The sequence below is a fragment of the Neolamprologus brichardi genome, chromosome 5 (genome assembly GCF_056152115.1).
Source record: "Neolamprologus brichardi isolate AB-2024 chromosome 5, ASM5615211v1, whole genome shotgun sequence".
NCBI lineage: Eukaryota > Metazoa > Chordata > Actinopteri > Cichliformes > Cichlidae > Neolamprologus > Neolamprologus brichardi.
In genome coordinates, this window is record NC_142108.1 from 3,551,235 (window position 1) to 3,610,000 (window position 58,766).

General features: G+C 41.8%; 3 protein-coding genes across 3 annotated transcripts; 2 read left to right on the forward strand and 1 right to left on the reverse strand.

The window, feature by feature from the left end:
- The first annotated feature begins 8,986 nt into the window (after positions 1 to 8,986).
- LOC102787184 (carbohydrate sulfotransferase 11-like) lies at positions 8,987 to 32,557 on the forward strand. Its single transcript, XM_006800177.3, has 3 exons — positions 8,987 to 9,561; positions 23,847 to 23,926; positions 29,995 to 32,557. Exons 1-3 carry the CDS (start codon positions 9,468 to 9,470, stop codon positions 30,838 to 30,840), a joined length of 1,020 nt encoding a protein of 339 aa, XP_006800240.1. The 5' UTR covers positions 8,987 to 9,467; the 3' UTR covers positions 30,841 to 32,557.
- Positions 32,558 to 32,617: 60 nt separating this feature from the next.
- On the reverse strand, positions 32,618 to 48,656 carry LOC102786889 (solute carrier family 41 member 1-like). The gene is made up of 10 exons (XM_006800176.2): positions 47,452 to 48,656; positions 44,883 to 44,990; positions 44,552 to 44,623; positions 42,680 to 42,824; positions 42,441 to 42,587; positions 41,897 to 42,041; positions 41,719 to 41,798; positions 39,235 to 39,369; positions 37,582 to 37,730; positions 32,618 to 37,475 (listed from the first exon to the last, which is right to left on the reverse strand). Exons 1-10 carry the CDS (start codon positions 47,644 to 47,646, stop codon positions 37,296 to 37,298), a joined length of 1,356 nt encoding a protein of 451 aa, XP_006800239.2. The 5' UTR covers positions 47,647 to 48,656; the 3' UTR covers positions 32,618 to 37,295.
- A 6,273-nt stretch (positions 48,657 to 54,929) lies between these two features.
- Positions 54,930 to 57,149, forward strand: ppp1r3db (protein phosphatase 1, regulatory subunit 3Db). The gene is made up of 2 exons (XM_006800175.3): positions 54,930 to 55,036; positions 55,206 to 57,149. The coding sequence occupies exon 2, from the start codon at positions 55,226 to 55,228 to the stop codon at positions 56,117 to 56,119; it is 894 nt and encodes a 297-aa protein (XP_006800238.2). The 5' UTR covers positions 54,930 to 55,036; positions 55,206 to 55,225; the 3' UTR covers positions 56,120 to 57,149.
- Positions 57,150 to 58,766: the final 1,617 nt, after the last annotated feature.

The following is a 58,766-nucleotide window of genomic DNA, read 5'->3' on the forward strand; positions in this document are numbered from 1 at the left end:
ACAAAGGCTGCTCAGAAACAGCCCAAGGTACAAAAAAGAGCCCAAAACTTCTTGGAAGGAACCTAATAAGGCCTCCTGAGGCTCCACCTCGCATCTCAAAAGCCCCAAAGATTCTGCTGCCAACTTCCTGATGTCAGACACCACAGCATGTCCCAAGAGAGGCCCAGTGAGTCAGTGCTATTATGGAGGCATGTGCAAGACTTACACAACAGAAGGCAGCTGCTTTTAATACTGTGGTAATCAGTGTCCCATATAAGGGTTTAACACAAAAATATACTTATAGTATATCTAATGCATCAAGAGTGGTCAAAATAAACCTAACAGTGATCAAATGTCTTGTAGGGTTTGTTTTGTTCAGTTTTTTAACTTTCTTCTCAGAGGGTCTTGCAACAACCAACTTGCAGTTTCAATAAAATGTGTTTTGTTTATTTACTCAGCCGCCCTCAAATAGGGAAGTGACATTAGAAACAGATATCTAGACGTGCACAATCCACAACTGAGTCAACTTAAATCTCCTTGCTTCCTGTATTATGGCTAATGTGCGTAAACGAAGAGCCCTGTCATTACATTTTAAAAATGACTCATTTGTAAAGAGGTGGCGATGAAGCTGGGAGCTGCCAGCAGGAAATAGAAACCTTATATGCGGAGGGTAATCAATGAGAAGTGAAAAATCATTGCTGATTTCAACACACTCCTTCTCACAGCTAACCTGATGGTGAAACCCGTGCTTATGTAATCATATCTCACGTTATAACTGCACACTCATAATGACCAGACTTTCTATTGTACTTTTTTGTGTGCAAATGATTAACCCGCACAACATAAAAATGAGTTCACATCAGTGTGTGAGTTTCAAATAGGTAACCTCGGGGACAATGACGTGCCTTTCTGTGTAGTTATTGATTAATTTCATCTTAACTGCATTTCCTGGAACTCAAGTCATCATTGATACTGATTTTATCAGGAAACGTGTCTGTTTCCTGTAAGAAAATCTGAGGTGCTGACAGAGCTGAACGCACAGTCTCATTCATGTACATATATATTAGCCCTCTTATGAAAAGCATTTCTCAATTGCTGTTAAACAGAGCAAATCACTTTTATACAGCTTTTCCTGACACCCTAATTGTATTTCGAATGTTTACATTTTTAAAACTAATTCACAAAATCCCAAAACTACCAGGGTCAAAAGGGTCAGCCCCAGTTTTCTTTGTCTTTTTTTGTCAAGTCCATCATTAACATGACTGCGTCCTGAACATCAATCCAGTAAGAATGAAATAACATCGCCTGCTCTGCTCAAAATCCCTACTTCAGTTAAGAAATCATCTACTAACAGTTTTTGTTCATTGTTTTGTCATATATATGACTTTCAGTGTATATTGTTATGGCCCATCCATCCCCGTCCAACCCCAAGCAGCACGTCACACACTTAATATTTTGTGATTTATTTACAATAAGTGCAGTTAAACCAAGGAAGGGAGCATATCGTAACTTCAGGGTGAACCCAAGGCCAAAACAACAAACAAAAGGTAACCTATCTCAGGAATAAACAACTTACCTACTCAAAAGAACTAAACCAAACGACAATCACTTTCCTCCCTGCCTAACAAAAACAGGAGAAGACTGATCAAACAAAAAGGCGGTCCACCCCTACATGCTCTTACATCAAGTAACATAGTGACACAGTGAACGGTCTGCCGGTTGGGTTGGGCCGAGGATGAATGAAGTGGCAGTCCCCGGCGGTCTCTTCTTATCCGCTGCTTCCCGGTCCTCAGCCAATCGGTGCAAGCCATCCACCCTGGACGCACCAATCCCGGAAGAGCACCTGGACACTCAAATTTACAATATGACTAAACATTTTGTCAGTTTTGTCGTTTAATTCTGGAAGCAGAGAGGCTAGAACTACATCAGGGATCTTTATGTGAAAAATAAGTGTGCGTCATTTACACAGTTACAGAATGTTTTATTGGATACTTACAAATTTGAAATTATGTCAGAAAACGCAACCAACTCCAAAGTAAGGCTTCACACTGATATTTCACCTGTCTGTCATGATAGAATAGAATTACAATAGAATTCAACTTTATTGTCATTGCACATGTCACAAGTACAAGGCAACGAAATGCAGTTTGCATCCATGCAGAAGTGCTTTAGCAATAATATAGATATATTACAAAATATATATTAGCAGTAATGTAGATATATAGATATTTTAAGATATGCATTTATTGGAAGACCAGTTTCCACTGTTACGCTGAAGAATTTGGGAAGAGCTGGGAATCAGCTCTTTGACGTCTGTAAACAAGTATGAATGGATCACAATCCTGTTTGGAATAGTTACTGCAAAAATAATAATATTGAAGCAGTGGGGGAAAAACTGAGTTGAGCTTTGGATGGTAAATATGTTGCATCTGGAGAGACTGAGACTTCTCAAAGATAACAGACTCAATATATGTGAGAGATCCTGGACTCCTCTACTGACAGTTTTTAATCAGAACCGTTAGTGTCTCTTCAAAATACAATAAAAGTATTTGGGAGGGGTTATTAGCCCCCCTAATGATCATAGTCAGTTTTCCATAAGTCTCACACGTCTCCTGAACAATCCCACCCCGCTCTTCTTTGGCGAATCTCTCAAGCTCCTCCAGATTTTCGCTCTGCCTTGATCTTGATCTTCAGATCTTCCCACAGATTTTTAGTGGCATTCAAGGCCAGTCAGGAATGTTCACTGTGGTCTTCTGGGGGTCATTCTTCACCATGTATGTTTTGGGTTGTTGCTGTGTTGGAAGACAAAGCGACGTCCGAGGCCCAGTTTTCACACATGATTCTGCCTTCATTAATGCACTGAGGCATCTCTCACTTGTTTTCTTTCCAGAGTCTTTCAAATCTTTCACTTCCTACCTCTGTCAGGCTTTTTCTGTACTGTCTGCCTCTCTTTGAATTTCTTGACTGACACTTGGAAACTCAGAACTCAGAGCATCAGTTTTACGAGCATTGGGCATTATGAAGTTAAAGCATATAACTGTAAAAAGGTCAGTTTTTCATGGCACCAATAATGTCGTCTGGTTATTTCTATTTTGAAATAATTGTTGCTTTCTAAAGAGAACTAGTATGTTTAGAAATTAATGCTATGTTGAAAATCCCTTGCACTTGTGAAAATTCTGACCAAAACTAATGTCACATTTCTGCTGCTGATGACACTGTTTGGCCTTTAGAGGGCAGTGTGGTCTCACAAATGTCATGCTCCTGTCCTGATCGGTGTCTGTGCATGAAAGAGCTTACACTGTGATTATAGTTAAACGTCATCTAGGGAAAAACTGGCATACAATGTGAAATGCTACATTTGTTGCTTTAAAATGAGTTTTATTACATTTAAAACAGTTTATTCTATTCATTCACACAAACTACATGCCAGCAAGCCACCAGTACATGTTTTACACGGTCTCTTTTCACCTCATACCAACCACTGCAGCCTGTTCTTTTTGCACATGATGTTCCAGACTCAGCTTCCTCCTCCCTCTTCTTCTTCTTCTCTCTCCTAATCCTCCTCTTCCGAAAAAGAAATGTGTTTGCAATAAATTTTCAGGGCAGGTTTTCTAGTAAGGGGGGAAGCCTTGGGCTTGGGTCACAGATGGATTGCAGATAGAGATGGATTCTGCTTTCTTTAGTGGTATGTCACTTTTGTTGTCATTATTTATAGAAGCAAACTGCTGGACAGATGAGAGGCAGAAAAACAGAGGTTTGAGAAACTGCTCCAGTGCTCTCCTTTTACTTACTTGTTGCTTTTTCTATGGATTTAATGTCTGACACAAACTCAGTGTGGTTATTAATTTAATCCTGACTGCATTTCCTGGAACACACGTCATCACTGATGGTGATTTTACCAGGAAACGTGTCTGTTTCCTGTAAGAAACTCTGAGGTGCTGACAAGCACGAAGGTACTCCCTGTCCTCACTCGCTGTCACATATCTCTGTTTAATTAAGATATTTGTAATAAACATATACAGCAGAGTATCTGTTTCGACCCCTCTGTGTTCCCTCACAGCAGATTCAAACAGACAGCTGGCCATGCCAAACCTGCTTTTCTGACCTTTGACCATGTATTGACTCTGCTTGACACCTCTCGTCTGATTGGTCAGTCGCTGGGGGAATGTGCCCTGACTTCCTGCCAGTAGTAACCCGTCAGCCATTACCCATCATTCCATGCTCAGACAGTAAACACTGGCAGGCTTCACACTGTCTTGCCATCAGGCCTGTGGTTTGATCAGTCGCGTGTCTCCTAACTCATTCCGACTTCTCCCGGGGATCCGAATCATGAGGCCTGGGACGACGTGCTTTAGGAATGTGAGGAGGTCAGAGGTCAACAGTAGTTCTGCAGGAAGCCCTTACTGCTCTAATTAGCTAAACCTGGAGCTACAAGTTGCATTCGCTTTACCAGTTTCAGGCCTGAAGGCAGGAGCGGTGGTCGGCTTGCTACAGTGGACTCTCCTGTGGAGGCTAAACACAAGCTAGGATGTGTATCACATGAATCACTGTTGTTTATGAACTAAGCTTTTATTCTTGTTCTGTAAATGCTGTGCAGGAGTCAAAAGTCCAACGTGAATAAAGACATTAGTTGTTCCAAGGAGACCATCTCCTTTATTTATGGTGGAAAAGTGACAGAGCAGAGATTCCTGCGTAATCCTGGACTGTGAGTGTGAGTGTGCGTGCAGATAAGCTGGAAAAAGGCTGAAGCAGATGTGCGTCATCACTGGAGTATATATTTAAATTTATGACGTTCTGGAAGAATCACAGGTCTGGGCGAAAACAAACCTTTCGGGATTTATAACAAACCCTGTTTTTTCTTTTTCAAAACTTATCTCCAAAATATGTCTCATATACAGACAGACGTGTTTGTTAAACATAATGGCCTTTTTCTTTAAGTGCCTTGAGGCGACTGCTGCTTTGATGTGGCTCTATATAAATAAAATGGAATTGAATTTCTTGGCTAAAGTTTCACTCGTATCCTTGAACCTTTGTTTCGTTTTTTGTAATCTGATCTCCAGCGTACGTAATGAACAGTTGTGTATGTTATGTAGGTCATATACATGAATGAATATACAGATCATTTTTATATCCCTGAAGATTTTGTGTATAGTTCTTTCATGGTGCTCAATAATGGGGTGAACGTGACCCCACCCTTTCTTCCTATCTTTTGCAGATCTCTTTAAATATTTACTGAAGACTCAAACTGTGATAAAACAACAGAGATTACTCAGGTTTCCTCGTGACAGACCAGTCCCTCAGTTTGTCACTCTTTGGGTGCTGGTCAAAAGCCAGAAATCACAAAAACTGTGCGAGAACAACTAGAAGCAGAGAGAATAGCATCTGTTGATATCTTTTAATCTTGATAACACAGCACAGAAAAGACCTCATGTGATATTTATACAAAATTTAAAAGGAGCACTTCAAAAGCACCACAGATCTTAAGGGAAAAAGGGGGAAAAAATCATTGGTAATTTGTTAAGAATGAAAGGATGGCACATCTTTTGATGGATATAAAATTATCAGCCTACAGAGGGCTGAGTTCAAAGACACCTCGAAAGTCAGAGTGAAAAAATGGTGCAGCAGGCTCGTTCATTTTGACTAAAATGTCATTAAAAAAATGGTACCCAGTAGTTTGTATGGCCCCCTATGTGCTTGTATGCATTGCTTATAACATTGGGGCATGCTCCTAATAAGACCACCAGTAGGAACCAGGCCCCACAGCACCAGAGTAGGATCTGACAGTGGGTTAAAACAGCGGTCCCTAACCTTTTTTGCGCCATGGACCGGTTTATGCCCGACAATATTTTCACGGACCGGCCTTTAAGGTGTCGCGGATAAATACAACAAAATAAAACTAGTACCGGTACAGAAAAAAAGAAGATTTATTCATAACACATGTGAAAAGACCCAGGAAAACCGAGTAAACTATAAAAACGATAACAAAATAACGCTGAAAAACCGATAAAAACCCTGAAAACCATACATTTCACACCTGAGCCTCAACTCTCGCGGCCCGGTACCAAACGACTCACGGACCGGTCCGAGGCCTGGGGGTTGGGGACCGCTGGGTTAAAGGATTTCATCCTGATACCTAGTGGCAGTCATGGTGCTGTTGCCTGGCCTATAGAGGTCTGTGTGTCCCTCAGTGGATATGCCTCCCCAGACCATCGGTGACCCACCACCAAACCAGTCACGCTGAACAGGCAGCATGTCGTTCGCCACAGTTTCTGCAGACTCTTTTATGTTTATCCCCTGTGCTCAGAGTGAACCATCTTCAAAACACACAGGGTGGCAAATGCCAGGCTCCATAGTGCCACGTAGTGAGCACAGAGCCCACTAGAAGACGTTGGGCCCTCAGTCACCCTCATGAAGTCTGTTTCTGATTGTTTGGTCAGCGACAGTCACACCAGTGTCCTGTTGGAGGTTATTTTGTAGCTCTGGCTGTGCTCATTACGTTCCTCCTTGCGCAAAGGTGCAGATACTGGTTCTGCTCCTGTCTCCTGAAATCTCCTCCATGCTCTTGACACTGTGCTGGGAGACACAGCAAACCTGATGATGATGTCACATTGATGTGCCAGCCTGGAGGAGCTGGACTACCTGCACAACCTCTGTAGGGTCCAGGTATCACCTCACGCTACCAGCAATGACACTGACCCTAAGAAAACGCAAAATAGTGAAAACAGAAAAGCTGAGGAGGGGAAAACTTCAGAGGACCTCGTCTGTAAAACCATCGCTGTTTTGGGGTTTGTCACTGATCTCTGCCACGCACAGTGAAACTGTTCCTTTAAGCTGTGTGCACTCAGTGCTTATACCTGATGTATTCTTATGATAATGATTCAACCTTCGAGGAGTCATTTTGAGGCATTTATTTGATGTCTGAGTTTTCAAATGTTTATTTTGTGCAATTAGTTTATAATGTGGGGACCTCTGTGACAGGAAGGACTGATATTTAAGCCTTTCTCATTATTGTCATTATTTAAAAAAAAAAAAAAAGATAATTTATGGATCCAGTAACAGATTTACACTGATGTGCTTTTACAAGACCGATCAGCTGGAGAATGTTGGTGGTAAAAAAAAAATTCTCCCATTCACATATAACTTACACAAGAAGAGTTTTTAACATCACAGTTTTGTATGATAGCAGCTCAGTGGACCAAAGGTTAAAGGTATCATCTCTGTTATTAAAGCAAAAGACTGGTTATCCCCTGTTAAGGTACTGTGAGGTCAGTATATATGGACAATCTTTGCAATTTTGCCTCTGTACACCACCACAGGGAATTTTAAACAATCAAATTCAGTTTTAATTCAAGGGGTTTAACAAATGCATTTCATTAACTATTTAAGAATTACAGGCATTTTATACATAATCTCCCATTTTCAGATGCTCAAAGGTAATTGGACAACTGACTGACAAGCATCAGCTGAAGCCTCCTTACTTGTTGTTCATGGCAAAATAAACAGATAAAAGATCTAAAATTGGTTCAAAGTGTTGAACTTGCCTCTGGTGGCTGTACACTGGAAGTATGGATATGATGTCTGTGAAGGAGGACATCACTAGGCTGAAACACCAAAACAAACCAATCAGGCAGATCACAAAAACTTCAGGAAATTTTAGGAATAGAAATTTAGGTGTAAATAGCTGGTAGAGCAGATCATCTGCTAATCGGAAGATTGGTGGTCCAGTCCCTGGCTGCTCCAGTCTACATGTCAAAGACAGGCATGTTGTGAATGGTAGATAGAAAACACTTTGACAGAAAGACCATAGCAAAAAGTGCTTGTATGGATGGGTGAATGAGGCAAGTTGTGTAAAGTGCTTTGAGTTCTCAGATAGAGTAGAAAAGTGCTATATAACCTTCTTAAAAAGAAGGAATGAACTTGTCAGTATAGCAAGACCACAGAAACCTGAAGTGGATGATGATAGAATTATTTCCATTGTTAAGGAAAATACAGAACATTTAGCTAAGTCAGGAACGCTCTCAAAGAGGCTGGCATCTTAGTGTCAACATCTATAATTAAGTCTACAAACCACTCAAGAACAGTATCACTGTGCAAGCATTTTTAGATGTTGCCAAAAAATAAAAACATAACAAATAAAGAAAAAATATCTAAACAAGTTCAGTGGTACAAAATTGACTTGCTGCAAAATGAGTGGAAGAGAAAAGCTTGGAGAAGAAAAGGGGCCGACGGTGATCTGGAGCATCCTGTATGATCTGTTAAACATGGTAGAGGAAATTTCAGTCACCCAATCTCAAAACGACAGAGCATTGTTTTACAGTTATTACATACAAAACTGAAGGCAGAAAGACCCACAGACAAGCAGCAACTAAAGGTGGCTGTAGTAAAGGCCCAACAGAGCTCCGCAAGAGGAGAGCCAGCATTTTGTGATGCTCATGGTTTCTAGACAGGCAGGTTTTGCATTTTCTCATTTAAAACAGTCCATATCATCTCCTATTCTAAATGTTGTTTTTTCCAGCTACTTTTGATCCTCTGGAAATGGGGGTGGGAACTGATTTTTATAGACCAGTCCCCCACTCTGAATTGGAAAAAGAACCACACTTTTCCAACACATCTAACAATTCAGGCTATATGAAGGCTTTCTCTGGGTGTTGCTTTGCTAGTCTTAAAATTTAGTCTTGTCCCAGCATCATAAAAACCATGTCTGAAACCAGTCATGTCTTTAATATTTCTGGTATTAAATTTTGTTCTATTTGTACGAAAATTTTAGACATTTTTTAAAGACTGAAATTCAGCAACCTTTTAAAATCTAAGGTTTGAAATTTATAAAAGGTGCAAGACTCTTATTCTGAAATGCCTCTAGAAGCGTTTCCACCAGTGATATTAATTTTTTTTTTTTTATTAATTTCACATTAATGAATTGTAAACCGGTTTAGTCCCAACCCCACAGCAGATTTCATACTGTCTGTGTAGAAGTTTTACTTTGAAAGGTCTCCCCGGAACCCGCCCTTCTTCTGAAACGTGTCGCTTATTTCTCGACCACCGGGTCGTTGAGTGGTTGGACCCTTTCTGTGTCCGTGGGGAGAAAGGGGTTAAGCGGACATTTGGAAAGACCCTGTCTTGGCGTATAAAGGGCCCGTTACCCACGCAGTCCGGCGGCCTGTGCTGGCACTACAGCGGCAGTGATGCAGCCTTCTCCGTCGTCTCTACAAAGGCACACAGAAACGCGTCGGTAACCGAGAGAGACACGGCAGACCAGCGGAGTCTGCCGCCCGGGGCCCCCCTCGTCCTCCCTCACCCTCCCTCACCGCTGCCTCCTCCTGACCCGGCATGCGAGGATGTCCAGGAAGATAAGAAGCGGCAAAGGTCGAGCAGCGAGCCGGATCGATGCTCCCACGGCCGGTGAAGTAGACTCGACAAAAACCGTGTAGTTCGCCTGAACCCTGGCAGGATTGGGCTCGGCTCCTCGGTGGCTTCCAGAGACTCTCAGGATGAGGAAACCCAGAGTGATCCGGATGGTTTTTGCCTTGTCCCTGGGATGTTTCGTCATGGTCATATTCTACTTTAACAGCAGTCTGAAGCCAGGTGAGTATAAATCCCATAAATACACAATATTTCCCCCTCTGCTCTGCTTAAACTTGCTTCCACACCCTGCCATCGGAGCGCTCATTCTCCTGCATCCCCGCTCTGTCTGCCTGCCGCTGCGCTAAGAATAAAACTAAAGCTAAAACATTAAACATTAGAAATTAAGCGCCCCATGAATAGTTTACACAGACGTCCCAACCTGACACCTTTCAAGCAAAGCAAATATTTCATCACTTTTATCAGTTCATCTCCATCCATCTGCAAATGACTCAAGTATTTAAATATGAGGGTTTTTTTTCTTTTATCAGTAACAAAAGAAGTTTGATTAAATATTAGTTATAAGTCTTTCTAAATTGAAAATCTCATATGATGTATAGTCCCATAAAGGGTTGTGTGTTTGTGAGGATCTCTTGTGTGGAGACAAAAGTGTATCTGATGTATGGGCTCTAGTTTAAAGTGTGCAGCAGACCAGCTGGTCCTTTTCTGTTGCCATATGGGTTTGCCCATGCCTTCATAATAAAACCCATTCATAACCCGCTGTGTTAATGGGTTGTGGCATACTTGTAATCCAATACACATATCAGTGAAGTGCATGAAAGCAGGCTATTGAGACATTCTTAGCCCAGCTATAAAGGATTTTTTTGTGCGACTTGTTGGTCCTTGTCCTTCCGATACTAAAGCGTGGCCTCCAGCCCATTGTCATTTCACCCCGTTGTGCTCCATCCCGATGTCTTTATTTTCCCATGAAGCTCAGCTCTAAATTGAGGAACAGGAGGAAAACTTCCATTAGCAGAGTGTTTAGCGCAGTGTTTCCTCAGCTACAGGGAGGAGGGCTGGGAGCAGACGCAGCTGGCTGGCAGTGGGGTTGTCCCTTCGGTGGGATCTGCTTCCCTCTGCCACATACAAAGGCCTCTTTCACACGTGCTCAGCTGTTTCAGGGGCCTAAAAAATGTAGGTATAGCCCATATTGTGAGATGGATTCACATTTAATGGCGATCCCAGAAAGTTTGGGTGTGTGACATGTCCATAAGTAACTTGTGACCTTACTGTCAGTGTAGTGTTACACTGTTAAAGTCAAGGTTATCAGTGATGATAGCGTGACTGATATGCTTTCTGTCAGTAGGATAACGTGTCAGTGCGGTGGGTGTGATTGTGTAAGATACAGTCACAAACCGTTACAGGTGTGTGGTTGAAATCAAAATCAAGGGTGTGGTTCTTCGGAAATGATGCGATAGTGCTGCAAGATGGTCTCAACATGCAGTTGCAAAAGAATAAAGTAACAGTCTGTGCTGCTTAGTGTATTTACATTAAACGCAAAAAATGTGATGTTTGCATTTACAGTAGGATCTCGCACTCGCATTGCTTTTGATTTGATAGTCATACTCTGAAAATGCAACACTAAAAGCTTGAGGAACTCTTAATCATCCAGGTAGAAAATCCCAGAAAGTTTTTCATAACCAAGTTTCTTCTTCAGCCTCACCTGCATTAACAATAAAGTTGGATAATAATTGAAACAAGCACCACAGCCAAACAAAGAGCCAGAAGATCAGTTTCATGATCATTATTATGCAAAGTGCCATGACTATTGGTCAGTGGCCACATGTACTTAAATCACAGCAATGTAAGATGGTGAAAAATGTACTCTTAGCCCCCCTCACCATGAACGTGAATAGGAGCTAACCACCTCTAAACTGATCAGGGGGTTTCCTCATCATCTTACAAATCTGTGTTCATCTAAAAGCTTCTACTGCTTAAAAATGGGGATGAAAAACTCACTTTTAACAGGAAGAAGCTTCCAGGATTCATGGAGTGGGGTGCCACTGGAGAAGAGAAACACTCGGCAGGTTAGCTGGGCCAGCTGTGGATCAGGATCATGAAGCTATATGAATATTGTCTTTCAATATTGCTCTGAAACATGGTGCTTGTTGTTTTGACAGTATTACAGAAAGCTTTATCGCGCCAGTCCAAAGGACTAACAAAAAATGTGTCCTTGATAGCACTAGAGGCTAAGGTACTGCTATCCAGACACAGCAAATTCAAATTAAGAGATAGAAAATTGCAGATAATCCAGGCCTTTGTGACATGTTTTTAGTGCCAGCTTCATAGATTAACAAAACTATGTTTCATCTGCACGTCAGTGGAAATGTGTGTATATTTATTTTAGCAGGCGATCCCATAGAACTTCATAACTAACCTTTGACTTGACTTTTACATTTGTGACTTCTAGATAAAAAAAATTGGTTCATCTGTGTGCATGTTCTCATGTAGCTATACTGGACAAATTGCTTTTGCTTCATTGTAACTAATAAAAAAGGGAGACATGTCCTAGCAGGAAAAGCAGGGGTGTGTTTAGTGACAGTAATGATGGTTTGCTGCTCGGTGATATAATGACTTAACGAAGCCATCGGCGATGTTACTGGCCACACCTCTGCTTCGCCTTCGTGGGAAATTCAGTGTTGGTGTGGAAGAGCAGCACACTAGAGCTGTCCCATCAAAAAGTGGCACTGCAAGTTAATTTTTTTATGTCCTTGTTAAGTAAGCAGGTCTTAAAACAGCGTCACACCCTAGTCGCTTGAAAAAGAAGGTAGCAATCTTGATCAGTCACCATTCATTTAAACTGGCTTTTTCACAAGGTTGTGAGCTTCGCTGTATAAAAGAAAGGGGAGCGCTTGATTCGTTACAGGTCCAAACGAGAGCTTTGTAGCCAGGATAAATGCACAAAAGCAATTGTTTCCTCACCAGCTACAAAAATCCGATCAATCCGATCGACAGTGCAAACCCCCCAAAATTAAAGATGCTTTTATTTACGTTTATTGTAAATTGCTATTGTGTATTCATTTGCCTTTGTGAGTTAATTTCGATGTAATAGGTTTACAACCAGTGCTTTGATGAGACACATGGCATAAGTGCAAACATTCCTAGATGCTGCCTTTGTTTTTTTTGGGGGGGGATTGGCTCCACGTATTCCGAACACACCTGGAATGCAGCTCACGCAGCGACCATTAAACCTGCCTGTCTGCTCTAAGTGAATCTAAATTGGTTTCAGATATGCAGTTAGTTAGAGCTGCTTCACCTCCCCTATCTGGGGTAAAGGTCAGAGTGTTTTTAGGCGACGTGAAGCTGAAGGAGAACAGCATAGTGCCAAGTCAGAGTTAGCATAAAATTACAGTGCTTGGAAATGCAGTGCTAATCCAAATTTAGGATAATTGCATAGATGCAGAGTGGCTTTACTGTAACATCCTGGACAGAAATAGTTTTTCTGAACACAAGTTGCCTTTCATGCTGCAGAAACTTAACCCTTTGTGACGTCTTCGTATCCGGTCTTTCAAATTCACATCTGTTTTAGAAAAGCTGACTTTGTAAGATGGGCTTATCTGTCAGCGTGAGGTGTCTTTACTACAGTGGCCACTATGATTTCGCCTTTGGGCTTTTAGACGCATTGACTGACGAGGAAGAAGTATATCATAGTCTGGAATGTGGTGTTGTATGTTACAGCACAGTGAGGGACTTCTCCCTCTGTTTTCCTGGGAGTAAAATCCAGGAACATCACACATACAGATGTGAGCTGACTGCTATGAGTGTAGCTAGTTGTAGCTGTTTAATCACAAACAGAGCCTGAGACTATTGTGGGGGCCTCGGGGAAGCTGTTGTTAGTCATGTACTGGAGACTTACCCCCATCTCATACCTCCCTTTTCTAGGCTTGACTTGAGGCCACAAAAGTCATAAAAATTGGCTTCCCAGAACTCTGTCGGAGCACTGACGAAATTGTTGCGACGCTCTTTGGAACCTAATTTTCAGACATAGTCACTTGTGGATGGGACATTATCCAATTAAAAGCAGACGCATTCACACGGGAACAGCGTGTGACCTGATCTTTGTATGCTGCGGCGTGCAGTTGCCAGTTGAAATCGCTCGCTCCTCCTGGCTGCTGTCAGATCCCCGTCTGTCTGCGGTGACATGGGGAGTCGGGGTGGTCCTGCTGTTCCAGCCTGTTCTCCAGCCAGCTGCATATTCATGAAACGGCACAGCAGGAGCTGATAGCACAGAAAGTACTCTGGAGGAACTTTTTCAAAATTACATTAGGACCATCTGCTTTCAGAGCCCGTATCCTCAAGTGATTTGATTTTTCTGGTTTGTCCTTTTGCAATTAAAGTTACTGAATAAGTCTTCTGCTCTACTGTTTCAATCCAAGTGCTCTGTGGTAGCCAAATAATTCAACTCATCCCCACTTTGGTCCAGACTAAATTACACTGGCAAATATTGTCTGGGTTAGGGTTGTTCTGGTTAATTTTAGTCACGCTTGGTTAAAAAGCCCACGCAGAGCCAGGCTTTTATTATTCCTCACTCAAAGAGCAACAAGAGACATGACATCATGTACAGGTACATGTTTCTACATAAATTTTACATATACAGGTGCAATGATCTTTTCCTCTTTATCAAGCCTTTCATAAGGCATATATGATATATAGTGATCATATAGTATATATAATGGAAGCAATAACTTTATATAACTAAGATAATAAGTGGGTATACAGAGGTCTGTCACTCCTGGATTCCTATTGCAAATTGATTAGAATGCATGTCCATGCACGTTAGGCTTATATGTGGTTGTAAATTGGCTGGTGGGATGGTTAATGTTAATCTGAGGTAACTAAAGTTCCTAAGTTTATACAATGAGGTGATGGTGTAGAGTGCTCGGAGTGATCAGGAAGACTAGAAGAGTGCAGAATAAATACCAATCTATTTGATTGTGTTTACTAATGCATGCATTGTTTGTCACAGTAAAGTTACTGACCGCCCTAATGTATGGTAGACATTCAGTGTCCTCAGATGATGAACCTTAATAACGTGAATCACCCAGTAAACAGTAGGGGTGCAACAATACTCGTATTGATATTGAACCATTGGATACAGTGCTTTCGGTTCTGTACGCATATGTATTGAACAATACAAATTTTTTTTATTTATTTTATCAACTTTTCTTCTGACGATGCTGTCTGTGTTGAGCGCTCAGTGGATCTGCGCTCGACAGTGCAGCCTAGGCGGAGTAGTCGAACGCAGATTCACTGAGCATAGAGCAAGCTAGCGAGACAGAAGTTAAGCTCCTTGCAACATGGCAAATTGAACCTCCCCCACCCTCATTCAGATCTGGCGTTTGGAACTATTTTGGTTTTCATGTGACGTATGATCCTGAAGGTAAGTGCGTTATGGACAAAAGTAAAACAGTATGTTGTATGTGCCACGCAATGCTCAATTACATGGGTGGGAACTAGTGCGTTAGCGCAGTTAGCTCGTTAACGTGTTGGCCGTCCAGCCCCAAGCACTGGGCGATCCGCGGTAGCTCGTTAACGGAGATTTGCTGTGCTGTGGCGTTAACGTCATTTCAGATTAACGCTGACTGCACATTTACTCCGGCATCATCCTAGTGCAGGGGTGTCAAACTCAAATACACAGTGGGCCAAAATTCAAAACTGGAACAAAGTCGTGGGCTAACGTTAATATTTATTGAAATATATTTATTCCTGTAGATATAAGAATGAATCTTTTCTTATGGACTCAAACACGTTTTGCTGAAAAACTGAATATGGAACAAGCAAAGCTTAATACTAAGCAATATATATATTAGCTGTATAATACCAGTAGGCCAGCTCTAATAGTAATTTGGTATGGCTTCGCGGGCCAAATGTAATTAGGCTGCGGGCCAAATTTGGTCCGCGGGCTAGAGTTTGACACCTATGTCCTAGTGCAAAGACAAGTGGAAGCAGACAAAAACAACAAGCACGCATGCTACGAACTTTATCCGAGTCATTTAGACAGCCGTTAGCACATGATTCTCCTTATGGGGACCTGATATGTTTAATATGCTGCTGAGAATATAGCCCAGAAGAAGCGTATAGTAGAGCTTTTATTTTGGAAAGAGCCATTTCTCTGTAATAAACTCTCTTTTCCAAAGATGAGTGATTTCTCGATCAGATAGATTTGTTTTTTTTATTACTTTGTTGTTTCAGCAACATTAAATTTAAAAACTGTACTTTTGAGTTAAAATACATATTTATAATTTTAATAAATGACAAATTAAAAAAGCATGAACATTTTTTTTGTATCGAAAAAATATCGAACCTTGACACCAAAGTATCAAACGAACCGTGAATTTTGTGTATAGTTGCACTCCTAGTAAACAGCTGTCATTGTAGGATCCTTCCTCATTTTTTATGTACGTATAAAACAGAAAACTCTAACACCAGGCTGTTAAGGTCCATTAGTGAATTTAACCATCATTGCTTTTGCATATGAAGAAAGTCGGCGGTGCCTAGACCCACGGGAGATTCAGTTTAAGTTAAATGGACCTCAGGATTGTACTACACTGGTGAAACATGCAGTCGGGTCCGTATTTTCCTGAGTGATGGATATTTCTCTTTACGGTTAAATATTTGTCTAGTGTCACTGTTTCCAACTGCTCAAATGCAGATGTGATGGATTTTAGTCAGCCAGCTAATGAGTCGCCCCACAAATGCACATTAAACTCTTTTACGCTTCTGCACAGGATCATAGGGACTCCTGGATCTGCAGACATTCTTCTAAGACTCCGCAAACAGACAGTACACCACCCACATGCTCCTGCCTATGCACTAACACCCTTTTCACACACACATTTGTGGCCTAAAAGGATCAGGCTTTCCCTTGTACAGCGTCAAAGCTACTCTTTGGCAAGTCAGGTCAAGGAAGGGGGGGGGGGGGGGGAGGGGGGGCAGTTTTCCCAGCGGGACCTAAACACAGAGCTCATTTCATGGCTCGGACAGCAGGAACACACATCGGCCTTTCTATATTTTGCATTTCCCCAGCATTTGGTTCCGTGCGTACCGTAAGGAATGCTGTAGGCTTTGGGGTCCAGACAGGGTTAAACCAACAGGACGACGTCTTCCTTTGAGTCTGCCTTAGCTGGGTTGGTGAGTTTCAGACGTCTTGTATCAGTGGAGGAGTTAAGAGCAGCTGAGACACTGTTTTGTTAGAGTGGTACACGGTTATAACCAGCAGCTTTTTTTCCCCCTTCTAATGGCAAAACATAGCACACATTTTTCCACCTATATCGATGCTGTGCAGTGTGTCCTAGTGTCTGCGCCCAGTCCTCTGATATCCAGCTATTCTGACATTTTAAACAGTTTCTTGATATTTTCACTTGGCCCCCTTTTAAATACCTCATGACAAAACTTGGACTGTAAATTTCCTTGCTTGCTAATTGATGCCAAGTTAGCAGATGACAGATGAGACAAACCTTTTCAGAGTGCCGTCTCACCCTGTTGCTGAAACACTCGGTTTTCCAGGTGTTTGTCAGCTTCTGAATCATTTCAGCCGCTACCTCTCTGTTCCATTTAAGGGTTCTCTTTGGGAGGGGTCGTAATGAAATGTGTTTAGAAAACAGGTCAGATAAATTGGTGCGCTGTGGCAGAATGATCTCCTCACCTCGGCAGCTCAAGGCAAAAGACAAAGCCTCCTTTTGGCAGCAGCATCCGGCTGCATGTGACGCTCTTGATTCCAGTAATAAGGCATCATCTGGCTTTTTGGCAGAGGTGAATCCACTAAATGAGAAGATTATTTATGTGTCAAAAGAATTGATGCTGATTACTGTGAAGCTTGCTTCTTATGTAGAAATCTCTGAGTGTTTGCTGTGATCAGTGATATTCTTGGTATTACAACAGCTAAGTACTTTCTAAGTGTTTTCCCAGGCTGTTTGCCGGGTACGTCTATGTTTGCCTATGTCAAACCAGGAGCCAAGTTAATGTTGAGGGTGCTGCACACTCACAGCAACTTTTTATCTCAAGGTGATTGCAAAGGTCGGCTGGTAGGAAGAAACCTTTCTGCAAACTGAGTCTGACTTTGACTAATGGCAATCACTCTGTAAGATTGTTGAAGGTTTGCTGGTTGGCTTTTGGTTCTAATCCTCTAGAAAAAGAAGGCTGCTCAGCGCGGTTCTAATTGCTAATTTAAATTGTTGAATTTCTGTCTATATAGAACCAAATTGCGTGTAATGATATCAGACTGATAGCACAAGCTCTGTCTCATGGCAACATTTATAGCAGGTTTTAGTAACATGGTTGGCATGCTTGACAATCTCATTTTACAACAAAGTAACTAAATAAGTAAATCTTATTGGATTAACACATTGCATAGTATGGGCCAGTAATATTGGCCTGCTGGTAAACCAGTTGGCTGTTTGTACCTCGACGGTGTTCCTATGGTCAGAAGGTTTAGTGTGGAACTTTGTAAAACTCCACTTTTGATGGTTAAAGAGTGACCACCCCACCGTTTTCAGCTGGTCATGGTGTAAACGATTGTAAAATGTGACGCTAACACAACAGTCATGTTCAACTGTTGAAATCCTGCTTATCAGTAAATCCACAAACTGCCAAGTTTGATATGAGCCAATGCTGTCCTGTCCGAATTCAGACAAACGGTGCCTCAAAGACTGGACAGAAGACCACGTGCAGATTTGTTGACATTGACCAAATTTGACTGAAAACAGAACTCACTTTAGTAAAATAAGTGCAGTTTTTTAGGTGTTTTGGGGGAAATGGCTGCTTCATTTAAGTTCCATGGGTCATTCCACAAAATGCAATGCATCATTTTTTGGCTTTTATAAATTGGTCCTGAATAACTTCAGTTGCAGCCAGACTGTGAATTTTGCCTCTAAACTGGGTGCATTCAAGTTAAGTGGGAAACACTGTAAACCGTTTTAATGGTTGCTATCTGGGTAGAAGCCAGTGCAAGCTAACACTGGGCAGCTTATATTTCTATTGAACTGAACATTAACATTTAGTGTTATATCTGTGGTAGGGATGAACGATTATGGTCAAAGTGATCATTTTGATCACTTGTTAGTCAGTATTGGTGTTTATTCACTTGGTTTGAGTGAATCTTTGGCAAAGATGTTGGTGACGTCAGTGCATCTTTGTGAGCGCTGATGCAGAGTATGCATGCTCGCTTTAATGGACTTTTATGGAGCTGATGTTGGACAGTTCACGTCAGCAGCCATGTTTTTGTTTGTTTGTTTTGGCCGAGTTTTATTTAGAACTGCAGTTTTTGGGGGTTTTTTTCACCCAGCTGATTGCTTAAGAGTATTTCTGAAAAATGGATGATGATGATCCACTTCGAGGCATGAGTGTGGCAGACATTTGAATTCTGTTGTATATCTTTGAACGTAGTCTTACTAGTCCAGGACACTTCAGAACGGCTGTGACTGTCACATGCTGGCATGCAGTCAGAGGAGCCCTTGATTTGCTTTTTGCTTTGCATTCTATTGGCTGAGCACAGATTTTAAATATTATGTGATCGTGTTCATTTAACTGTGGGAAGCTAAAATCATGATCAAGATTAAAATTCCATTAACTGTGCAGCTTTAATGTGTGGTGAGAGTAGGGATGGGTATCGAAAACCGGTTCTTGTTGAGAACCGGTTCCCACTGTTTCAATTCCTTGGAATTGTTTGCCATTTTTGCAAACGATTCCCTTATCGATTCCAGTCGCCCTGAATGACGTCACCACGTTGCGGAGCGTCATTTACCTGGCAGGAAACATGGCGGCTAAGTGGCTCAAACGCTCAAAAGTTTGGTTATACTTTACGAGAACGGATGACAACAGGGCAACTTGCAATACTTGCAAAGTAGATATTTCATTTAAGGGAGGAAACACTACAAATATACAAAAGCATTTGCTCACAAAACACATGATGACCTTAAATAAATGTCGTGTTTTTAATTCCGCTCCGGACTCGTGAATCTCAACCCAGCAGCAGCGGTAACGTTTGCACGTCCTCCCCCGTTAATGCGGCAGGTAAATAATCAACTAACAGTGCATATTATGTTAGCGCGATCTGCCTTATTACAAAACCTGCCATTACTGTGCATTTAGGTGACCATGATGAGAGAGACAGACAGAGTCTGGCTCAGATGCTGGCAGTTCTCGCTGCAGTCTACCGGTAGCGTCTCCTTTCAGGCAGGATAGACGAATGTCACCGAGCAGTGACTAGTTTGTGGTAAAAGGCTTGCACCCATTTGCCACAGCAGATGCCCCGATTCTCTGTAGGTGAATGATAATAATTGTAGGCAGGGACATTACTGGGTATTCTTGTGTAATTGCTACAGAATAATTTATGTTATACTTTGTTATTGCTACAGAAGAATATTTATTTTATTATTTTACATTTACATTTTTTTTCCCCAGGGACCCTGTGACACCCCATTGAAGAGCCATAGGCTGTGGATCTCTTGTTACTCCTAAATTTCTATCTTGTTCAAAGAGAAGATATAAAACAAAGTTCTAAGCTAATCGAACTTAGTGTTCTCCTTTTTTAAAAAAGAATCGAATCGTTAAACAGAATCGAAAATGGAATCGGAATCGTGAAAATCTTATCAATACCCATCCGTAGGTGAGAGTGTTGGCCAGTTGTAAAAGATTGCAAAATGAGGCGGCTGATGCAACAGTCATGGTCTACTGTTGCAGTCCTCCTTATCAGTAACTGCACTTGGCATGCTTGATATAGACAACGCCACGCTGATTATATGATCTTTATACAATACTGTTGCACAGCTTCAGCATTTCTCTAGTTACTCTCACCTGCTGTTAGAAGCTAGTAAAGACCTGTGATTTCACTTGTATGATCGACTGTGTGTCTCTCGCAGGTATTCTCAATGATTCTGTATAGTGTGCTCATTACTGCATGCTGGGCTGCCTGCAGTGAGCGTGTTTACAGCTCATAACCAGTTTGCCATGAGTGGCCCGAGCACACCACAGGGAGGAGAGAGCTGCACACATGTGGTCATTTGAGTCTCACAGTAGCCTGTGCTCAATAGTGTTGGGCCTGTGCAGTTCATTTTCCACCATTACAGCATCATTGTCTCCAATTAAAGCAGCTAATTGGTGACAAATCCTGAGCTTTTGTCAATCTAATTGTCTCCAGATGACAAATGTTGCTGTTCGTGCAAGTTTGGAGCGTAATGACTGCATAAAAGGCAGACTTGTGCATAAGGTGTTTGTGCATACTGCCGTTTGAATAATGGCACAGCACAGGAAGTCGTTTGTTCAATGGGCAGGTAGTGCTGAGTTGCACTGCTCAATCTGGACTTGCAGCCACACAGCTGCTTGCAGATGTTTACTCCAGTGAAAAGCAGCCTGGCCTTGTCTCTGTGAGGAAACTGATGTCATTTCATTGTTGATGCGCTTTTAAGAGCACGTCTCTAACAGGAAGTTATGTGTTTACTCTTGAGTTTAGCCATGAGCCAGTGGCTTCAAGACAAAAGAACCAAATCCTAAAGTGGATATTACGGTGGATTTTAAATCAAGTGATTTTAAACTGATCACTTGATTATTATTATTATTTTTAATCAAATGATGAAGATGTTAATTGAAGGGTCAGACTTTATTAATTCCGAACTTTATAAATAATCCCCCTTTTTCATTTGTTGAAAGTGACAGCACCTGTGGACATCATCACATGCTTCCTTCTTTGAGGTTTGCTGCTCACTTTTGGTCTCAGTAAGTGAAAAGCATGCTGGGCTGATGTTAGGTGACCGACTCTGTTCTTTGCCCTGAGATTTGTGTTATGATCCGTTTGCATCGTTATATGCTGTCTGAACAGTTTCGGAGCATTTGTCTGAACCTGAGCCTCTTTGGACCTCATAGTGGTCCAGTGAACTGCTGCTGTGTAACACTTGAAACGCGTTCAAGTGTGACTTTTATCTGCTTAGTTTGCTGTCGATAATGAGGGAACCTGCTGTTGGACTGCTTGTCAGTGAATTTCGAGCCTCTAAAACTGGGGGAGTTTGTGAAAATGGATGTAATGATTAAACAGTTAATGTGATATTTTTCTTCACATTGTGGTTATGGAGCAAGAAGAGTTCTGGTTTCAGGAATATGAGTCAAGTTTAATTTAAATGGCAGCAAGAAGAACATTTATGGAGTTTCAGTGGATTATTGCCTGTATCGCTTGAACCTCCTGAGCAGCAAGAGGTGAACATTTGTTAGTGAAAATATGGAAATTTCATTGTGTGTGTGTGTGTGTGTGTGTGTGTGTGTGTGTGTGTGTACTTGAATTCCTTGAATCGTCAAACATACTGGGAAGTTCGTGAATTGAAGCAAGGTCTAACTTGTGTAGAAAGGGATCACTAATTGCAGGGATTAGTCTTCCTGGAATCGACACGCACGCTAAAAGCAAAGTTGGTTCAATGCTGGATTTTCCAGAAAGAGGCACCGATGTCACCATGAAACTACAACACTGCACCAGGTGGTCGGAGTTCAGCGAGATACTGGAAACTTAACCCTCTTCAGCTGAATCAGCAACATGAGGACTTGTTCTGTGAGCTTTTCACAGCAGCTTGCCTGATCTTTGGACAGAGCCACGCTAGCTGTTTCTTTTCCCAGTCTTCTAACGCAGCGGTCCCCGGGCCACGGACCGGTATGGGTCCGTGAGTCGTTTGGTACCGGGTCACGAGAGTTGAGGCTCGGGTGTGAAATGTATGGTTTTCAGTGTTATTTTGTTATCGTTTTTATCGTTAACTCGGTTTTCTGGGTCTTTTCACGTGTGTTATGAATAAATCTTCTTTTTTTCGGTACCGGTACTAGTTTTATTTTGTTGTATTTATCCGCGACACCTTAAAGGCCGGTCCGTGAAAATATTGTCGGGCATAAACGGGTCCGTGGCGCAAAAAAGGTTGGAGACCGCTGTTCTAACGAAGTGCCTCCTGGCTAACTTCATAATTTAAAACACTAAAATGACTCCTCTCATCTGAAGAAGGTGACAGATTGCAGTTTTATCTTCAAGCTAACACTTACTGGCTAAACACACCAGAATACATCTGCGTTTCATTTAGGGAGCGTGCGGCTTTCATAAAAGAGCATCTGATGAAGCGGGGCTATCTGTGTTTATCTCCGAGGAAAAACCAAATAACCTCCACGCCACGCTGCAGATGGAGTGAAGATATGGCTTTTATAGAAAGTGACTACGTCCACAACATGCAGATCAGATGGAAGTGTCTCTCTCAGTAACTCAGTCTCGTGAGTGTTGATTGTAACCTTACATCTGTGGCTGGAAAGTGTACGATGTGATGAGCTTGTTCTGTAAATCAAATAAGCCGTGCTCCTGTGGGGATGTTCATAGTGTCTTTGAGTCCTGCTGCTCCCTGTTGTGTCAGTGAGTCATGGTTCAGCAGCGTGGTGCTCATCTCTGCTTTCACTGCAGGCAGGCTGGAGTGCAGAATACGTGATGGTAGATGTTGTTCTGAGAGCTCGTTTTTATTTTTCTAACTATGATTAAACTGTTTGAGTTGGAGTGAAGCAACCACTGCCTTTTCAAACCCGGCCGCACGCTTTTGCATCTTTTTTTTTCCTCCAACAAAGGCCTGCAGCTTTTAGGAGGAACAGATCGACTACCTTTACCCAGATTAAATCTGAGGATCATGTGGTGAAACTCTACACTTGTCCAATATCTGGAAGAATAATAGCTCTAAGCCAAAGGACATAAATAAGGTCCTTTTATCCTTCCTTTCAAACTTGAGTCTGACATAACGTGGAAAATGATACGTTCTGCCCGGCCAAAACTCTTATGTTCCGTTTCTAAAGCACTCGAGCAAATAAAAGCAGCGATACCATGAAAGTTTACTTTGTTTCAGTGCAACGTTTTTGTGCTCAGTTTGTGTTAATGTTCTACAGTGCACTTTATTCACCTGTGTTATCTGTCTAATGATACACCACCCTGTATTATTACTTATGATAATGATAGTTAACACCAACAGTAGTAGTTAAATAGTAAATGAGCTGATTCTTGTGTACTGCTTGGGTTCAGCATCTTGCTTGAGGATATTTGGCTAATTATAATTTTGGCATTCAGCAATTCAGTGAATGATCAAATAAAATAATCGCACTGCACCTCTTTATCCTCGGCCTTTGTTCCTCCCTGAAACCCTGCAGTAAGCTCACGCCCCTTCAGGCTGCAGCATGTTAAGCTTCAATAAAAGCGCGAAGTCAGCGACTGATTGGTAATCATGGGATGGACACCGTCCGCCTTCTAACTCACCTCATGTTGACAGTTTGCAAATGTATCGTGCATATTTTCTTTAAAATGTGTCCACAGAAATATGAACACCAGCCAAACTACTACAGTCAGGGTCACAGGACCACATTTGGGCGTGATGACACACATTCACAAAAGCATTATTAGTGATAATTAAGCTCCATACTTTGTGCTTTGTGTGAGACACCTGTCGGAGTTGATAACCGATGTGCTTTTTCCTCAGCCTCAGAGGCGGTGGGTGAAAGCAGCAGCAGACAGAAGTCGAGGAGGAGTCCTCTACAGACGCTTTACGATGGCGATCAGGTCAGTCTAACGTCATGTACACTTTAAATATTTATTTGTAAGGATTTATTCCAGGATCACTCAGGATTATTTTAACAAACTTGGCAAAGGTCATGATAAATAGTCATTTTGTGATTTTATGATTCTTTGTGTTTCTGGATCGTTCTATGTTTGAATGAAAGAGAGCACATATAACCAGACAGGATAGGCCGAGTGTTTAATGATAAACAGGGTCTCATTTTTAATATTTAATAATAATCTTAATCGTAAAAACAGACTTTGTACAATTCTAACAAGCTTGGAAGTCCACATTTGGTGTGACCGCCTTTATTCTTCAGAACAGCTGGAACGCTAATGAATGCTTTCTTACAACTGACCTAGACTTCAGAAATAGTTCTGCAGGCTTCTTGAAAGACACTCAAAAGCTCTTCTCTGAATGTTGGCTGCTTTTCACTTTGTCCTCAGTCATGATGATCCCACACTGATTCAGTCATGTTGAGGTCCGGGCTTTGGGGAGGCCGATCCATGGCTGATAGGAAAAAAACCACAGAGGTTTTTAAGGAGCTTGGAAAGAAAAGCGTCTGGACGTCTTTAAGTTTCCTTGAAGATGTTTCACCTCTCATCTGAGAAGTTTCTTCAGTTGTAAGAGCAGCTGGTGGAGAGTCCCAGATTTTAAGCCCTATGGGAGTGTTCTCAAGTGGGTCATGGACCCCCCAATCCGGTGGTTAAGTCTGACGTCACTAGCCGTGTCTGGGCCTAAACTCCGCTGCAGGTCCATATATCAAACGATCACTATGGCATTACTGAGAGTTGAAAAACTGTCTAAAGTCTTTCATCTTTAATAAAATGATCAGCGTTCTGCTCTACCAGGTGTAATAATTGAGTTTAACATCCAGGCATCCATGAAAACGGAATTTATGACATTTAACGGAGTTAGAAGTTAGCAGGAAGTTAGCTCGCTAGCTTCTATCTAAATACAATATAGCATGTCCTGACTGCGAGGTTTTGGAAACAAATTAAAACGTACAGCTCTGTTATCACTTCCAACATAAATGAAGACAGAAAACTAAACAGCAGTGACGTTTGTAGGGTTACTGAAGTTTGGCTAGCTGGTATATAATGATGTGCTACGTGACCGCTAGCGACACAGCTATGTTAGCATAATATAAACAAGCTAACTTTTTTTCCACTCGATAAAAGTTAACGTGAGTGTTCTCGGTGGTCAGGAACAAATGTAATCACATGGCAGGATGCTGTAAAAGGACCAAACTTCAGCCAGGAGAACAACTGAGATAATCCATCCACAATATGAGGTTAGTCATTCATATACTGCTGCATGGGCTGGGCTGTAGTTACATCCTAAGGTTTTAAAAACTGAGCTTAAATAAATGATTAGCGGTAATAAAAGCCGAGGGAGGTCAACAGTGATCACTGACTGTTTTAGGAGCTTTTTGAGATTAAATAGAAGAAAATACAAAACATTAAACATGTTAACAACACAAAAGCCAAATTAAACGCAGACTACTTTAGGCCCAGAAGTAGGATTCGTCACGTCATCACTTAACGACCGGATACACCACCAACTAGGCAGAGTCAGGGAGACAATCAGAACAATATTGTCATCCTCTATGTACCAGATTTATCAGAGAAACTCAGGAGAGTCTTCTCCAAACACGACATCCCCGTGTACTTCAGACCCAGCCAAAAACTGGTTCATCCCAAAGACAAAACTCCTAAGCACAAACTCGTAGTGTGTGCTGTACAGTGTGGCAAGGAATGCTCAGACCTCTACATCGGAGAGACCAAACAGCCACTTCATAAACGCATGGCTGAACATAGAAGAGCCCCCTCCACTTAATTCAGCAGTTCAGTCCACGTTTTGCTCCGGTCCTCATAAATCTGCTTTAGCTGCATCTAAAGGAAAGTAATACCTGCTCTTTGTAACGAAATGTCTAAGAGACAAATCTCCCCGGAAATTTGTGAAGTCTTGATAGTTGTGATATTTTTCATGTCACGGAGAAATACTTTGATGTACTCCCATCTGAGCGGTAAAAGAGGAGAAATAAAGGTCGGCCGTTTTCATGGAATTAAAGACACGACATTTATAGAGGAGGATTCACGACTTTGTACAGATACTGTCAGGCAGTTAAGAGTTTTATATTTAGAGCTGTGTCTGACTGCTTTTCATCCATGCACAGGTTACATAAAGCTAAAAGCAGTAACAGGAGCCGTCCTTTATCAGGAAATACAAAAATATCACTTTTTCTTTGTAATGAACCACTTTGGTCGTTAGCAGGTTTACTGTCTGGAGCTTAGTATTAGACAGAAACATGTCCATGTGCAGCCTTTCATTTCCACTCTAGTTATGAGTTGCTTGTAACAGCTGTACACAACCACTGCCTCACTGTGTGTTGACGTATCTGAACACACACTTTCATCCCCGCTTTGTTTTGACTCAAGCTCACTTGACATTAAACAGCGATGACTCAGCGTAACTTTTATCTATCAGTTTGTTCTTTGGAAACAGCTGCCATTATTGAGTTCAATTCAGTGTTTGCTTTTTGAGGAGGCTTTCTCAGGTAAACACCCGTGGGCGGGGCTCTGAATGACCGCTTTCCTCTACACAGACGTAAAGATGTTTTCAGCGTTCATGATCTGGGCTCTGCTATTAAAGCAAATCTTCCAGCTGGTTCCAGTTAAATCTCCCTGTGAGGAGAAGGACGGTGCACATGCCAGAAAACAAACTAGCTCCAGTGGAGTCCGGTCCACTTGCAGTTGATGTCATATTTTCACTCTTCCATTTCCACTTAAACTGTTTAGCAGCAGCAGGATGCTGGAGTGAGCTTGATTAATGTGAGGCAGATTTATTTAATTGTTTAATTCTGTAAACACAATGGGCGACTGATTCTGTCTCCATTTGTTGCTCTCTGCACATGTGCAGCAGGTAACTGGGTGAAAAGCTACGTGTAGCGGAATAGCTGACAACCTGGCGACTGGAAGAAACTGAGCAATACGATTAAGAATTGAGTGCAACCATTGCTTGCAACTTGTAAGAAAGTTGTAAGACTCTTTGCTGTCACTTTTTTTGGGTGCAAAAATCCTCTTTTCAAACTGTTTTTAAGTCAAAGGAGCTTGCAAAGAAAAGCGTCTGGACTTTAAGTTGCTTGAAGACGTTTCACCTCTCATCCGAGAAGCTTCTTCAGTTCTAAGGTCAAATGGTGGGGAGTCCCAGATATAAACCTAGTGGGAGTGTCCCCCCGCAGAGGGACAAAAGGACCCCCTGATGATCCTCTAATTGCCTGAGCCAAGGTGTGAAACTGGGTGTGGGTCCCAATCAGCCAGAGTTTCGGATGAGCTCGTTCTACGATGACCTGGATGACTGAGAACCTTCACAGACAAAAGAAAGAAAAATCCTCTTTTCAAACTGTTTTCAAGTTTTTGTGATGCGCTGCTTGTAAAAACGTGCTTAAAGATACCAAGGAACTAAGATTTAAATTGTAAGTCGTCTGTGTAGATACAACATTGGTTGACTTGAGTAAGGTGCCTTTTTATACGTTAGTGAAGTGGGTTAACAAACCCAAAACAAGCATTCCTCTAAAAATGGTCAGGTACAAAGACTTGACTAAAATTGAGTGAAAAAGCAGCCAATGTCCACAAAAAAATCTTTGAAAGACCTCCACAAAATCTGGATAATTATTGCTCGAGACCTCTTTTAAAAACTGTCAGGAAAGTCTGAGGCCGACTGATGGCCATTTTATAATTGCACCAACAGCTGTCACCGTCTCGCCAAGCTTCTGGCTGACTGATGGTCTTGCAGCCCAGTCCAGCCTTGCGCAGGTCCACAGTCTGGTCCCTGACGTCCTTTGACAGCTCTGTGCTCTTGCTCATGATGGTGGCAGGTTGGAAATGAAGAATGTGTGCTTTATATACATAATGAGTTGAGATCAGGAGTATTTGTAATCGCTTGTGTGCCACATAAGCCCGCAGCCAGTCTGTGAAAGCCAGTATTCTGGCTGGGTTATAGGGGATAACATTTCAGTTGATGAGACTACCGTAAAAATGAAAGACTGTTCATTTCTTTGAATGGAAAAAATTCAGCAGGGATTCAAATAATTATTTCCCCGAGTGTGAAAACACAGATATCTGAAAATCAGTTTTGATTAGTCCAGATGAAATTTCTACAAATAGATCAAAACATGATATCTTTAATGAATGTTTCCACACAGCAAATTGTCACTTCCACTAGCTGCTGCTCGCTCCACTGATTAAATGTTAAAGTGTTCAGCACACTTAAGAAGACTTTGGTGTTCTTTGAGGATATTAACAGCTGTTAGTGTTTCATGGCATTCAAACCTTCAAACTATGAAATCATGCATCCTGCTCACATGAAAAGACTGAAACAGGAGTTTCAAACGCACTATTGTGTACACACAGTGCACAAACCTCTGCTGAGAGGAAGGGTCTGTGTTGGCTCTGCAGTCAGGTGTCTGCCGCTAACCACAGAGGGTCAGGCGCAGAGTCAAGATGAGTCTCAGGGCTCCAACCACTGCAGTGGGATGCCAGGCTGAGTAAATGAAAGGAGTAAATAAGACATTTGTGCCACGCAGAGGCCAAGCTGAACTGGATGACCTGTGACTTGATTAAAGTTGGGGATGGGCCATAAGTAAGACCACCAGAGGAGATAAATCTTTGAGTGCATTTTCTCTCATTCAAAAGTCCCTTGGCTGTAAGCGGCGTCCGTATATCATCATAAGGGTGGAGTGAGAAGAGCCTTTTTCAGCCTCGGATGGCGCTGCACAAAATCTGCTAAATGTCCTTAAGCAACACTGGCTGTATCCCAATTCAGGGTCTGCAGCCTTAAAGTACGCAGCCTCAACGATCCTTAAGGACCGCTAAGGCTGGACGTGCGAGGCTTGTGAAATGGGACGGTCTAGCCTCCGTTGCGCTGCCCAGGTTGCCTAGCAACCATGATACTAACGGCTGGAAACGTTTCATACAGCTTTGTTTGACAGAAATGAAGGAGAAAATATTTTGTTCGTTTGTTTCTACATGAGCTTTGATCATTCTCTGTAAGATTAAGCTCAGCTATTGAACGGCGTATATTTTAAAGTAAAGGCTGTAAAACCAAGTTAGTACAAACGTCACTAATGTCACATGACTTTGCCGACATGTGGCCAACAGCAATGTTTTCATGTTCTTCGTTATTAAACATTTGCACATAAATAAGTGACATAATATTCAGTACTTAAAGTTTACTCTTCGGGCGCCCCTCATCCGCCATTTTTTTCTGCAAAATTATCCACACCCACCGCCGCGCTATGCATTCTGGGATATGTTGGGCCACGAAGTCTACACCGCCACATCCTTAAAATTCAGGGAAATGAAGGACGCATTTGAGGGCCGCATTTCGAGCAGCCTTCAAATTGGGACAGCCTTCGTCGCGTCGCGGTGACGTAATCGGCCTTAAAATGCGGCCTTTAAGGCTGCAGACCCTGAATTGGGATACAGCCACTGAGTTGCTGAAGGTGAAAGTGGGGAAAAATTAGGGGGTGTGGCACTGGGAGGAAGCGAGCTTATTGGATCTGTTTGAAGCTACAAAGTTGGTCATATCTGAACTGTCCTACCTGCATTGTTCAACATTCCTTACTAATTGGACCGTAGGGAACATCGGCAATGTAGGTAGTGCTGCTGAATCAGTGGAGTCCTCTCAGGAAGGCCAGATTCTCACATTATAACTTAAACTGTCCCAACTTTAAATCACTTTTCCTTGGGTTGAATGCCATGCAAGTCCTGCACTGATACCTGAGGACATGAACCATCAAAGAGCCTGTGGAGGTACATTTACATGCACTCCTCCCCGAAACCAGCAGTGTAGCTAATAATAGGACAGATGCTGAAAGTTGGCTTGAACAGGGAAAACAGCAACAGCAGAGTTTACCATGAAGAAGGAAAATTTCTTCTGGTAACTTCTGTCATCATAACTTACAATCAGTGCCCTAAACTGACCTGAAAAACTCGTATAATTTGTAACTCATGTTTTTCTTTTATTACTAAATGCCAATTCTCTGTGATTCCTCTCATCCCTGTAGGTTGAGTCGGCGGTACAGGCGATCCATCAGGGCAGACGGGAGCTGCTGGAAGAAGCTTGTCGCTCCTATACCCGCAAACGCAGAGTCCTCATCCCCGAGGACCTGAAGCACATCATCGTGGACGACCAGCACGGCTTGCTCTACTGCTACGTGCCCAAAGTGGCCTGCACCAACTGGAAGCGGGTGCTCATGGTTCTGACGGGCGTTGCCGGGTCCAACAGAGACCCTCTCGCAATCCCTGCCAACGAGGCCCACATCCCCGGAAACCTCCGCACACTTTCTGAGTACTCCACCTCCGAGATCAATCAGCGGCTGCGCTCATACCTGAAGTTCGTCTTCGTGCGCGAGCCCTTTGAGCGACTGGTGTCTGCGTACCGCAACAAATTCACACGGAGCTACAACACAGCCTTCCATAAACGATACGGCACAAAGATAGTGCGGCGGCACAGGCCGGACCCGCAGCCGGAAGCTCTGGAGAAAGGAAATGACGTCTCCTTTGAGGAGTTTGTCTATTACCTCGTGGACCCAGCCACCCAGCGAGAAGAGCCCTTCAACGAGCACTGGGAGCGGGTGCACTCACTGTGCCACCCCTGCCTCATCCACTACGACGTGGTGGGGAAATACGAGACGCTGGAGCAGGACTCCCGCTACGTGCTGCAGCTGGCCGGGGTGGAGGACCAGGTCAGCTTCCCCACCTCGTCCAAGAGCACCAGGACTACAGGAGACATGGCTGCCCAGTTCTTCCACAACATCAGCCCTTTTTATCAGAAGAAGCTGTATAATCTCTATCGCATGGACTTCCTGCTCTTCAATTACTCTGTACCAGCCTACCTCAAGTTTAGATGAGGCTGGATTTCACTCGCGCACACAGAAACTTAATTACAGAGCCTGGACACCTGCAGAAGAAGCTTCTCCATGCAAACACTGCAAGTTCTGTTTTAACAGAAACAAGAGCAATCCTTATCAGAGCTCCAAAGAGAACTAATTTTATTCCTGAGACAGAACATTGGATGGAGAACTCTTGAAGGAATCATAAGATCAACATTAATGCCTGAAAAAATAAAATAAAAATTTAAAAAAAGGCAAATCCTATTGTACTGTAGTTATCGAGCAACTAGATGTTGCTCATTGCTTTTGAATGTGTGAAACCGGGTTGGGCGATATGTTGAAACTTTCCAACCGGGCCACCGTCAGTCCAACTACTGCATTGCTATAATATCTGTTTGCAATCATAAAAGAGATATTTGAGGAAAAGAAGAATCAGCTATTTGGGTTTATTATGGTTGTAACTGTCTAAGGTCTACGTCATCAATCGCGATAACTCTAACCGTATATTTATGAGCGAGGCAAAACTGGCTTTTCTGTTGTCAGTCAGAATGATTCGTTTCTCTGTTCCCAGTTTTCCAAATCTTGGGAGAAACATACTCTGATTGCCTGGAGTTGGAGTTAAGGTTAGTTTAAGGTCCAATAATGACAATTTAAACCTCAGACGGTTAAACCGGACAAACTAAAGGATCTAAACTAAGCAGTAAGATGAAGTGCGTCCACGCGGTACAAACAGCAGGATGACCTGCTTGCTAATTGATTAGGTTGCCCAACTGCACATGTAGTTTTTGGTCTACTTCTTTAATTTGATTGAATAATATAGATGTTTTTATTCAGTGCCAATCAATTCAACAGCAGCCACTTAAAAATGGCAAAAGTGTTTAGTGTTTTGTGAAATGTTTTCCTATACATGTACAGTATGAATTGAGGTTCGATTTAGTCTAATATGTCTCCATTTAAAAAAAGATTTCTGCTTGTAATTATGCAGAATCACAACCTGAAGCTTTTGGCTTTTCTGTGCGAGCAGCATGTGATTGCATGCAGGATGTGAAGAGCGGAAAAAGGGAACGCATTGCCGAAGTGCAAAGTGAAAACTGCTGGCTTTTATTGGACAGTAATTTGAATCTAAATTTGAAAATGTTCGTCAGTGTTTAGTAGAACAAGCGTTTGGCAGGATATCTGCTGGCAGTCCTCAAAGCTCAGAGGAATCATTGGATAGTAGAAAGGTTGATCGCTTCCTGGTCCATTATGTTAGCATAATATGCCCAGCCCCACCCACCAACCAAAAAGGAGCGAGAAAGTGCAAAAAACCCGGCTTTGGACTATATGCGATATAAACGTATATATTTTTCCGATCACTCCTAGCATGGAATATCTTTGGCTTCATTTTATTCCGGTTGTGGTCTGCTGTTTTTAAAAGTGTATTTGCACGACAAACGTTATTGTTGCGAGTTCCATAGCATAATGATTAAAGTATTAAATTCATGTTTAGACAGTGAATGTCTCTCAACATGTGTGCCTTTGCTTTTGGGCCTTTTTTGGGGGGCGGGGTCAGCTCTAAATGACAACTTTTGTAACTGTGACTTTGTTTACTTTTTCGTACTGTAGGAGGAGACTTCTGTGTAAACTATGATATTGTCTTTATTTATTGTGCCATTTCTGATTCCACAGAGTCAAACCAACCAAAATAGGTAAAGTTTCTCTCACGATTTTCAAATAAAATGCATCTCAGAAAGAACTTGTTAATTCCTTAATAGTTACAAGAATTCTCAACGCAATAACGCAGAATACGCCGGGCACAGTTTGCATGTCAGTCTTTTATTGAAATGATAAACCATGACTGGATGTGACCTAGAAGTGCTTATAAAGGCAACGGTACTACGAAGTCCAGTCAAGCTCAATGTCAGTGGAAACAGGATTAATTACTGTTTCTGAGGGCTATTTCCAGACCACTAATGACAAGCTAAAAGTGCATATCAAACAATTGAGAAGGCCCCATACAGAAAAGTGCATACTAAATCATTTGTTCACAAAAACAGCACAAAAACAATCCATGCCATCAATACCTGGAACACAGACATGGTTAAATACGACAGGCTATATTCAGTGGCATCGTGCTGCACAAAAAAATAAGAGATCCAGTAGAAATTTGGCAAGAACCAACTGAAGGCTCGTCACGGTTTAAAAGGCACAAATCTACAGAAAATAAGCACGATTAAAATCTAACATTCATCCAGACTGTGCAACGCCTAGTATACATTTACACTCAGTATATATATTATTGCCTGAATACGATCATTTGCCGTGTAACATTTAGGAGCTGACAACAGTTGTACAGATGTGCCAACAGTTATTACGGTGGTTCTACATTACTCCCACTCGCTGCATCCACTTTGAATGGACTGTGGTTTTGATAATGGCCACAGTGAGCTGGTGAATATGGAGACTAAAGTGCAAAACAACTCCACCCTGTCCGCGTGTTTATTTATTTTTTCTTCCACCACCTGTTTCCTGTATTCTCTTTTTTACATGCTGCTTATCTACAGTGGGAATATGTGTGCCTCAGTGCTGGGTGTGAAGAGCTATCAGCAGTGAAAACAGTAAAAATTGATATAAACTATAGTGCAAACGTCTCGAGCCCCTCATTTCTTTATATTTTGCTAAAGTGGGTGCAATGTAGTATGCAATGCAAAAACAGTGTCTGTGCGATTGTAACAAGCTTCAAAGCATTTTTGTGATTTTGTTCAGTAGTCCTCACGATTAGTTCTCCAGGCTTCTTGAAGGACACTCAAAGCTCTTCTCTGGATCTTTCTACCTTTCGTTCAGTTCTCTGCCGAGATCATCCCACACTGCTTTAGTAATGTTGAGGTCCGAGCTCTGGGGAGGCCGATCCATGACTCAGTGCTGCACCGTGTTTTGGGGATCATTGCCATGCCGACAAATGAAGTTGCTGCCAATCAAATGCTTTCCATGTGGTATTGCATAGTGGATCACGATCTCCAACACCAGTTTCCTCACATTTTTAACAACACACTGCACACCATGGCAAGAGATGCCAGGTTTTCAGCTAATACCTGTTCATAAGTCGGTGTTAATTGGCTTAACAGACAAAGTATTCCTCCGGTACAAGCACTGGACTGAAAATGGGTGAAAACTCAGCCAATGTCCAAAGAAAAACTTCGAAAGACCTTCTAAAAACTTGGAGAACTGTTGTTCAAGACCTTCTCTTGAAGGGGGGAGGGGAAGCAACATATAATGAAAGGATGGGGAGACTCAAGATTATTGCACAGTACTGTATGTTGTGAATAAATTATAACCACACAATGAATGATTTACTTTTCACAAAATAAAATCTGTTGTGATTGTTATGTCTGCTTTTTTACAAAACAAGGGTCACACAAACTTGGTGGGGAAAAATTCAGGAACTATGTGGGACTTTGTTCATTAAGACTTCCTTTATCATTTCCTAGCTAGGTAAAAGTAGCAAAACCTATTTGGACCTTACAGTGAATGTGACACAGCCTATGCTAGCCTAACCAACACTATCAGATATTGTTGCTTTCCATCACAGTAACAGCCTGTTTTTGCTGCAGTTATGAAACTAAAATAATGAGAACTGTGTACTTTTTCATTACCAACAAAACAGAACAATAGCTATTAGCATGTTTGGACGACAGGCTGAACCAAATTATTACCTGCTGTTTCTTTGTCACCTCAAGTAACCCAGCTAAGTAGATACTCGTTACTGTAGCATTCTTTTACATGTAAACTGCTCTTTCTCTGTTGCTTCAAGCTAGTGATGTGCGATACCACTGATTTCCTTTCCGATCCAATACCAAGTAATATTCAGGGTGGTATCGACGATACTGATCCGATAGTGATACTTTGTACAAAAACTTATTTTATTTATTGTATCTCAAATTATAGCGTCATAATGATTACAGGACATCAGATTACTTGTTCTTATCACTTAATAATGCAGAGTTCATCATACAGAAATAAAAAACTGAAGTTGTGCGCTATTTGAACACGTTGCCTGCCTGCAGCACTAAAGGACTCTGTGAGAGACGTCTGTCTCGCCCTAGCAGCACCTGTCCCTGTCCTCCTCTTCAGTTCACCTCAACATACGCGCCTCATATTCTGTGATATGATTTACTCTGAGGTGTTTGACAAGGTTAGTGATGTTGCCACAACCATACATGCAAACCCTCCCGATTTTTCCGGGAGAATCCCGGAGCCACCATTCTCCCGAATTTCCACCTGGACAACAAAATTGAAAAACCATATTGCAGAATTCATAGCGCGGCCCAGCCAATTCGCTACTCGGGTTAAACATGATATATAAGTCACTTTGATAACTTAAAAATGTTATTGTTTGGCTTTTTCAGTGTTTTATTTGTTCGTGAGTAAATCGGTTTGGCTGAGATTAAATTTATTAGATTAGATTAAATTAAATTTAACTTTATTAATCCATCGGGTGGGTTCCTCCGGGGTTTTCACACAGCTGAATAAACATCAAACAGAAAACTAATTAAAGAAAGTGTGGGACGGTCGAGGGTTTACGTCAGCGCCCGGTTATATTTTAGATAGCAAGGAGCAGACGGCAGTTTCACTCCACCGAGGGAGCTCGTGACCTACTACCCGGCTTTCTTTAGACCACGAAGGCCGGGTCCTCAGGTGGAAGCAGCCTCTGAATTTGGACACCCCCGCTGTTTCCGGGCCGGCCAATAATAACGGTGACATTTAACGTATTTTATCTGATAAATAAAGACTGTAAAATATATTTATCACCCCCCAACAGCCCTTTTGAATGTCTCCCTAATTCTGAGGTCTCAAGGTTGGGAAAGTATGGCCACAACACCTCACTCTTGGAGCACTTTTTTGCCACATGTATCGCAAACCATGACTCAGCTGTTTGCGGAGGTAAAATACGTCCGCACAATTACGCTCAGCCATTGTTGTGAGTGCGCGCGCCAAGGGGCTGCCAGACATTTATACAGCCGTATTTCGCACATGACTATGAAAGGCGGAAGAGGAAGTAGTTCCTTTGAATGTAGACAATCCGAATGTTATAGTTTCTTTCCACTGTGTTCCTGTTAATGATAAACTACAAATTAACCCTAAATTACTAAATTATCGATATTTTAATGTGAGAATCGATTCTAAAACATAAATGACTGGTATCGGAGGAATCGATATTTCAGGATCGATCCGCACATCACTACTTCAAGCTGAAGGTGAAGCTCTGTACTTCATTAGGGGGAATACAAAAATGTGTAAGATCACAGTAGGAAACAATGGCAAACAAAGCAGGGAATTAGTTTCATTTACAGGCTATTTACTAGCTATTGTTTCACTAATGTAACATCTCCCAGCTGATTACTTTGGTAAATAATCATCAGGATGTATTAGGGACGTGCTCCGCTCATTAGTGCTCAGCTTCTTCCTTATTCATTCCTCAGTTGTTCTTTAGCAAATATTTCAGTCCCTTGGATGTCTCCTCACTCTGCTGTTTCTTGAGCATATTAAACAGTTATATTTTAATAAGCTAGCATTGTGTTCTTTCTTGCAAAATACTATCTAACAAACAAGTCCTCCAAGCTGTCTTTATCACAGTGTAACAAACCGGTGACTACGTTTAAGCACTAATATACTTCAGCTTTGAGTTTCTGGTGAATTATTTATGAGATAGGTTGGAATACGCCATTAGAGTTAAACTAGTAACCAATAATCCTACTAACAGGTGGACTAGAGACCAAAACAGTACACCAGACATTACCTGCTCCAGCTTTGGGCCGGCTGTAATTTACACAGATCTGACAGTGTGGCTGGTGTGTTTATTCTCCCCTACATGCTAATGTACCAGCTGTCTGTTACAGACCACTCAGGCTCCGTCTGACCTCATCAGAAACTTCACAAAGACAATTCAATGGCAGCTGGACAAATACTGCCTACAGATTGCGTTGTGTGTAACTGTAAGGGTTGACAGTCTGTCTGAACACAAATATCCCTTTTGTACCAGTGTGGTCCCAATGCAAGTCTCCAATCTAGAGCTAAAACAGACTTTGATTGGTGCCAGAAGGCTGGTACTACCAAATTGCTGTGCCCAAAGATGAAACCACTGAATTGGTGGTTACAGGCTAGACTACAACATGAAATTCACCACTGATTGGTAGATGCAGCCTAAAGACTGTGTTCGTGCAAAAGAGGTAACAGCTGTGCTGTTGCATAGTCAACAGAAATGTAGAGCAGATCTTAAAGTTTAACGAATTATGAGGAGAGAATCAGAAATCTAATGAGTGAAACTGTGCCCTCGTACTAAATATGTTTTCCTTAGCTAAAATGCAATTCTTCTTTTCATGATAATGAGTGTAGAAATAACACCTTCTGTCCTCTCGTTCCTTCTTTTCAGTTTGTTTTGGCGTTTTGCACACAGGGAGCAGTGCATTCAGGATGTGCAGGACAATGTTTTTGTATCAAAGTCCAGTCTGAGTAGAGCTGATCATCACAATCAGCCTGAAGCTCAGAGCCAAGAAGCCAGTACCCAGCAGGTCACCGAGAGCTGTCAGGTAGGGGATGGAGAAGTTGTCTGGATCCAGGCCCCTGCGCCACAGCCAGCGCACCATCAGGCTGGCCACATAGAGCAAAATCCCCACCTGCACAGTGACAGCAGTCGCACGTGTTTCAAAGATGAAGACTCTTTGTTTCTTTTTAAAGTACACAGTTGTTTTGAAAATGAAAACCTTTAAGAGGATCTCTGACCTGAAGCAGAGCTGCAAGCAGGAAGCACATGATGAACATTGGCGTCATGGCAGTGTGCCCTCCCTGCAGGAGGTGGATGGTGTACAGGAAGAGGAGGTGACCTGGGACCACAAGGCTGACCAGGACTCTGGCTGATTTGGAGTTCACATCTGAATCAACATGGAAAGAAAGTCATAAGGACTGTTCAATAGGTGCACATTAAAAGCCTGTTCCCATGTCTCTCTGGCTGATAGTTAGTCGACTGACTTTTGAACCATACTAGGAGCAGCTAAGATCCTGAGACAGAACCAAGCAAACATGGCTGAAACTCTGACGTCATCTGGCTGGTCCAAACTGGTTACAAAATAATGGCAAAAACTGAACTGGGTGTCGAGGTTGTTTCCACGTACAGACACAGACCAACTCTTACAAACAGAGAAATGATAATCAGATTATTGCAAAGAAGGAATTAAATGCATCCGTCTTTGTTGTTTTGGTTTTTTAACAGTGACATTAGATCTACTCCTTACTAAAAGTTTGTTAACAGATATCTCCCCAACTTGCCCATGTACACAGACTAGTATTACATTTAAATTCAGTCTCATTTGCTACATTGTGAATTTACATGTCAGAAGGTTGCAACTTTGCCTGTCAGCATTCTAGACCTTTTGATGCAACTTTTGAAATTCAATTAATTCAGTAGGATAAGAAAGAAGGCCGAGCACAAGAGGTTATGAGTCTGACGTACCACATAGTGCTCGGGTATATTATTTTCTTACAATCAGTACCTCAAGCCCTCAACACTGGCACAACTTCTACTGAAACTATATTTCAACCATGACTACACAAAATATGTACTCTCCTTCCAGATAGTGACAGGAAGCAGCTAAAGTGGCAACACTCCAAACTGTCAAAGATTGAATATCACTGAGAAGGACCCTAGACCTGCAGCAGGCAGCAATAAAATAAAATGCACAAAATAATCCAGTACAACAACTCCAGAAAAATCCCTTTTAACAGGAAGAAAGGTCGAGACAAACCACGCTCAAGAGGGGGGCGATGATTGGCCTCACATCACTGGCTAGATTTTCTAAAGCTTGAAAGCAGAGTCCAGTGAGTGAGAGCAGGTCTAGTTCCCTCTCATACGTTCCACATTAAATATGCTGCCTATGCAAAGTGCATACACTTCACGTGTAAATAGTGTTGTTGGAGCTATTTGTTCTTATTTTTTATTATTTTGAAATTAGTTAAAGTTTGTTGTTAGTTTACTTATATTTTGGGGTTTATTTATAAGTTATTTGTTGGTTAATATTTTGTTTCAAAGTTTGTTTGATGTTAATTTGTTAAATTAGTCAGGTAGAGCTGTAGGGCCATTTTGTTTTCTATAAATAAAGCAACTGGTATAGGACCAGCATGCACTGGGGTGGGCCTATGGTTTTTTACCAGAGCAGGAGAAGCAGCAGGAGGTAACAAAAATTGAATCTTGTTATTGCTTGCCAAACTGGATAAATAAACCATCAAAACGCAACTTTCAAGTTTGGACAATGGACTTCTTTTGCCTGCGTACAAAATAGTCTCTCAGTGCAGCAGTGGTTTGTGGACTTTTGATTTTGGGATGTTAGATTTGTCAAACAAAGGAATCGCCACTACAAGTGTATTTGTTCAGTATCTAACCTGAAGAGAAGAAGGTAGCACAGGGTCCAGGACACTTCTCACTCATGTTGAACGGAAGAGCTCCGGGAACACTCCAGTAGTGGAGGTAAGTAGACATCCTGCTGGCCTGGATGGCCACCAGATTTCCCCCTACACCTGTGTGGATATGAACAAATCCTGAGCATAGCTGATCGTGTTTGACGTTTTAATAAAAACAGCAATAACAGGACAAAAAGCACAACTGCATTCCACTGAAAACACCAAAGAAAGGGTGGTGTTGCTGATGACAGGAAAGCACTGCTCATTCAAAGTGACTTTGCGTTGCGTTTTATTTATGTGTTAATATGGCTGTATTACTGTGGTATTTGCAAACATGCATATATCATAGAGTGCATTACAGTCATCACTTGTTAAGCCACTGTTCCCCTTTCATCTAAGAGTCACACGAGAGGCTGAGCAGGCACTGGAGAGTTAACGGAGTTATCTTGGAAAAATAACTCACTGTCCAACAACTAATTTTGCTAGGAATCTATTCAGCAGTTATTCCTACAGCGGGGTCTCCCGGGGGCTTTTTTCTGTGAATGTCTGGAAAAGGCATACTCATTGTTGTGCCATATTAGTCCCAATGCTGCTCACCCCTCGGGCTGATGTCATTAAAAACAAAACCTCCAGGATTTGCTGAGCTTTGGAGCACATGGCTCATTTGAACAAAAAAATGGAGGAGTGTTTCTGGTCAGCAAGGCTGCAGAGGAGAGCTCTGAATTGGAATGCAAATGCACTTCCTGTACTGGGATGGCAATACATGCAGGAGTGTTTGGTAGCACTGAGGTTGGCAGGGATGCTGCGGAAATGAGAGCCAGTGAATGCATAGTTGGCATTCTGATCAGGCTTGTGGTTTATGTAAAGACCATTGTTATTCCTCTCTACTTAGTATGCCGCTTTGTGGACAGCAGCCTGGCCACAAAGCAAAGATCTAGCCCACTTTGACAGGAAGGAGACTCCTTGAAATCAGCAGCACATTAATGTCTCATGATTGAGTGAGCCCTCAGATTTGAAGCCCTTTAAAAGCAAGGCTCAGCTTGCTTACCGCCTCGCTGTCAGGGTGTGGACACAGCAGGACTTTTAAATGATGGGATTAACTGCTGGGCTCTTGCAGGCTTCAACAATTTCCACATGACATCAGTTGGCTTGATGTTTTTTTTTTTATTGATAGCAATTAAGCTAACAATGAACTATTCTTCAAAGCTGAGGGCAGATGAAAATGCCATAAACCTACATTCCTGCTCTCCATCCTCCTTCAGAAAACATGCCAGCTTTATTTTTTTTAACACACATAGAAAATATGTCACTAATTGTTTCACGATAATCAAACAGATACCCCTGAAATGTCTCAACAATCATTCGATGGATAATGCGTCACTAATGAGATTTGAAACATGATAAACGAGCACGTTGATGTTGCCACTGAACTGCTGCAGACGCGTTTATGAGTGTGGTTATTTTACTTAATGGAGCAGGATTAAGAATCAGGCTGAGTCAGTTACACTGTTTTACAAAATTAGGCAGCATGCAAAACACACAATAACATTACTGCTGTTGCATTTACCTCCCACTGTGGGGGAATAATTATTTGATCCTCTGCTGAATATAAAAGTTTGCTCACTTCCAAAGAAACAAACAGTTTTGCATTTTTATGGTGAAATACAGAATATCAACCAAAAATCCAGGAAAGACACATTACATAAAAGTAATAAAAGAAGGCTTGGGAGAAAGTGCTGTGGTCGAAATCGAGCTCGAACAGCATCCCCACAGTAAAGCACGGAGGTGGAAACATTATTGTTTGGGCTGTTTTTCGTCTAAGTGTACAGGATGACTTTTCAGCAGGAATCCAGGGGTCATGTACTGTAAAATATTAGATGAGAACCTTCTTCTCTCAGCCAGAACATTGGATGGGTCTTTCTGCACAACAATGGCCATGAAAACACCAAGGCAACACAAAGAGTGGCTAAAGCAGAAGCTCATTAAGGTTAATGAGAAATCAGTCATATAGAAGGGGACTGAAGCTTCGGGTTGCCAGTTTATAAAGCACCCGGTCACAAAAACAGTGGGCTCAATGCCCTGTACTTGCCAGTAAGGGCTTTTCCATCAAGTACTAAGTAATATTTTGCTTGGGTATTAAATAATTATTTCACTCAATGAAATCTAAATCAATTCATAACTTTTATTTATTTTTGTTTCTGGATTTTTGTTCGGTGTTCTGTCTCACTCCATTAAAATTAAAGCTTTCTCTCAAAATTTCAAAAATACCAGTGGATAATTTGCTTCTGCATTTAAAGTGTTAATAAATGCTGCAAAATAAGGTTTAAAATGTGCATTTCAAACCTTATTATCCCTCACTTATTAACTGTTTGCATGAATGCTCTGCAGGGGAAATTAAGAACAAACTGATAAATGTAATTTTTTTTTCTGCACATATCTGCACTGGCTGGTTCTTCTTTTACTCACCGTTGATGACTGGAGTAAACACTGCCATACCCTCAAAGTTTGGATTGCTCACAGTTTTATCCAGAATCAAACCACCAATACTGGGGAAGAAGAAAAGACACGATACATGTGAGTTGCACCTATTGCACTCCTACACTGAAGAGGAAGTAATACAGTGATCTGTGACAGGTCGCCTCACCTGCTGATGGACATGGCCAAAATGACTGGTTGCCAGCCTGACTTTAGGACCTCTCTGATTTGAGGAGAGCGACTAGCAATAATGACCCACACAGGGACGAGGAACAGGAAGAAACCACACACCACAGAGGGCAGGTACCATATGTCTGCAGAGTAACATTGTAGAGAATAAATCTTTCAAAAATATTCCACAAACTCTTCATGTACTAAAAAAAAAAAAAAAAGATTGCTTCTCTTTATCTTTGAGTCTTTTTTGAGAGGAAGCAGGGATTGGTGAAAGAGCAGACTGTCAGAATGTCTGGCATCTACTTCTGCTGTAAGCATAAAAATAAGAGATGGGATCTGCTGCCCTCTCCTGGCTGAAACACCCTAACACTTTGCTAATAACTGGCTGTAATAACTTAGTTAACCTGCTTTAAAGACTGCTTTATATCACAAAAAATGCTCTGATTGTAGCTGCGATCTTGTTTCTTTAAACGTACAGAATATTGAGACATATTGTGTACTGAAATGGTGCTTTTATAATGTTATATATGACCTCTGACCTCTGTAAAGGAAGAAGAGACTGCTGACCCCAGCGAGCAAAGACAGAGTGATGAGGTCTCCCAGGCTGGCAGCGATGGGCGTGGCCACGTTGTCTGGGTTGATGCCCACCTTCCTGGAGCCGATGATCACTGCCACCATCACTAACCCTGAAACCGAACACAGGATACCAGAGATGAATCCCTCCATGTTGTCTTCTACATTGTTTCTTCCTCCAGAGCAATGAGCTCCTTTGTCTGACCTAGAGACAGTGCGGCAATGAAAGCAGTGGTGACACTGCTGGCACACAGGACAGCAGCCTGGGTAACATCCACTCTCCCCTTGGTCAGACCTCCAAGACCTACTGCTGCAACTGCTGCCAGGAAACCAACCACTGTGGCCTGAACCTGAGGAAGAAGGACAGAGCAAAGACAAGGAAACAAAGCAATGAAAGAGCAAGTTTGATTTCAGACATTTTATTCTTTTAGCTAAAATGTCACCAAATGTGCCCTGTGAGAGTAACAAAAATGCTTAAAGATTCTGATTCTATTTCCATATTTTGCTTTTTCGAATCTACTACAATATCTCTGCATGACTCCCTGGTAAAAAATAACCTTTCTTAACCTTATACAAGGCCTTTGAGCAGCCCTGTGTTCTATCAGATGAGGAGATTTTCTAGCTCCTCTCCCTTTAAGCCAACTCTCATCTGATTGGTGCCCACAGATATTTTTGCATAATGTATGTTTCGAGCTGAAATGTTCCTGTTAAGGATCCCCCCTCTGTCATACTATATCAAATACAACTTCGTACCTACCCTGATCATTTTTAACACATATAAGGGAGAAAATAAGGATCAGCATCCTATAACATTTTCTCCATAACAGTTAAAAGATTAATTTGTATTCCATATTTTATTAGGCATGTTTATAAATCCTAGTATTAAACTCTGTGGTAGTGTTACGGCCCTAGCAGGGCCTCCTCCTGAAGGTGCCTGTGTGGGCATGTCCCACCACCTCTTCTGCCTGAGGTGCCACCTTTCCCTTTTGTGCAGGTGACTCTCGTCAGTAATTAAAGAGATTTAAGCCCAGGGAAAGGTGAGCTCTGGGCCAGAGTGCCATGTGAGTGGTTACAGCTAGTGAGCTGAGTGTTTTTGGTGTTTGCAGTTAGTGAGCTGCTCTCTCTTTTTGACTTACTTGTTACTTTATTGACCAATGCTTTTGTGAGTTTTGTTTGTTTTCCTTAAATGGTGATAGCGGCTTGTCCGTCTCTTTTAGTTGAGCTACTTTAATAAAACTATTTAATTTAACCATTTTGCCTCTGTCTCCTTTTCCTGACCCGGACACTTTTTGTTACTTCCCCCCTCATCGCCTGGACCCTTTTAGGGGAACGTAACAGGTAGCAATAAATACATCAGTGTCAGGACCACTTTATGCCTGCTTTTTCCATCTGCAATAACTCATATTGTACAGTACGGGGACTCCCTGTTCCTTTCACAGGCACTTGTGAAAGGCTGAGTGTAAGGTGAGGAAGAGGGCGATACCATGCCGACCTCACAGAACAGTGGAGGCATCACTGACATGACATTAAGTGAGAAATACAGTGAACAGTGTGAATTGGAGGAGCTCTGGGGAAGGGAAGTGGGTTGCAAAGCAGCTTGCAGAAACAGTGCCTGTCTAGAGGCTGAAGCAGCTGAAATTGTGCACTGTATGTGAAATTTGCCACCAGGTTGCATACAGGGGCATCAGCTGAAGCACTGACGTTACATCTCACAGTATCCTTCCATGAAATATATGAAATGCTAAATACTTTGAAGAGTGCTGGTCAAATATCTTCACTGCCGCTCACACTGTGCACACTGCAGAGTGTATTTTCATTAGCAGACACTGAATTAAACCAGCTTTGGGATTTTGTGCTTCAATATCTGATCTGATCTCCCATTTTTTAATCGTCCTCGACTGTTATCGTGTGTGGTTAATTGGCTGAGCTACATTAGTGTCTTGAAAGGGAGGACGATCTAATCACCCCAGCAAAGCTTTTTGAGTTAAAGCGGATTGTCACGAAGCCAGCAGCAAACCGGCGGAGTGATGGGGTGTGTTATTAATGGGATGAAGAGTGCGTTGTGCTGCAGTGTCACCTGAATGAGAGCCAGATTACAGAACACCATCCTCCACTGCTGCTGGGCCTCATCCATCTGCCCTGTGTTGGCCTGTGGGCACAAACAGGTTTACGTAATCATGTTGCTCCATCGCACAGTCTCGAGTGTGAATGTGTGAAATCAATTCTCACTGGCAGACAAGATTATTTATTAGTACAGTCTAAATCCTGGAAAGATTTGATAAAGAAAATCACATGTATTGATTGTCAGCTCTTGTTCAATGAAGCTGTATCAATGTCAGTTTATCGTGTAATGTTTTAAAGGTATATTTGTGTTAAAAGACTAGGTGTGTGAGTGTGTTTCCACCCACTGCTGTTGACAGTCTGGATGCCAGTGTCATTTCCAGATTCCCCTTCAGACCCACGATGGCTGGCACCAAGATAAACACCTCGGAGATCTCCTTGAACACCTCCCAGTGCTAAAAAAACAAAACAAAAAAACTGCACAGTAAAGCTACTGTTTGCTAAAACGCAGTTGGCCCCTTATTTATTAAACTGGTCACTATCTCTTTCCTTTCAGCACTTTCATAGGTGAAAAACACAGCAAGTCATTTCCTGGAGCTTTGTTGAAAGGACATGCCGGTTATATCTGATCAAACCACTCACACACACTCCAGATTTGTGGTCTAATAAATACTAGGACTGCAGTCTCAGAGTGAGCTGGGTGAGTGGTCACTGTGTTCTTATCTAATCACATTCCTTGTGGTCAGATAAGCACCAGTGCTTTCATATGAAGAAAGCAGCAACATTAATAATTTCCCGGGGTTGATGGATTATTTTTGGCAGTGGGAGAGCTGACTACCTCAGAGTAAGACTCCTGCATTTTCATAAATGTGGACACGCTCAAACCAAGTTTAACTTGTGGTTTAATTAATGTTTACAACATTAGTCCAAAGGATTTTCTCCAAGTTAATTGACACAACATTTAACAAAGGTTTGCTATGGTGTTTAGCTAAAACAGACTGCCAGAACATTGACAGTAGCAGCATTTTGCATCATACAGCTACACTATCAACATGATGGTAAAACAGTCTAACTTGTCTGTGTTAGTATATTACTCCAGATTTTGGATTTATGGGTTCAGGCTGTGTATGAATATTTAGGAATGGGTGTATGAATTATCTAATAGTAAATTTAGAACAGCATGTATCCAACTGCAGCAGCACCAGACGTCACGGTCTGTTCAGTCTTTCAGTAGCAGCTGCAACTCAGAGACTAAACTGGATGTGAAGACTCCTCATTTATTTAAACAGAACAATGGTTCAGTCTACTTAAAAGCTTACTTCATTTTAAAAGTGTAAAAGTATGTAATATGCTTCAAATGTTCGTTTGTTGTATCTTTCATTTAGTCTTTAAAAAAAAACTAGCAAGTAAAGTGTTGCCTGTAAGACGGCCATCGCTGTTACACGTGACCAAGTGACATCATTCATTAGTTTTGGACTTTGGAAGAAATAGTTGTGTGAGAGGGTGGAGTACAAATTACCAGCTAAGGTTAGCTAGTAGCTATATATATATATATATATATATATATATATATATATATATATATATATATATATATATATATATACACATTAGAGCGTTACCTAGCCTGAAATGTCCACTAGCAATCAATAATCAGCTTCCTTTGTGGACACAGCGTTAGGTGTACAGATATCTCTGCTAATAAATAAAACTGTATCGTTAATGGAAGACGGCTGATCTTCAGTGTTGGGGAGTAACGGAATACATGTACCGCCGTTACGTATTTAAAATACAAAATATGAGTAACTGTATTCCGTTACAGTTACCGTTTAAAAAGGTGGTATTTAGAATACAGTTACTTTGTTGAAATAAATGGATTACACGGCGGTACTTCCCTGTTTCATATTATGGCGGGTCAGGACTGTTTGGGTTTTGTTTGACAGCTACGTTCTGTTGTTCCAGGTGGCAGCGTTACGGTTGCCATGGTTACAGGGTGACGCTCTCTCTGCGTGTTTCCTGGGTGAGAGAGGCCTTTTTGTTGTTGTTGTGCTAAGCTAATAGGCAGAATGCTACAGGTATAGCTCTAAAGAATGTAGCATCATAGGCAGTGTAGTCCGTGCTGCAGGGAGAATGGACTGCCATACCCGTTATGTGTCTGTGAGCGAGGGAGGGAGAAAAAGGAAAAGTACGAGCTGTCATCGAGCAAAAACGGGAGCTGGAAGCATGTAAATATAATAATAACCACTGCAGCCAAGAAGAGAGCCTGATGAGCCCAGTTGTAAGTAAGCTATTAAGACTCGACTGTACACCGTGTTCGTGTTTTCCTCCAAAAACAATAAGTTCCGTTGGAGGAGCCTTTCAACGCCTCTCTCTGTCTCTCGCTAGCAAAGTTGACCCAGACAACAAAGTAAAGCTAGTTTTCGGCTACGAGCCGACACAGAACCCACCGTATTAGCCAGAGGTCCCTTTACTACGGTTCGGAGCCGCGGACCTTCAGTAACAGTAATAAATCACAGCAATAGTACATTCATGTAGTTGTAAACAGCATGATAATATATTAAGTAATCCAAAGTATTCAGAATACGTTACTCTCATTGAGTAACGGAATACGTTACAGAATACATTTTAGGGCATGTATTCTGTATTCTGTAATGGAATACATTTTAAAAGTAACCTTCCCAACACTGCTGATCTTTATATTTCAGCCTACCACTAACATTTGTTTGTATTATTTCTGTACATCTTGGTTTGATTGCAAAGCATTTATAGGGAATGACATAATCACCTCTTTCATCCTCACTACTGACCATTCAAGGTTACATTAAACACTGTCACTATAAAACCTGTTTTGCAATCATACCTAATTATAAATTAGTGTATACAGTTTAACACATTGAAAATAATTAGTTTCCATACTTGCACAACATCCATGACTATTCCTGCTGCCACCATTCCCAGACCAGACACCAGGTAAGGCAGCAGGATTTGGGCTGCAATGATCCACGAGTTCTCTGGCAGGAAGCTGCGGGCTGAGCGGGTTAGTTTGCACTTGAAACCCCTTAGCTTCTTCCCCTGGAAACGAAACTCCAGAGCCAGATGGGTCACCGCCATGGCTGATCCCTGTTAACCCATCCCTGCCTCGAGCTGAAGTGTTTCTAGCGAGGAGAGTCCACAAACTCAGCTTTCGAGCTGAATCCGTGAAGGCTAGTTTGAAAAGAATGTAACGATCCACTTAGAGTAAGAAGTTACAACCAGCACAGAGAAGATTTCCTTTTTCCAGATTGTTAAGTTCTTGTGACAAAAATCCAGGCTTGCCGTTAAGTCACAGGTGATGAAAAACACAGGTGATAAAAACCACGCTTAAAGAAGAAGTAAACAGTGCTTTGCCCTTCACCTGTCACTCCAGGACTGGCAGGGCAGCAACACAAAGTGCTTTTGCAAATGGTGGACTAGCCAGAGGAATGGAAACTTTCATCTACTTGAATGGACACACACACACTCACACAATCACACAGGACCACTTGACAGCAGGTCTGCCAGGCCTCTTCTGACACTGTGCTACTGACAGACCATCACACACACGCACACACAGACACACACACACTCTCCAGCCACACACATGCCCCCCGTCTTTCTCTCCTCACGCCTCACTCTTCAGCAGCCGGGCAGCTGAGGCGGAGCGCTGGAATCCCGGCCTCTCGCGGGGCCTGAAGAAGGTCCAGGTCCTGTGAGACAAGGACATCCAGAAGGCCAGCAGCTTCTTCTCAGCCCTACTGCGCTGCCACTCCTTCTCCCTCTCTATCTCCTCGCTGTCGTGCTGTTGCTCTGTGTGAGCCTCACTGCTTTGGAGCACCTTCTTCATTTTAATCTGTGGGACGCCGCGGTGTCGGCCTAGGCTGCGCTGATGGACAGTCTGACGTCTGAGGCTTGTCTGAGGAGGCAGGGTGATTGTTGTTGTTCTTCTGGTAGGGCTTCCCTCGTCTTCCAGGTGGATCGATGAGTCGTGACGTTTTCTGTGATGGTGGCAGTCACAGAAAAAGTGCACACGAGTGTGTGTGTGCAGGCGTGATGATCAGAAAGATGTCTGAGTAGAAGCAGAAGTGACCAGGCTGTATCAGGACTCTTCTCTCCTCCTGGTCTGTTTCCAGATCAGTTCAGAGGAGACTGCAGATGTGCTCTCCCCCTCTTTGATAGCTCCTCCTTCTCCTCACACTCTGAGTGGGTGACGCACTCAGAGCAGCAGGTGCTGTACCTGTCACAGACACGTGGTGCTGCTGCTGCCTGCAGAGGATGCAGTGTATCCTCTGGAGGAAGCACACACGCTGCCACTAACTGATATTTACAGTCTGTCAGAGATCATTACGTCACACCTTCTTATGTCATTTGCTCTTCTGTGTTACACAAAGTAATCATTAGCGACGTATGGCACAGCAATAATAATCTGCTGTTTCTTCATGTGGATAAACTGCTGCTTTAGGTGGAACAGAAAGATGGAAATAGGACAAGTTCTGCAACTTTAAAAAGAGCATTTTTTCCTCCCCTCTGTTCAAACTACAGTAAACATATTAAAATAATGTAAAACAGGAGAGCAGATGATGCAGACTGCTTTGTAAACGACATTGTCTCAGACACACGTACATGAGGACAGTGACTCAGCTGAAAAGTGTCCTTGAGACATGACTTGGTGCTCCACTCTCTACAGCTCCCCCTTCTGACTTCTTCCTGTACTTCGAACAGTGAAGCAACAGCTGCTAAACACTGAGCTGTAACTAAAATAATCTTCTTGAGCATTGCTTTTTGGCATCACCTCACATCTCTCTGTTTCACTAACGCACCAGCAAAACACCAAAAGGCTTTTCTAGATCCCGGAGCTCATATTACATTTCAAATAAATCTCAAAAGGGCCTGTTGCCAAACACAGAGGCAGCTTCAGTCCACATTTCAATGTCAGTGGTGATTCACTGCACCTCTTCCTCTCAAAGTTTGGTAGTAAATTTTATGTAATAAAAAGGAAACAGTAGGAAAACAGTATCTATCCCATAAATGTTAGAAATACTGAGGACTCTGGCTGGATGCTAGATTCACTTTTAAAACCAACGTGGAACATCTATCAAAAAGTTAAAGACATGTATCTCACTCGTCATACAATCCACTGGATTATGGTAAAACTGTGTATATGCGTGCCTTTACATCTACACAGAAGCATGCAGATTATGTGTATCACTGTGCATTGAGTGCTTTAGTGTGCTTTACCACAGGTGTTTCTTTCCAATCATTGTATCTTCTATGAATAAGGCAGATGGTTCTCTTCAGTGAAGACAAGAGAGAGCATTGTATGACATTCATTCACAAGCCTGTAATTTTTATCTCTGTTCTCTGATAACATATAAAAATATCACTCACAGTGTGTAGCCACAGCACATTGTAACATTAGCAGCAGGGCTTAGTCATAGCATAATGTCCCTGATATAAATTGCTAGGCGATATAAAAATCATACTGCAATGTCGTTGCTATAGCAACACAGTACTTTACATTTTGACCTTTTTGCTAAAAGGTTAGCAAAAAATAAGTAAAGAAAATAAAAAGCATGAATTCTGACTTGTAATAAATATAACATTTCTGTAACAAAATTACAACATTTATTTAAGATAGAATTCATTACATGTTTTTATTTATTATTGAAAGCTTCAGGTTTCTACAGTACGAAGGAGTATCAGGACCACATTAAGAAAAGAAAAAGGACAAAATGTTGAGAAAAAAGTTGAAATGTAGAGATTATAGTTGTTGTTTGAAAACAAACTGCCACAGTTGCTATTCCTCAGAGTCAGCGAAATCATACTTCAGAATCAGTTTTAGTAACGAGGAAGGAAATGATTTCCCTTTTAGCACATAAACATATTGTGGTGATCAGTATAAGTGCTGTGAAATGATTTAGCAGAAAGAAAAACACACAAACTCACAAGAGTGGATTCGTACAAAATGAAATGACTGGCAATGGACAGATACACCCTCGTGCAGTAAAGAGGATGTATGTTGTGTCACAAATTCATCTAAACAAGGTATTTTGTAGAGGGTACAGCAAACGTGGCAGTTTGTCTTGACACGACAATGGTAATCTCCACATGCTGACTTTTCTCAAAATAGACTTTCCACTTTAATTTCGACTTTATTCTCAAACTGATCAACAATATTTTCTTCTTAATGTGGCCCTAATACTCTGTTGTACTACAGATTTACAATATAACAGGAAAATGTGAAAGTTGTTTAAGAGGCCTAACCCTGCCTAATGGTTTTTTATCCATATACACAACTTTCAGTTGTTGGCGTGTTCATGGGTAATTGCAAATTGCTTTCAAGCCTTATTTACTTCCCATAGGTCAAGGTCACTTCATAGTTGGTCATGGTGACCTCCAAATCTATCATGAGCTCACAGCTCAGTTACTTCACCTGAGATAAGCTTGGACACGTCACAGTGTAGTTCAGATTACTTACCAAGTTTTTGTCAGAATTTTTTATAATGTAATTTTAAAGATGGGTGTGATGATACTTAATAACCTTGTTGTGATCATTTCATTCAAAGATTTGGGAAAACACACAAGAGCAATAAGCCCAACTGTTTTATTCTAACTTCAGTCATACAAACCTAAGAAACTTGCTAAAACTCACCAATCATTTCGGTGCAGATCACACCTGCTAGTTCAGACCTGCAGTGAAGTGAGGAACATAAACAATACTTTCTACTGACTTTTTGGGTGAGGAGAATGAATTCAGTGCTTTATCAGACTGTACTCGACCTGCAGCTACCCTGTACAGAACAACACTGTCATAGTTCTTTGATTCAGCAGCTGGTGTGTTACTGACCTGCACACAGTCTAGCAGCATACCAGCCGTCACCATGCCCAGCCCTGCCAGCAGGTATGAAGGCAGCACCTGAAGGCAGATCACCCTTGATGACTCTCTGCAGGAAATGTGAAGCTTTGGCTCCTCCATCTTTTCAGGACAGGACAGCTATACAGCTTCTAAGATCGATGTTTGTTCTGCAAAGCTGCCAATGATCAGTGTTCACACAATCCAAACTGCTGCCAACCAGAAGAGCCCAAAGCTGTTTGAACTTCAGTCGGTCAACCTGTCCTCCAGCATGCTCACATTTCTCTGTGATGAACGCAGGTATCTGTGCTAACGTGTGTTCAGTTGTTCTGTCTAGCAGAAAAACACATGATTTGTTCCTGTTTCTTTGGTTTAATCTATGAAAAAATGCCATTGATAACATAGTTTGACAGTTATAAAATAGTATTTTTTAAACAACAAATTGTTTACCAGAGAGCATATAAGAGTCAACATGCTTTGCAGTATGTATGCAAGCAATTTTGCACAAACTGGACAAGTGGAAGACTAAAAGAACATGTGACAAACTATCTACAGCAGAAGAACAGTAGCAAGTCATAAGAAACTGGAAAAAAAAAATTCAGCAAAGACCTGAGACAGTACATGCATGATGCATCTCACCTTTCACCTGATCCATCTAATTTTGCTCAGTCCTCATCAGAAATGATCTGTAGGGTCTTAAGTAGTCATACGTAAGGATGGGAAATGGGGAGAAAAGACTGATCAATGCTTAATTACACAAGAACTGGACTGAAAATTGGTGCCAACCAGTCTGATGGAGCGATTAGTCCAAATATAAAAGTTCTGGTTGGAGTTATTGTCAAAATTGAGAAAATTATAAATGCGAATACCATGATATCTGGAAACTGTCAGATTGACAGGGATTTTATTTTTCAGCATAACAAGGATCCCAAACAAATGGTCAAAGAAAAAGCATACGTGGATAGACAAACACAGCGTGGACCACTAAAAGTCATGCATTGGCCTCCCAGAGCCAAGAACTATTGTGGGATCATCTTGACAAAGAAAGGAACAAAAGGCAGTCAACATCCAAAAAGGAGCTTTGAATGTTCTTCCAGAAGCCCGGAGAACTTTTCCTGAAGACTCCTTCAAGAAAGCACAAAAAGAGAAGTTCAGTCTGTATTGAACAATAAAATTAAGGACTGTCGTTTGCCTAGCTAAATGTAATAACAAGAGGGGTGGTAAAAGCTATTTTTACAGTACTGTAATACAACTTTTAACTACTAGCTCTAATGCCATCATCATCTCTCCTTTTAAGTCTGCCAATGGCACTGTCCATCTTCATACATAAATATATGTAATATGTTGGAGTTCAATGTATCAATGGCTAGCTGGTGCTGCTTAATTCATCACCATGCTATGTCTGATATAAGCCTATTTTCCCACATAACAAAAAACAAACAACCTTAATAAATAAGTATCGTCTGCAGCCCCCGTGACCCCTACCAGGTTTGCAGGGGGGCTGCAGCCTATCTCAGCTATCACAGGGCGAGAGGTGGGGTACACCCTGGACAGGTGGCCAGTCTATTGCAGTAAGGTTACCCAAAACTAAAAAATGGATTACCAATTTAAAACTGTTCTGCGGCAATGAAGGTTGATTAAGTCTTGAAAGCTGGTGCTACTAATTCCTACAGGTGCTCCAACTTTTCTGGATGACTCACTCCTCTGTCTGCATAAAAGCAGTGTTAGAACACACTGTGGTATCATACCCTTGTGAGCATCAGTTGAACACTATTGTACTGCAGAAAGTAGTGTGTTGATACAAAAATGGCAAGAAAAAGGCAATTAACAATGGAAGACAGACAGAACATCATAACACATAAAATGTAGGTCTTTTCTACAGAGAAATTGCAAAGACATTCAAGGTGTCAGTGAGTACAGTTCCTTCACCATCAAACAGCACTCAGAAACTGGGAAACTCTGACAGGAAGAGGTCTGGCAGACCCAAAGCCACAACTGAATCAGAGGACAAGTTTCTGAGAGTTAACAGCTTGCGTGATAGGCGGCTCACAGGACAAGAGCTTCAAGCACAGCTTCATAGTGGTCGTAGTAGCAAGTCTCAGTTTCAACTGTGAAGAGAAGACTTCGAACGGCAGGTTTGACAGGACGAGTTGCAGCAAGAAAGCCTTTGTTAAGATTTCAGAATAAGACTTGGCTTGCCTGGGCCATGAAACAACACCATTGGACTACTGAAGACTGGAAGAAGGTGTTATGGATGATTCAAAATCCTCGGTTCATCACACAGGATCTTTGTAAGCCGTCGAGTAGGTGAAAGGATGGTTCCACAGTGTGTGGCATCAGTGTGATGGTCTGAGACTTTTTGCTGGATCCAGGGTCGGTGACTTGTACAGAGTGAGAGGCAGCCTGAACCAAAGCGGCTACCACAGCATTCTGCAGCATCCTGCAGTACCCTCTATGCACCTAGTTGGTCAGGGGTTCATCCTACAGCAAGATAATGACCCAAAACACGAGTCCAGCTATGACAGAACTACCTCAGGAAAAAAGAACAAGATGCTAAGCTTGAAAACATGGAGTGGTCAGCACAGGCTCCAGACTTAAACCACATCAAGCTGGTTTGGGATGAACTGGACAGAAGAGTGAAAGCAAAGCAACCTACAAGTGCCACATTTATGGGAACTTCTGCAGCAGATATGGGAAGAACTTTCTGAAGAATATTTGACTTCTATTGTAGAAAGAACACAGGTGTGTTCAGCTCTTATATCTGCCAAAGGCTACTTTGATGAGTCAAAAGTTTAGAATACATTTTGAACCATGATTTCTTTTTTAACTCCAATTACTTATTTGTACTATGCTGAAACGAGATATTGAACTGCATAATTTTCAACAAACTGGAAAAATTGGGGTGTTCTAAAACTTCTGACTGGTAGTGTAGGTAAAAAAGGCATCATTGAAACCCGTCCTCAGCCAATACACAAAACAAACGTGAACTTTTCAACATTTTTTTTGAATCTCCATGACTGGTTATTTCAAGACTAGTATCACCATACACCAATCCAGTCCAAACAATCAGAAATTCCCCTTTTCATAGTGTTTTGCTGCTGCAGTATGTTTCACCATTTTTAAGCTTGTAAATATTTACTGTTTCAGGTCAGCAACTACAAAGAAACAAGACAGGCATTTTCAGAGAACAGAGACACCGTCCTTCCCTGTCTGCTATAAATAAACACTCTACACATCCCGTCCTCAGTTAGGGTCTCATGTTATATGTCAAGTGCTGAGATCAAAGGGTGTGAGCTACAAATTGGAGGTTATCGTCCAGATCTGTCTGTCAGTGGAGTCCCTTAGGCTGTTTATGGAATTATCTTCGCTAATTATTAACTGTTGGTGGCTTGCTATATCTTTATTAATACAAACCTCTCTAGAGTCTAGATAGAGAGATATAAAGAGGGTTTTTTATTTTCATTTTGGCTAAAGATGTCAAGTCAGCCTTCCCCTGGAATCTCTCTGGCATTTGGTGGCAGAGGTGGTCTCCTCTTCTCTGTCATATGGTTGCAGCTGGGTTCATAGCAAGTCCCGCATAGTGAACTAGGTCACACGCAAGAGACCTGCTCAACAACAAACACTGCTGTAAAGGTTTGATCCTGCTTGAACCAGTATAGCACAGAGCAATTTTAGATTTTAAGCATTTGAAAGATCATTTTGTCAAATATGTTTTGTGTAGAATTGGTGAATGCTTGTAGACTGTATGAGCAGTTTGTGAATGAAATGTTTGGGTTATGCATTGGTTGCTTTGTTTCTCAAGGTGTTTCAGTTGTCACAAAAATGGATGGGGCTTCTTGGGAGAAGTCTTGGAACCAGCTTCAGTTCATGGGTGGCTCCAACAACGTATCCTCAACTAGAACCATCCGGCTACGGGACATTTATGATCCCAAACCTCAACCTCCCAAAGCCCCCGTCCGGATCCGCCCTCCAAGTCCAAGACCTACACCCGTGAAGGAGCCCAGTTCAAGGCAAAGTTTTTCCAGCGATCCCTCAATCAAGACCATCATAAGGAGACGGGCTCAGTCTCTTCCATCGTCTGCAGAGCGCAAGAAGGAACTTAGGAGTGTACAGGTACGCTTTGTGGACTCACTGGGTCTTCAGTTAGAGGAAGTTAAGGTTTTCAAAGTTCAAGAGTGTCCCATTATACCCCAACATGTTATATTCAGGCTGCTGATGAGCTCTGAATTGGCTTTTGGGAAGTCCCTGGAGCTGTCACTGCCTTACTTCAAACCCTGTTTTCCTGAAAATATGGGTGCTCAGCCGGACTTCCTGACACGGCTGCACACACAGCGCGTGTGTCTTGAGCAGATCCTATGTTCAGAGCAGGGGATAACAGGCACCATACAAGTATTTAATGTAGCCTATGAGAAAGAAGTCACAGTACACTACTCTTTCACCAACTGGAGAACACACACAAATACAGCAGCATCCTGGCTATCGAGTGTATACCGTGAGGGGTGTGACTCTCCAGTGCTGGACGTCTTCAGGTTTCATCTTCCTGTCCCACCGTTCGCTTTGCAGCCAGGGGCTAGCTTGGAATTTGCAATCTGCTACCACGTAAAAGGATCTGATTACTGGGACAACAACAACGGCAATAATTACAAACTTTCATGCCACAGCTACAAGGTGAGCGTGCCAAGGGAGTGTGAAGATAGCATGCTACATTTCACCTGAGCAACCACATGGACGCGTGGAGAGGATGACACTCTAAATCCTTTGCAGCCAAGCTTTACCTGTTATATTGCATTGTGTGGTGGACTGGAACTAAGTAAGCACAATTTCTAGGACTTTGCACTCAACCAGCTACTTTTAAATATTGCTAACATGCAAATTCTTCAGTTTACACCATCTACAAAAGAGCTAACATTAAAACCACCTGCCTCCAGTTATATAATTGTGCTGGGCAGTATCCAGGCAGAACACTGCATCTTAATAAGACAATGTTGTTTTTCACTTTATCTGTAATTAGTTTTAATGCTTTGTATGTTCAGTTACCGTTCAGAATGTCCATATTTTTCACAACATTTCAGCTCCATGTATCATTTTTGATGCTAAAATTTTGCTTTCACAGTAAGTCAAACAGCATGTCCTCCACCTCTGATGCACAAGTAACATTTTCTTGTGTGAACCAGTCATTTAGTAATTTTGTGCCAAATGTACTAGAAAGTGGTGTCTCAAAGGGCTGCTGTGAAATCTAAAAGAAGATGCTGTGGGATTTTTAGAGCTGCTGACTAGCTGCTGCTAGTCCTTGATAAAGTTTTGAGCTATTGGGCTATTAAGAGGTACTCATTGTGAATTCCTGTTTTTAAAAATAGTTAAAATCAGATCGACAGAACACAAGGAAACAGCAGCTATGACACCAACTGAAGCTGAACTAGTGCCATGCTCAACTTTAGTGTAGTTTGTAGCTGAAGTGAAAGATGGCACAGTATGCAAACAGGCAAAGATTTTAAAACAGATTATTTTTCTATGCTGGTCTGGGAAAAGATCTCTTGAGGAAACTCGGTAGGTTTTGAGAGAGATATTAAATCTTTGAGACGACACACCTGCTGGTAAAATGCTCCCCAACGTCTACAGCTCTTCAGAGGTTTACAAATGAAACCTTAAAAACAGACAGTGGAATAAGATGAACATGAATATAACGATGCCATTCAATTTATCTGATCAGCTGTCTTGTGTGTGTTTTGGTGAATTTGGTTTTGTAATCTGAATAAAAAAGTGTCAATTGGCATAAATCCACATTGTTTGTGAGCTTATATTATAAAGTATTAAAAAAATAAAGTGTACACACTGGGCCGAGACAACCCTGATGACATCACCTTGTAACAAATCAACACAACCTGGTGAGTAAAATCTGTGCCGCTGCATTTGAAGTCTGGAAAAGATCGGCATGTTCCTACTGGGCTTTTATTTAGACAAAACCGCCGCCACCTCTGCACAAACGCACAAAATATTTTGCTCACTCTGCACTTTAACAAGTCTGGTGACCCATTTTCGTGACTGACAGTCTGAGTCGTCGCATCCTAACGCAGAAACTGCACAAGGTGATAAAAACCTATTCTCTGTGCTGATTTCACACAGACGGCGTGGATGTCGTGAGCTACTGGTTACACATAAGCAGCTTGTGCACTTTCTGCTTGACCCCATTCCTCTGGAGATCATTTCGTTGTAGGGAGGGCTTTAGATCCCAAACAGTGCTGACCTTTGACCAAGAAGTTTCCATAAATATGAGAGCACAGATTCCAGAGCACTTTCTGGCAGGCGGTGGTGTTTAGCTCACAGGAGGATATGTTTCCACCTGCATTAGTCGCCACAGCTGTGTGGCATGCTTTACACATGACAGCAGCTATGAGATGTGACCTCACAGAGCATATCAGGCAGGCATTTAAATACACCTGAGTATTTCCTTCTCCTGTTTCTTCACATTAATCTGATTAATGGATTTACTTTCTAGATCGTGCACTGTGGTTAATATGATTCTGCTGAAACAAGTGGAAAACATAATCCATACAATACATATCTATGTATATCTTAAACGAGACCTAATATGAATTTCTTTATTTTCCGTCATATACATACTGTATGATGTTACAGCGGTTCATATTTAAAAAGGATTCAAAACAGAGCAAGGTAACGTTTAAATTTTCAGTATAAAAAAGCAGGCTGCAGATTTTTGGAACATCGTCATGTCTCATTATCTTCTATGTGATTTGTAAAATGTCTGAAAGCGCAAAAAATGCCAACCACTCCTCATTTACTCACACCAGGGAATGCTGATATTTTTGTGGGGCACTAGATGGCGCAATTGCTCCAACTGTATGTTGATTTGAAATCCAGTTACTAAGTTTCACATTTTTGTTTAGGGTATGTGATGGAAAATTTCAGACAAAAGCCGCCATGAAAAAAAACAAAAACCTCTGTTACAGAAGTGAAATGTTCCACTTCAAATGTTTAAAAGTAGCAACAAAAACAACATCAAACAATCAAAGGAGTTATATAGTTACATTTTTATATGTTGCCACTGGATCATTGCTATATAAATACATGCACGTAATACTCCAGGTGAAGCAAATTTAAGCTAGCTTACACGTTTTTTGGGGAGGGGGACTTAAGATGTAACAATATCTCATATATGATGGGGTTGTTATGCGCCTCTGCAACTTCTACTATTCTTGCAATACAAATTATAAACTCTGGTGCCTCCACTTTATAATGCTGTGAAGAAATATAAAATTATGATGGGATGAAGGGATGAAAGCCATCCAAGCCTACCTGGCTCTATGTGAAAAACTAATTGTCCCCACTTATTAAATCAGGAATC

What these genes read in the sequence shown, in the direction of transcription:
- ppp1r3db (XM_006800175.3), top strand. Translation starts at nt 55,226, where the DNA reads ATGGATGGGGCTTCTTGGGAGAAGTCTTGGAACCAGCTTCAGTTCATG.
- LOC102786889 (XM_006800176.2), bottom strand. Translation starts at nt 47,646, where the DNA reads ATGGCGGTGACCCATCTGGCTCTGGAGTTTCGTTTCCAGGGGAAGAAG. An exon ending in CATTGCCGCACTGTCTCTAG is followed by an intron (nt 42,588 to 42,679) that starts GTCAGACAAAGG and finishes GTTCGGTTTCAG; the next exon opens with GGTTAGTGATGGTGGCAGTG. An exon ending in TGCTTGCAGCTCTGCTTCAG is followed by an intron (nt 37,476 to 37,581) that starts GTCAGAGATCCT and finishes GTCACTGTGCAG; the next exon opens with GTGGGGATTTTGCTCTATGT.
- LOC102787184 (XM_006800177.3), top strand. Translation starts at nt 9,468, where the DNA reads ATGAGGAAACCCAGAGTGATCCGGATGGTTTTTGCCTTGTCCCTGGGA. An exon ending in TAACAGCAGTCTGAAGCCAG is followed by an intron (nt 9,562 to 23,846) that starts GTGAGTATAAAT and finishes CTTTTTCCTCAG; the next exon opens with CCTCAGAGGCGGTGGGTGAA. An exon ending in CGCTTTACGATGGCGATCAG is followed by an intron (nt 23,927 to 29,994) that starts GTCAGTCTAACG and finishes TCATCCCTGTAG; the next exon opens with GTTGAGTCGGCGGTACAGGC.